Source organism: Magnolia sinica, chromosome 1 (genome assembly GCF_029962835.1).
Source record: "Magnolia sinica isolate HGM2019 chromosome 1, MsV1, whole genome shotgun sequence".
Taxonomy (NCBI): domain Eukaryota; kingdom Viridiplantae; phylum Streptophyta; class Magnoliopsida; order Magnoliales; family Magnoliaceae; genus Magnolia; species Magnolia sinica.
The window spans coordinates 130,536,651-130,604,902 of NC_080573.1; the positions used below are offsets into that span (position 1 = coordinate 130,536,651).

General features: G+C 39.4%; 3 protein-coding genes across 8 annotated transcripts; all 3 read right to left on the reverse strand.

Annotated features, from left to right (window-relative positions):
• Positions 1-3,436: 3,436 nt before the first annotated feature.
• Positions 3,437-4,685, reverse strand: LOC131217119 (serine acetyltransferase 5). The gene has a single exon (XM_058211886.1). It carries the CDS (start codon positions 4,512-4,514, stop codon positions 3,624-3,626), a length of 891 nt encoding a protein of 296 aa, XP_058067869.1. The 5' UTR covers positions 4,515-4,685; the 3' UTR covers positions 3,437-3,623.
• A 16,096-nt stretch (positions 4,686-20,781) lies between these two features.
• On the reverse strand, positions 20,782-32,681 carry LOC131217124 (homeobox protein ATH1-like). Of its 6 annotated transcripts, none has more exons than XM_058211929.1 (5): positions 32,556-32,681; positions 23,144-24,597; positions 21,944-22,296; positions 21,784-21,844; positions 20,782-21,313 (listed from the first exon to the last, which is right to left on the reverse strand). In XM_058211929.1, the coding sequence occupies exons 2-5, from the start codon at positions 24,350-24,352 to the stop codon at positions 21,176-21,178; spliced, it is 1,761 nt and encodes a 586-aa protein (XP_058067912.1). In that variant the 5' UTR covers positions 24,353-24,597; positions 32,556-32,681; the 3' UTR covers positions 20,782-21,175. The 6 variants fall into 6 exon arrangements, with proteins under 6 accessions (XP_058067912.1, XP_058067883.1, XP_058067898.1 ...); XM_058211900.1 differs by lacking the exon at positions 32,556-32,681 and adding an exon at positions 31,863-32,517; XM_058211915.1 differs by lacking the exon at positions 32,556-32,681 and adding an exon at positions 31,859-32,517.
• A 4,748-nt stretch (positions 32,682-37,429) lies between these two features.
• LOC131217154 (mitochondrial carrier protein CoAc2) lies at positions 37,430-48,520 on the reverse strand. Its single transcript, XM_058211949.1, has 7 exons — positions 48,119-48,520; positions 43,730-43,815; positions 43,359-43,566; positions 43,031-43,157; positions 38,567-38,751; positions 38,359-38,481; positions 37,430-37,931 (listed from the first exon to the last, which is right to left on the reverse strand). Exons 1-7 carry the CDS (start codon positions 48,272-48,274, stop codon positions 37,791-37,793), a joined length of 1,026 nt encoding a protein of 341 aa, XP_058067932.1. The 5' UTR covers positions 48,275-48,520; the 3' UTR covers positions 37,430-37,790.
• Positions 48,521-68,252: the final 19,732 nt, after the last annotated feature.

A 68,252-nucleotide genomic window follows, 5' to 3' on the forward strand; every position in this document is an offset into this window, starting at 1 on the left:
GGCATCTCTCAAGCCAAGCACAAATGGAAGTGATGAAGACCGAGCTGAGATTAATTGTGGAATTAGTTGAATTTGCAGACTTGATCATTATTGAAGGAGATTCCAAGGGTGTTATCTCTTGTACATGCTCATTTGAAAAAACGACAAACCCAGAAAAATGACTCCACGAAAAGAAAGCAATCCAAACCACCCCTCTATTGTGATAGAATAAACCCCTGATCCTAGTATTGCTTGGTTTACCCATGGAGAACCCACTAAAGTTGAGCTTGAGATACCCTTCCTTTAGTGGGACCCCGGGGAGGGTCTGCAATGACATAGGCCCATACACACCCCAAGGCCCAACATGTGCTGATTTTTGGATTGTTTATTTTTAGATTTAGAGACCTAAATCAAGGATTACAATTTACTATTTTTGGGAGATATTGGGGCTATTTTAAAGATGTGATTGAAGATATGAAAGGGATGTGATTAATATGATTAAAGATATGGGGCTTATTCAGAGATATAATTACTTTCTAATTGTTTTTTATGATTAGGTTTTTAACATATTAAGGAAGATTAGATTGGTTTGAAATAAATTGTGATTCATTTGAAATCTATCTCTTAGTTGGGGTGAATTTAATTAAAGATTCATTTAGAATCTATAAAAGGGGCGGTGGTGTAGGAGTTAGTCAACGTTATTGAAAATCCTAGGATTCCTCTCCTTCTAAAGCAGCCATACAGTGGCAAAGGTAGCAGCATCCTCCAAAACACCTTCCCTCTATTGTTTAGAAGGCCATCCCCCACTTGCCTCTTTTGGAAACACATTTTGAACCCAACTTTGCCCAGACATTTTTGAAGAAATGATTCCACATGGCCTTCAGTCAAAAGCAGTAAAGGAGCAAATGCTCCACTGTTTCTTCATCCACATGAAATATATATAAATAAGAATAAAAATAAAATAAAATAAGTTTAGGCATTGCTATCTGGTGCTTTTTAAGATTGCTAAACCCAAGTATTTTGTTTAACATGACTACCCAAGCTTGCAGAGAAGCCTCTGTCAAATGTTCATTTCCAATCCTAAGCCACTTGATGACATCCAAAGGGTCTCCAAATGTCAGCGGATCATTATATTCTTTTGGAGAGAGAGAGAGAGAGAGAGAGAGAGAGAGAGAGAGATCCCAAAAAAATGGAAATGCATAAGCAAATCAATCAGGTTGAGATCCCAAAAAATGGAAATGCATAAGCAAATCAATCAGGTTGTCGATGAGCTTCCTTATATTGAGCTCTTCTTGTCCAACACCAACTGCAAGTTCAGGGTTGCCGGGCAGGAGTTCACGAAAAGTGGATGGCGATTCATAAGTATTTCGCCTTCTCTTCTCATTTCTCTTGCAGTGCATAAATGAAGTGATACCCACATAAATAACTACAAAAAATTGAGTAATCCACTGTACCATCCAGAATTAGTCCTTGAATCGTCTTTGCTCATAGGCCCACTCCCTGTGATAGGATTCACCAGTCCTTCGACTCCATCATGGATGACCCACTGTGGACAAACACACCACTGATTGAATGAATCTATTCCGTCTTGTTGGCTTGCAAACCGACGGTTGAAAGTTGAAACTGAAATAGCCAACATTCCAAATCCATCAAGGACAGCTCTTTTATATGGATGAACTTGGTTCTGCAACCTGCACATCATTGTCTTATGAACTATTCATGATGGGGCCACCATGTGAACGATTTGGATTGCAGCGGTGGGGTCCTGCATGCTGGAGGGGGTAGGAGACTACTAATTTGGCTGAACAGGCAGACTACTAAACTGGTTCTCTTTGTTGATGAGTACTTTTCCAATCTCTTAATCAGTTCCAAGAATGACAAGATGGATCCAAACACCATCAATCTCTTTTTATTGGATATCAGTTAAAATCTTTCTATGATTTCATTTTTATCTAGCATGATCAGTAATTTGACTAATTGATACTATAATAACAAATAGAAACATATTATGGATTTAGCGATCTCAACGACAGCTTGTAATTTCCAATCGTAATTTGAGTATATTGCTGTGCCGATGTCTTCTATGGTGTGTTTGGATGATCAATTGAATTGAGTTGCAATGACCCAAATAGCTAATTCAATGCAGAAGAAGTGACCAATGCGGAGGTGGCACCATTTTTAATTCAGAATGATGGCCGAACCTCTAAATGCAATTGTGTGTGTTTCAAGTTGGACTTAAAATGGCTGTGAAATTCAAAATTTGGGGGCTATTCGTTCATTGTGGGTGGAAATGGACTCGATACACTTCGTTCATTTGATTCATTTCCACTTGAATTGAATTATTGCGATTCAAACAATTGAACATCCAAACACGACCTTGGTTCGAAACTAGTTAGTTACAAGCACTGCCTTATCTCAACAGGCCTTCCAAAGGGATTCTCCTCAAGCAGTGGACTTGTCGACAGCCATCCCCACCCTGTCTGAGAGCAGCGAACTCCAAAGGATGCATGAGAAATGGCTTTCCCGCTACAGGTGTTCCACTCAAATGACCAATACAGTCGATGTGAGCCGCTTGAGCCTCAAGAGCTTCTGGGGCCTCTTCCTCATATGCGGCCCACTTGAGCCTCAGGACCTTCTGGGCCCTCTTCCTCATATGTGGCATCGCATGTTTCCTTGCACTTCTCATGTTTTTCATGAGATTGTTCCGTCAGTTCAGGCAGTACAGGAAACATCCAGAGAACGTAAGAAACGCCATCCTAAGGATGTACGACCCATTCCACATCCTGGGGATGATGACGGACCTGTTCCACCTCTGGCTCAGCCAGTTTCACATCCGACTCTGACAAGAACGACTGCAGGAGTTCTTGAAAATCATGGATGAGAAAGAACCTGAGGTGGATGCAAAGAAGGAGAAGGGAAGCAGTAGCTGTAACTAGTTTTGTAAAAATATCTTTGGTAGCAGTCCTCGTGATCAAAGCTCAAGTGCCTATCCTAGCCCTTTTGCTGAGAGAGAGCAGCATGCGTTTGCATCAATCCAAACTATCGAAATTTTGGGCTCCATCATTGTTTGAGCATAGCCTGAAAATCTACCAACCAAATTATCCTAACTGTCCAGTTGGGGGCATAAATGAACAGCTGGAAAGAAAATGGTTGGCAGTTCAAATTAAATGGGTGAACCAGATATTTAAGGTCATCCTACCAATCTGATTTTCGGGCTACATTCCATCCACGATAGGGGGCCAAAATTTGGACAGCCTAGATTGGAATACATGTCTGCTAGATGTATGGTGAATTGGTTGTCAGGATCTAACACGGTGTGGCCAATGTATAGCAGAAACTTTCTGAAAGAATACCCACTAAAACCAAACAAGCCAACAAAATAAAAGACACAGAACACTACATTCATGTAATTGTAATTCACTTATAAAATCTCTTCCAGGCAAAAGAGAACAATGTCCCATGAAGATGAATAAAAATAACCCAAAACAAGCAATAACGATACAATTTCCTTGTGAAAGGAGTTCAGATTCCAACAAGTTCTCATCTTATATATTATAGTTGTGCACATCTAACAGAAGTGTGATGTTTTCTCAAAAGAAAAAGAAAACAAAAAAACCATTAATAAGATGAAACAAAAACAGAAACTATATGATGTAGTCTGACCATTCCGAGATGAATGATGTATGATCCATGGACTCCCCTGGCACATCCTCATGCCTCGATGGCTTCTCCTTCCCTCCTACAAGCCTCGCAGGGTTCCCCACTGCCGTTGTCCTCGGTGGAACATCAATCAACACCACAGACCCCGCCCCAACCTTCGCCCCTTCACCAATCCTCACATTCCCAAGAATTGTCGCTCCAGCCCCAATTAAGACCCCATCGCCAATCTTCGGGTGTCGGTCCCCACCCATCTTCCCTGTCCCGCCCAGTGTCACGTGATGTAGAATCGAGACATTGTTCCCAATCACTGCGGTCTCTCCCACGACAACACCTGTTGCATGGTCAAAGAGGATCCCCTTCCCAATCTTGGCAGCAGGGTGGATGTCAACAGCAAAGACATCGGCGACACGGGAGTGGAGGGCTAGGGCTAGGGGGCGGCGGTCCTGAGTCCAAAGTTTGTGGGCGACGCGATGGGCCTGGCAGGCAAGGAAGCCCTTATAGTTGAGCAGGCAATGGGAGAAGGAGATGCAGGCAGGGTCACGGAGGCGAGCAGCACGGAGGTCAGCAACTGTGGCAGAGCGGATAGATGCGTCCGAGGAGAATGTATGGAGGAAGAGGTCATAGAGGAGGGTTGAGAGGAGAGTGGAGGAGCAAAGCTTGTTACCTAGATGGAATGACAACGAGCGTTCTAGAGATGAGTGAGAAAGTATGGTGGAGTACAGGTAGCTGGCTAAGGCTGGCTCCGACTCGGCATCACGACGAGCTTCAGCTTTGATTTGAGACCATACCCACGAGGACTCGTCTTCTACAGACTCAGACACCAGTGGGGGTGTAGATGGGGCTGTAGTATAGGAGATGAGCTCTCCTGCTGGCATTGTTGATCGAGGGGTTGCAGTTTCTGAAGTTTTTTGTTGATTTTGGGAGTCTTGAGCGTAGGGAGACCTTTTGGGGTATGGATAAGGATAGAGGTGCTTCTACTGGCTTCTGAGTAGCAAAATAACCTTTTATCTTTGTGAATAAAATAGGACCACTTCAGTTTATTTGATTCTTCATTAAGATCTGAAAGCAAATCAGAAGTAACAAGAAACAAACAGCAGCTCAAGAATAGGAGTCACACTATCTTAACATTATGCAATGAGAGAGAGAGAGAGAGAGAGAGAGCAGAAGTAACAAGAAACAAATAGCAGCTCAAGAATAGGAGTCACACTATCTTAACATTATGTAATGAGAGAGAGAGAGAGAGAGAGAGAGAGAGAGAGAGAGAGAGAGAGAGATGTGTGTGTGTGTGTGTGTGTGTGTGTGCTTGAAAGGTTGAAAAAGGAGGGGGTGCAGTTTTATAATAATGAAGTAAGAAAATATCAGTTTCATCAAATAAGCAAATAAATAATGGGAGAAAGAACCATACAAAATTCACCTCTTCTTCCTTATGTCTTCTTTTAATCATTCACTTAAGGGCATGAGAATCCAATCAATTCAATTCATCCCAGAAAACGAAGAAAATACCCCCAGAAAATAAATAAATAAATCCAAAGGAAATAACTTTTGGATCAGTGGAAATCAAAAAGCAGCTAAGGAAAGGAAAACATCACATCTAAATAAAACTGTGGAAGAGGAAAAGGTTTCCTTTTCATTAGGTCAGAGTGAGGAAAAGGAAATCGTCATTTTCCTAGGATAGCTAGGAAACCTAAGGGCCTGTTCGGATTCATGTAAAAGAAAGGAAATATTGTTTCCTATTAAACTCACTTTCCATTGTTTGTCAAGACTTTCTCTGTGTGCATTTGTGGGAAACACAATTTCTCACTTTCTATCTTTGTCCACCTCCATGCCTAAAAAAGGCATTTTTCCACAATGGAAGGAAAATGGGTTTCTCAAGAGTTAAGGCCAAATGTGCCACCATCCATCTTCAATTGTCTCACATGTGCCACATTTGTCAATGTGCCAAATGAGCCTTTGTCAATCTTCGTTTATGCCCCACAATGCCACTATGCCACATGTGCCAATGCGCCACATATGTTACTCTTGCGCTCCACAAGCGTAAAGCGTCCCACATGTGCTAATGTGTTATATGTGACACCATCCATCTTCTCATGCGCCCCATAACGTACCACATGTACCACCATTCATCTTCTCTTGCACCCCAAACGTGCAAAAGCATTCCGAATGCGCCAATGCGCCACATGTGCCATTGTCCGTCTTCAATCACTCCAAATATGCCACGTGCAAATGGTGCCAATGTGCACAAGTGCTGCCATCTAGCTTCAAGTGCACAACTGTCAAATGAGCCACCGCGCGTCTTGTGCCATGTGTGCCACCGTACAGCTTCAAGCACCTCACATGTACCAAGTGTGCAACATTCAGCTTCAAGCGCCCATATATGCAGCATATGCCACATGCGCCGCTATCCATCTTCAAGCATGCCACATGTGCCACATGTGCCAATTTAGCACATGCTAGTGACTAACTAGAATTATTTCTCAAGAAATTTTTTTTTTTTTGTTTTGGCAGACAACAACTTTGATAATAGATCCTAAATTTCTAGGAAAATCTTATTGAAAAACAAACTAGGCTCCTTTCCCATGCTTTCCATTAATACGATCTGGCCCTAAGGAAAAGCAATTCGATTTCCTCAGTCCTCTAGTCTTTCATAAATGAGGGAAACCGTCACATCTGAGGAAATCAATTTACTTTCCCCAATTACTTTATAATTTCCACCAATCCAAATAGGCCCTAAATAACTAAGACACACAGAAAAAGAAATAACTAACTAACTAAGACAGGCAAAATAGCATAAGGATGAAGAAAGCTGTAGAAAGCATCCAAAAGAAATAAATAAGACAGGCAAAATAGCATTAAAAGATGAATAAGGAACCCCTAGAAAGTATCCAAAGAAAGAGCTAAATAACTAAGACCTTGTTCAATAGGCGCCTAAAAATGAGTTGATCTCATTTTCATTAGCAGTAATTATGTATTAAGAGATCTTGACCTCTAACACATAATGAGTTCACATTAAAAGTGATTATGTAAATGAGTTGATGTTGTTTTCGTTAGTAGTAATTATGTATTAGAGATCTTGATCTCTAATGTATAATGAGTTCATATTAAAAGTGATTATGTATTAAGATATTAAGATCTCTAATATATAATGAGTTCATATTAAAAGTGATTATGTATTAAGAAGATATCAAGATCTCTATTACATAATTAGAGTTACCTAAAATGAGATGAACTGATTTTTAGGCGTCTGCCAAACAGGGCCTAAGATAAGCAAAATAGCATAAAAAGATTAGCTTCAATAGGAACAAGAGAAGGTGAAAAACCAAAAGGCAGCTTTTCTGGGTGAGAAGACAGAGAAGTGGGACGATGCTTATATTTCGAAACGAGTTGGAAGTGGCACTGCTCAGGGCTTGAGGGTTTTAAATTTAATGAAGAGGCATAATAAGCAACACATTATTCAAGCTTTTCTTTATCACGAGTTCACATATGATGTCAAATTTTCTTTATCATAAGTTTACCTCCTAAAAACGTCAAGGGTGCAGAAGCAAAATCAAAATCAAAATCAAAATTTTGAGTAGGGCTTAGCAAAATGGATCCGGATTGTTGACGAAAAATCAATAATTTCGCCGATAATTTCAGTGTCGCCACCACAGCAATACGGAAACCCACTAATACCGTTTCTCTACCAAAAGTAGCTGAAATTTCGACGATGTAAAAAATCAAATATATATATATATATATAAAAGGAAAAACTTTCACTTCGATTTGTTTTTTAAAGATTCGAGAGAGAATGAGAGTGATTTCCGGTACCTATAAAAGAGAACTGGTAGTCAGAAACCATATTTGGTGGACCAATTGCAAACCGATCGACAACTGTGGGCCAGTATTTTGTAGTAACGAAAAAATCTTCAAATTTTTTTTTCTTCGATTAGATGACATATTTCAAACGCATTAGGGATTTCGACGAATCTTCAGGGATTTTTTTTGTGGATTTTTGGTAGAGATTTGGGTAGAAATGTAAGGTTTTGAAATGGTGGTTTCAAAACCCGTTTCCCCCAAATAGCTTCCGCTTTCGATTTTTACAGAGACAATGTTGGTGCGAGTTGTGGATCGTGAAATGTGCTTCCTTCAGTGCTCTGTGTGCTCCACTGATGTAATCAATTTTATCCACTTTATCCATTTATTTTGGAAGGTCATTTTGGGGCTTGAGCAAAAAAAATAAGTCAGATCCACATTCCGATGGACCACACCAAAGGAAACGGTGGTGATAGAATGCTTACCATAAAAAAAACTTCTTAGGGTCCACTGTAATGTTTATTTGCCATCCAACCACTCAATTAGGTAACACAAACTGGATGAAGGGAAAACATAAATATCAGCTTGATTGAAACTTTCGTGGCTCCCAAGAAGTTTTTAATGGTGGCCATTCAATGACCAATGTGTTCATGTGGTGTGGTCCACCTGAGATTTAGATCTGCCTAGTTTTTTGGCTCGTGGCCTAAAATGATCTGCTAAAATTAATGTACGGCACAAATATACAATGCAATGCATCTTGGTGGGCCATGGTCAGGGTCCCGTGAACTTCGCTGGATTGGGTGCGCAACTCCATCCTGATTTTCAGGACATGAATTGCCTGCGAAAGGCTTACTCAAGAACTTCTTGAGACAAGTGCTAAATGGGCCCACCGTGATGTTTGTGAGAAATCCACTCCGTCCATCCATTTTTCCATATCATGTTGGGACATGGAACAAAAAATGAGGCAGATCCAAAACTCAAGTGGACCGCATGACAGGAAACATTTGGTAGGGCAATGCTTACTGTTGAAACCTCCTTGAGGTCCACCATGATGTTAATATGCCATCCATGTTGTTCATAAGGTCATTCCCACTGGCATAAACTGAAAACACAAAAATATTAACCTGATCCAAAACTCATGTGGGCTTACGAATGTTTCAACAATGGAGGTTCAATTCTCACAGTTTCCTGTGTTGCGGCACACTTGAGTTTTGGATTTGCCTCATTTTTAGGCCCATTTCCTAACTTAATCTCACAAAACGGATGGCAGCTCAGTGGGAGGGTGGTGGACCAAAGACTCCTCAGCATACCACGCCTCTTCTCTTTGGAAAGATTTCTTATCTGTAAAAAAAGAGGTCCTCAGCGGAATCAGATTTGCTATAGGGAAGGGAGACAATACTCGTTTCTGAGTAGACATGGGTGGGAGATGTGGCCCTAAAAGAAGGTTTCCCTATCATATACCGCCTTGCCCCAAGGCACTTCATTTCGGTAGTTGATCGCTATTCCTGTAGAGGAAACGAAACTATCTGGAATCCCTCATGCCGTAGAAATCTACTAGATACGGAGATTGAAGAATATGTGGCCCTTCTTAGGTGCATCAGCAGTTGCAAGCCTCTTCTGTCTGGATAAGATAGGTTAGTTTGGAGATTTGACAAACAAGGAAAGTTCTCCATCTCATCCTTATACATATCCCTTAGTAGTATCCCCTCTTCCTTGGTTGTTTCATCGACACATCACGTGTGGAAGTACAAAGTCCCCCCAAAGATAACGGTGTTTAGGTGGTTGGTGGGTAAGAAGAAGGTTCTGACAGTAGACAATCTGAGAAAGAGGGGAATGATTATTACAAACGTGTGTCTGTGTTGCTTGGCTAGTGAAGAATCAGTTGATCATCTCTTCATTTTCTGTCTATTCTTCAAGCGGGTTTGGATAGCAATATTTTAGTGGTTTGGTCTTTCATAGGTCTCCACTGGTTCGACGACCCGGCTTCTTGAAGCATGGCATGGTCCTTCCCTAGGTAAGGAGAAGACCATTGTCTAGAGAATGGCCCTCCTGGCCGTATGGTGGGCAATATGGGAAGAAAGATACGGAAGGTGCTTCAATGATATATCTAATTCGTCGGATTCTATTTGGAGTAGAGTTCAACACTTTATAGTAGAGTGGGCCTCTTCCTGTGTTAACTTGGACTGTTGTAATTTTCTTTCGTTAGGAGGGTGATCTCCCCGCCATCTTAGCGGCCTGATCTCTCTCTTCCTGTTTGTTAGCGGCCTGATCTCTCTCTTCCTGTTTGTTGTTTTGTTTTTTTCTCTTTAATAAAAATTCAGTTATCTCTCAAAAAAAACGGATGGACGGAGTGGATTTCTCACAAAAATTACCATGGGTCCTACTTACCTTCCAATCGTAGGAAGTCGTTGCGAAAGGCTTTGGCAGGCCATCTGCATCTTATTTTGAGGAACGCTAATTGGCTGAACCCAGAATCATTGAAGTGGGTAGGACCCTGACCGTTGGGCCCACCTCAATATATGAATTGTATATCCACACTGTCCATCTGTATTGCTAGATTATTATAGAGCATATTCCTAAAAATTAGTAGATAAAAATTTCGGGTGGACCACACTACAGAAAACAGTTGCCATCGAACGCCCACCATTAAAAACTTCATAAGGTCCACCATAATGTTTATTGAACATCCAATCTGTTGATAAGGTCACATAAACCTGGATGAAAGACAAAAAACAAATATCAGCTTAATGGTAAAATTTTAGTGGCCCAAAAAAGGTTTCTAAAGGTGGCCATTCAATGTCCACCCTTTCATATAGTGTTAGGTGTGGTCCACCTGAAATTTGTATCTATGTAGTTTTTTTGCACCATACCTTAAAATAGGCTTGCAAAACAGATGGGCAGCCTAGCCCTAGATGGACCTTACAGTTAAGATCTCACGATGTTCATATCCAAGTTTTAGGTCACAACCTAGTCAAGCTGGATTTTTTGGATAATGAGTTCATATTGCCTATTTGGGAATAGGATTATCATCATACAGTGCTGGATTGGGCCCATATGCAGAAATATTTTGACGATCCAATCCATCCTTCATTTTGGAGATTAAATGAATTCGTCACAACTCACAACTCTACATCCAAAATTCTTAATAAACAGATGACTATATACATTTTTATAAATAATTAAATATAGGCTTTTACATATGAAATCCTCGAATATTTGCGTGAGATCTGAGCCACTCACCAAATTGGACCCACTGTGTAGATGCCTTATGTCAAATGATAGGCCATTCTCATCAGCTAGGACAATTACATGAATACCCACCAATCTAATGTCTCAAGTGGACCATGCCACAAGAAACAACAGTTATTGAATGCCCACCATTAAAAACTTTTTTGGGGCCACAAAAGTTTCAAATGAATGCATACATGGGATGGTTGGATGGATGGATGGATTGATAGTGGGATGGTTGGATGGATGGATGGATTGATAGTGCGATGGTTGGATGGATGGATGGGATGGTAGGATGGATGGATGGGATGGAATGTGACGGTTGGATGGTTTGTTGGATGGATGTAGGATTTTGGTTACTAGTGGAGTAATTTCTTACGGCATTGCATGCTTTTAGGCCTCCATTAAACAAAAACTTATTATGTATGTATTCTTTTTGTAATTTTGTTATTCCTAAACATGCAAATACGTGTATTTAGGCATCTTCTAAAGTTTCATTGAAAAATTCCACAAATTTTCCATGTTTCCAGTTGTTTCTCCTGCATTTCTGGTTATCGGCAATATTCTTGACGATAACGATATTATATCTGTATCTCTAGCCAACAAATCTTGTAGCAATTCCAACAACTCGAACACTAATTGCAGGAAGTGTGAAGCAAAGCAACAACAAATTCGGGTGAGGGTCAGGGAAGCGTCTCATTCAAAATGTAAACAAGTATAAATAGGTAGGAAGCGGGGATTCAAAGTGAGAGTGGTGCCTACTTGGAGAATCCTGCAACTAAGGTTCAAAATCCGGCCTAAGCAAACCCCATGCCCATCCTGACCAGTTCAAAATCCAGGCCTAGGACAACCCTAAACCTAGCCAACTACTTCAAAATCCAAGTTGAAGCCAACCCCAAGCCTAGCACAACCAGTTCAAAATCCACGCCAAAGCCAACCCTAACCCCAGCCCAACCAGTTCAAAATCCAGGCCTAAGCCAAAATCCAAGGCCTAACCCAACTAATTCAATCTTCTGAGCCCAAGCCAAACCCAGGCCCAGCCCAACCAGTTCAAAATCAGGGCCTAAGCCAACCCCCGTCTCAGCCTACTGAAAGCCCTATTAGTCATTGCCCAATAAAGAAAACACATCTAAATGCACCAAGATTTACAAAATTGCAAGGGTGAAAAATAAAAAGGAAAACTATAGGAGCCATCAAATAAGGAGGCTCATAATGCCCCAATCAAAATTGATGATGAACTGTTCAAACACTACACAGTGCCCACAAGTGAGTCCACTGTTGGCATATGGAAGATCAGTCCTAGAATTATGGTTCAATCAGATTATTGGGCCCACATATCCAACTAATAGTCTCCTTTAGAGTTTATATGCAAATCGAAGAGTGCAAAGTCGGGTTTTCTACAATCTTATGACCCTTAGATCCATACTGTTGCAGTAGTTGAGTGTCATTGGGTGTCTTAATCAGCTTCCATCCTATTTCTTCTTATATTACAATCCCACATATGGATGAGATATACAATATAATGACATTTACGATATAACAAAATTTTCAATTGAATGAATGCTCTCTTTATTTTTTCCTATGGCTAGAGACTTTCTTCGAGAGATAAGACTCTTCTAGAAAACTCAAGGGTAAAGATTTCTCCAGGTTTTGTGTGGTAGTTCCGGCATGAGTCCACATATTCATCCCCCTTTTAATCTATTTTCTTATTTTTCGAAAGACTTGAGGTAACTTGAGGTGGATTATTCTTTCCCTCTACACACTACAAGACAGCTTTTACAATTAGGGACAGAATGCCTATTGTTTGCAATATCGGCTGATATATCGGCCAATACTATCGGTATCGCAAGAGACCAATACCGAACATGTGGGAACTGCAAAATTCCCCATATCAATCGATAAATTGTCGATATCATGAGATTCATCGCAATATTGACAATATCACAAAATATTGTCATAAAGAGGTGTGACACATATCGACAATACAAGGGCAGTGCCTCCCATTTGAAAATAATTTTTTTTTAAAAAAAAAATCTAGAAGAGAAAAAAAAAACACCATACCTGTGATTCTAAAAGCTTCCCTTCCCCTCCTGCACCTAGTCTTTTCAAAATAAAAGAGCTTGCAAGGCTCTACACACATCTTTTGTCCATCAAATTTGAAAGGGGGTAATTTAATACTCTGGCTGTGTATGATGCTTGATACGCAAGCACTTAGAAATGGTAGACTTGGGAAATATTAATCAAAATTAAACCAATTAAATTGTGGACCCACTCTTGTTAAGTTAGAGTATAAAAATCAGGTTGGTTGGACAACTCAACCACTGAGTTGTGGACACTTATTTTTTGAAATAAGGCCATTGGATATTTTTCATTCTTAACAGTCCAATAAGTTCCCAGCAATCTACAATTTTGATAACCAAATAAGAGAGTTTTGGTTCGTGATACATCTAAACTGGTGCCCCATAATTTAGACAGTTTATTTTGAATTATTTGTATGGCACTTGAGGATTTTCTTAGTAATTTCTGTGTCTGTGCAGCATACATCACACCCTGCTAGAATATTGAAGCATTTCTCTATTTAAAAGGGGGAGTTGTATAAATACTATGGCAGCGTATAACACTTGATACCCATGGACTAATAAATTGTACGTGTGTCATATATTAACTCAAATTAAACCAATTAAATTGTGGAACCCATTGTTATTGAGTCACGGTCCCAAAATCAAATTGTTTGAATGATCATAACCTTTGATTCAGGGATACTTGCTTATTGAAACAGGACCATTGGATCTTTTTCATTATTAACTATCCAATAAATGTCCACCAATCTCATAGTTGGACGAGGAAGCAAATGTAATTTTTGGGTTATCATGCATCCAAATTAAAGGACATAATTTGGACAATTTAATTTCAATTACTTGTAAGCCACGTGTGCAATTTTAAGTTAATTATTAAATGCATGTCCACTATCCATCACATGCTTTGAGATATCTATCACACTCTTTGAGAGTATTAAATTTTTTGTCGTTTAGAAGCTACACTTCTATTTTAGTTTAGCACTGTATAAAAATGGCAGTGGCTCTTCAATAGTACGCTAGGCATAGTTGTACAGCAATCTACAGCATCTAATTTCCTTGCCCAACTAGCAAGGAGCATAACACAAAACACACATTGCAAAGATAATAGTAACCACCCACCCGGGGTTTGGGCGAATGGATAGCGTTGTGGGTTTGCTCCCCACAAACGCGAGTTCGATTCCCTTCCCTGTGCTTTACCCAGTGCACGTGGTTTGTGGGTGATTGCGTGCATCCACATGAATTAGTCTCGCCTTAAAAAGGGGCGGGGACACCCTATCGTCATTTAAAATAAAATAAAATAAAATAATACTAACCATCTAATTTGTACATTTGAATTTAGGCAACTCACTATTCTTCTTTTAAACATCCATTTAAAAGCCATTATTTAATTGATTAGGACTTGCAATTACTTGATCAGCATGATTTTAGAGATATGCTCCATCCACTATGGGCTTAACCATGTGGATGGTCTAGATAGTTGGTTATCACTTCCATGTGTGAGGATAGGAATTGGATGGCTTAACATTTGATTACTCATTTGTTCAATCAATAAATGTTGAATATTTTTCATTCTTACCCATCCAATAAATGTCCGCTAATCTAGTAGTTAAATAATTAAATACGCATATGTGTTGGTTCATTATGCATCTAAACTGGGACCCATAGTCAAATAATTAAATAAGCATAATTGTTGTTTCATTACGCATCTAAATTGGGTCCCATAATTTGAATGGTTTAATACAGCTTAGTTTTAGGATATTGAATTATATGAACCCATTTTGGATATAATTACATCACTTATGTTAGATATTGCATAATTTAGGCCCCCTATACAATAGGAACTTATTGTGCATACTTTTTATTACAACAAAAAAAAATAAAGTTTTAAGTGTGTAATAATGTCTCTTTTAACATCTCCTGAAATTTTATTGAAAATTTCCATCATTTTCCCAATGTTTGCCTTAGGCAACGATACATTCCCTGATACATGCGATATTTCCCTCGTGATACCGAAATGTTTCCATATCCAAAGGGTGCAATACACGCATAGATCGGTCATCTAATTGGCACATATTAAAGCTTGACCACCCTATAAAAATCTCTAAAAATGCCCAAAAATGTGGTGAAAAAAGCCATAATAAATTAATAAAGACAGAAACTCATGTTGTGATTAGGCAAAAGAGGGGGAAAACTACGGAAGGGACAAAAAAACACAAAATTACCATTATTAGGTACATAGATTCCAGTACAGAAACCCACTGCAAATAACTACAATAAAGATTTATTTTGTTTTAGAGATTACTTGATATTGCTCTAATAAAGATGAACTAAAAGAAATTCGATCTTAACTGACAACCAGAAAAAGGCCAACAATGTTATCTAACATGCAAAAAATCACAAATCCGGCTATAGCAAGTGCACTTCTTTCCCTTGCTTGGAAAAATGGATCCAGATTTAGAGTTCGGAGCATGGAAAATAAGAACAAGATGATTTATTTTAATGTGGGCTAGCATCATGCTTTATTATGGGTTGCCTATTTCTCGTGTTCGTCATTGTTTCATGAGATGGGTGTTTCTTTTCCTCATAACAAGGTGCTTGTTCTAAGCCGACATGAGGATGATAATGAATAAATGAATGATTGAATCCCGAGCCATGGCCCATTCAGGGAAAAAAAATTGCAATTTTTGTTTGGATTATAGTTCAAGCCAAACGACAAATTATTTCATCCCTTTCAAGAATTCAAACATGAACAATCTGATTCTCTGAATCCATTGCTTTATTTGGAGAAAATTAGTTATTTTCAAATTGAGAACAGAACACCTACAACGACAACAACAACAATAGAACTTCAAAAGAAAATTTTTCTAGGTAAAATCTGCATAAGAAAGAAAGTACTACAAAAGATTTTTTATTTTTTATTTAAAAAAGAAGGAAAAATTGATAGTGGGAATTGAAGCTTACGAAGATGGGAGAAACATCTAGAAGCTTCGAGATGGGAGATGTTTGCAGAAGAGACTGCGTTTGCAGAAGAGGGATTTTATTCTGTATCCTTTTTCTTCCAACCGATGAATGGGAGGACCATGTTATCGCATGATTTCCCACGCGTGTGCAACACTTACACGAGTAACTGCGAGTATGATTGCTACCTAAGATAGGTGCGGCCTCGGCCTCACCCAACACGGTGCGGCTTAATCCATTTTGATGTATATGTATTCTATATTTGCGGCTTAATCCATCTTGATGTGTATATATTCTATATCTACGCCGTCCATCTTTTTTCTAGATTATTTTGTGGCACGAGACCAAAAATCAAGCAGATTCAAATCTCAGGTGGACCATACCAAAGTAAACAGTGGTGATTGACCATTAAAAATTTATTGTGGGCCACATAGGTTTCGGATCAATTTGATATTTGTTTTTTCCTTTCATCCAGATTTGTTTTAACCTTATCAACGGATTGGATGGAAAATAAACATCACGGAAACATTGAAGTGGACCTAGGAAGTGTTTAATGGTTAGACGTTCAATTACCACTGTTTCTTAAAGTATGGTCCACTGAGATTTGGATCTGCATAACTTTTAGAGGCATGCCTTAAACTGATCTGGAAAAAAAGTATGGAAGGCGTGGATATAGAATAAATACATCAAGGTGGGCCCCACAGTAAGAGCCGCACCTAATCTGCTCCGCTATCTAGCCACCGTTCTACGGAGAGCCAGACCGTCATTAATCGCTTGCTCAGAAGGAGCATATTTGAAAGTTTGGTACTGAGAATATAATCTTTAACCTTTTGATTATTTTAGTATTGAATTTGGACCACTTAACATTTTACTACTAATCACCCATTTGATAGACATTAACTGGACGGTTAGGATTTCGTAATTAGTATTATTTTAAATATGCGAGCCATCCGCATTGCTACCTATAATTTGGATGGTTTGAATAGCTGTACAGCATAGGAAGACTCCAGCTCGAGGGCAGATTTGCAGCGTTGGATGGTTGGCAAGAGTACATCCCACCGCATTGCAGTCGACCACGTTGGGAATTTCGCCTGCTGGGTTCGGACGGGAGAGGAATGATTAGGTACGGCCCGGCCTCACCCAAAACAGTGCAGCCCTTACCGTAGGGCTCACCCTGATTTGGTGTACTCTCTATCCACGCCCTCCATGCATGTGTTGTACTAATGATTTTAAGGCATGAGCCCAAAATTAAAAGCATATCGAAATCCTATGTATACAGTGGGAGACATTAGTGATGATTGAACGAACTACCGTTAAAAGCTTTTTACTGCCTGCCGACATATCTCAGTACTATTTATTTGCCATCAAACTTATTAATAAAAATCATATAAACCTGGCTTAAGTAAAATAAATAAATATTAGCTTGATCCAAAACTTATCCTGCGGAAGTTTTAATAGCCAATCATCAAAGTTTTTTATGATATGATGTGGTTTATTTTTACATTGATGCCATAAAATAATCTAAAAAATTAGATGGACTTAGTGCCTACGAGCTGCACTAATTAGTGCTATGTGGGCCCCACCGTAATGAATGTATTCCATCCAAGACGGCTATCTATTTTTCAGTTTATTTCAGGGAATAAGACAGAAAAATGAGACAACAGATCATATCAAGGGTGGACCAAACACAGGAAAAAAGTACTGATTGAATGCCCATGATTGAAAACTTTTTAAGTATTATAAGCCTATAAAAGACTTGGATTAAGGTGGTATTTGATTTTTCCCTTTATTTATCTTATTTGACCTAATAAATAGGTTGGATAGAAAATAAACAGTACAGCAGTCCCAAGGAAGTTTTTAATGGTGAGCGTTGTGATGTTGTCCACTTGAGATTTAGATTTATCTTATTTTAACGTCATGCCGGGAAGTGAGCTCGAAATGTAGATGAATGGGTGGGATAAAACACGTACATCATGATAAGACAACACAGCTTTACCAGCAGCACCAAGCTCGCAAGTAGGGACGCGGATTGCGTCCTACCCCGTCCGAGCGGAGTTCTGTAGGGCCCACGGTGATGTAAGTGTTTTATCAACGCTGTTCATCGTTTTATCAGATCATTTAACATGTGATCTCAAAAATCAAGCTGGCCCACCGCTCTATTGGGGCACACCAAAGGAAGCTGCAGTGATAATGACACCCACCGTTGAAACCTTTCTAAAGGCCACCGTGATGTTTTTGTTTTTTATCATCCAACCTATTCATAAGGTAATATGGACTTGGATGAGGTGAAAACAAATCAGCTTCATCCGTGACTTCTCCAGCTCCCAAGAAGTTTTTAATGGAGGACATTCAATCCACACTATGTGGTCCACTTAAGCCTGTAACTGCCTCATCTTTTGGATCACACGGTACAATGATCTGAAAAAAATGATGAACAGCGTAAAACACTTACATCATGGTGGGCCCCACAGAGCCCCGCCCGGACGGATTACTGTCCGGGAGGAGTAGAGGGTCACCACCGAAACCGAACCTCTTCTATCGAACGGAACCGTTGCTAGGCCTCAGGTGGTTTTGGAGATTGAAATATTCAAAGAATAAAACAGTCAAATCATCGAATGGCTGATACAGGTAGTCTAATCTCTCGGCGGCGTGCTTAACTATGACGGTCCTTTTATGTGAGCTTATCACCATTTACTGAATAATTGCTGTTTATTTACTATTCACGTGGCACGGATACCTAGGTCAATCCACACCGTACACTTGTTGTAAATCATGGTAAAGAGAGCACATCCCGAAAAATAAGCTGACGAGAGCATCTGAAATCTCTTTAGTTTATAAGGCCATCTTATCGGTTAGGATCATCCCTTAGTTTGGATCTTCCGGCCATATACAATGTGGCCTCTGATTTGGACGGTCAGGATTGGTGTGGTGCGCCTGCGGAAGATTCCGTGGGGTAGACCCTGTACATCCCGTGGGCCATTGGGCCATTAATTAGGCCACACTTGTAAGAAGCAAACGGACGGCTGGAAATAAAACAACCAGCAGCTAATATTCGAAATACATGATGAGTGGACCGGCCTAATTTTCCGGACGGGGCATGTTTGCATTGAGCGGACCTGATAAATGGCCTGGAATATTTCTAGCTTGTGGTCATACCCCAAAAATGCATTGGTCCTACATTTCTCAACCTCGAGTTGAAACTTGATCCACATCAAATGGACGGTAGGGAACAGTGGTCGACTGCCCAGATTCGATCCGGAAAATCAGATGACTAAGATCGTCCAATCAGCTTGATTTTTGGCTGATGATCCATCCATGGTACGGCTTACTATTCGGTCAGCCTTGGTAGGTGAATCTGTATCGAAGCAGCTGTTTCTGTAGGAAACTCACACCTTAGCCAGTTACCCAAAACAGAGGAAACGATGAGCTCGAATTCGAAAAGGTTGGACCAATGATTTTTATTTTTTTCCTCCGTTGCGACATAGGATCCAGCGTTTGTAGCCGCTCACTGGGGCCAAATGCTGAGTGATCTGATGATCGGAACCGTCCACGTTGTGAATTATATACTATAGAGCCCTTCAAGAAGCTTACCATAAAATGAGGGTTATGACCATCACAATCTGTTCACGCGTTTAAAACAATGAAAAGAAAACTTTTAATGACTAGAATTTAAATATAAAAGTCATTACTGATGTTAAAGTCCCTTGATATTGGGATCGACTAGAGCTTTCAGAGCAGAGTGGTGATTTGACATCTCAGCCAGTAGGCCCCAGTGAATAGCAACGGATGCAAAACAAACTTAAAATTAGCTCCACTTTCAATGAAGCGTTACACTAATTTGATTACTTAATCAGTCGATTAGTGGACAATTATTGGACGGTTAAGATGAAAATCACAAATGGTCTCACGTCTGCACGCCAGAGGTTAGGATTTTTCAGCCCATTTGATTTTTGGATGATGACTTAAGTCCAGTAGGTCAGGGACAACAATCTGAATTAATGCATATGCTGTATGAGCGCTTGTGTATCAACAATCACATTCCACCATAGCATCAAAGAACTCCCCATCCCATTCCTTATATAGTCCACATGCAAAAACTCTCAAGGATCACCTATCCATAAGAAGTTGGGTTAGAAACATGACATGGATGGGCCACACAGCAAAAGGCTCGCTGTTCAAAGATATTGTTAGAATAAAAAGGGAAAAAAAAATTTGAAAAGTCAAGAAAAGTTCATTTTTGCCTTTTGTTAATCCTCTTGCCTTAAATTGTGTTAAGGCTTTTATATCAAAAGTTAAAACCTCTTATTAATGATTTGTATTGGAAAACAAAGACATACCCTGGGAGCAACCTTGGCAGGTAGCAGGTGTGGGTGTAGTGTTGTGCGTTTTTTTACTAGGCACTTCTATTTTATCTGCCTATGTTTTATTCTACTTATGCACATGATGACAAAGAGCCGGCATGCGCTGACATGCATTTAATATGTTGCTCGCATGCACCTCAAACCCCAACATCTACCTACCATTTGCTTTCTACAGGCATCCCTTCTCTATTGCAAAATCATCCAAAAAATCTCTCCTCTCTCCGGTTTTCTTCTGGGTTCTTTTTGCAACTTCTGTTTGGGTAAATCAGTACGAACATTCTTGAATTTGTGTGGTTGAGGTCGTGATTGCACCTGATTGAAGCTATTATCTAGAATGAGAAATGTTGTATCCCAAGAGCAGTCTTGTTGGAATTGGAATCCAATGCATTTGAGATCTTCCCATGAGGGCAAATCTATTTTTAAGACAACAATTATAACATGCCTCATCTCTATTCTTCTTTTACTATTTTTTATTATCATATTTTGGATTTTCCGCTATATCTCCATACTTAGAACCAACAATCCTCAAAATCCATACAAAGTTGGTTACAAACAACGGTCCAAATTTGAACAATGTATGGATGATTAGGACCAGTGAGATCTTCGTCCTGCCGGGCGTCCATGGTGTGACGCACTAGATGAATAGTCTAGATCACTTGTAGTGGAGACCGATGGAGGCCCGCTTTACCCATCAAAGAAATGATACGAAAAATGATCTTCAAATGAGATTAAAGATAATAGAACAAATCCTATAAATGATATACTAAATTCCAATTACATTTGAGTAATTATACAAAAATCAGAGAAGTAATGCACCAACAAAGATATTAAACTAAGATTTACAGATTGAACACACAACATGCACCACCTTGTGATATGAATCTTCCCCTTTTTCATCCAACAATCAAAAAATGCAAATCCCATTTCACTTGCTTTTCCTAAATCCCAGGCAAAAATTATTAAGTGAAACCCATAACACAGTTCTACCAAGAATCAAAGATTAGGAAAGAAAGGTGTTAATACCCACAAAGAGATTAGACAAATAACAGGGGATTGCACAAGTTTGGGATTGATGGTTGTAACATGGTACATATCTTAGAGAACTCAATTCATATGGATTCTCTAATTAGCAATGCTTTGGCTTGTATGGTCGTTGACAATTCCTTCTTTGGCTTGACTGTTTTTATTGACTTCCAAGCACATCTCTTCGATCATTGGTTTCCACAGGCGGACCCGTGCATTTATAAACCAGTTTGATACCTAAAAACCCAATTAATCCAAGTTGAGAGAAATGAGTAATGCCTAAAAATTCATTCTAAAAACCAAAAGCTCTCTCAAACTAGTAACTACTACAATCAACTTCTCAAACAGAAATAAAAAGAGGAAATAAACATCTATCTGATCCAGCTAAGTGTATTGAGAGCTCTAAGAGAAATGATAGAGCATTTACGAGGAGGATTTGCACACGCAACTTTGGTGGCACACGTGTGAGAGATCTAGACCGTTCATTAGGAGGGCACCGCTGTGTATATTTGAGTGTGAACTATTGATCAAATTTATTTTGGATCATCCATCTTCATCATACACCAGATGAGCGGATTCACCTGACTTTTCAGCAAGCAACGTTCATGGTGGGGCACACCTGAAGAACAACCTCGACCTCACATGTGTGCTACATTCGTGCTTGTGCCATGAAGAGGTATCTTTAGTATGGTTCGAGTTCCGAATACCTGGTTCCTTGTCAACCCACTTCGCATTGCAAGTAAATGCTTATCTGCATCTTTGGGGTACCTGAAATCCATGAAACGAAATGACGAGCATATCATTACTGAGGTAAATCTTACCAAAGTCTTTTTATTCGCATCTGAGACGGCCACATAGGCAACTCACGGATGGAGGAAGTTCTGAAACAACCATGCTCGTAAAACCGAGACAGATTTTTCGGGCAAGCCTCTTTGCAGTCTCCACACTTGCAGATCATTTCGCTTTGGATGCTGCAAAGCCCATTTATTTTCAACAAAAGAATAATCGAAAGGCTTCTCCTTCTCTCTTGTGCAGTCAGAGCTGAGGCATTCTCCAGTTGTAAGAATTTGATTGGTGATTCGCTCCCTCAGGTTTTTATACAGAATGGAGATTGTCTGAAGGGTGAAACGAGCATGTATTTGAGGGTGTAACTTCGTTGCAGCATGGAATGAAGATATAGTCTGGATCTGATTTATGCATTGATTGTATCTCCGGTCAATCTGACATCAAGAAGCAAGGAGCAAAATTAGCAATCTCATGACATAACAAAGAGTGGGAAGAAAAATCCATCAGACAAAACTAGTATTTATTCAAAATATTGGAACATGAGGGTAATGATCCCAGTCCATAAATAATTTCTGTGAGAACTCATCCCTTGTGATGTGTGCAAGACATCCAACCCATCCATCAGATGTATCACCTCATGAAACCCCTAGGGCCAAAAATTAGTCTGACCCAAAACTCGGGTGGGCCACATCAAAGGGAACACAGTGGGAGGGTACACCCATCTTTGAGTTTCATCAGGGCCTGTCTAACTTGCAAAACAGCCTGTTTTTTTCATGACCCTTCATCGAAGCCAGATGAATGGTCTGTATTGCCTGGATTGCATATACATGACAAGTGGGATGAATTCTTAAACAGTTCTCAGGGTTCTCATGACAACTGGTTGCTAGGAGAATTTTCTTGGAACATACAATTGTAAAGATACCATACACATGCTTGGTGGACTTCAATGGTATTTTTATAAATATCGAAATCAAGTGAATCTTGCCGTCACTGGAAATACTGTGATGCCAATGCCAATCTATGCTTGCAATTTCAAAATAATGAGATGAGCAAGGTGTGCATATGTAATATGATAAAATGACTGATGCAATTCGCATTGAAAACCATTTTCCCAAGAAGCCACGGAATCTATAATCATAGTCTTAAAAGACCCAAATCACAGAAAGCTCTTTTGGTTGCAACCACACAGAGTAGGTCATGAAATTGGAATGACTGAGATAAGCTCTTATAAGTTTTAATTTTTGGACATTTGGGAACCTCATAAAGACAAACGGAACCTACCACTTGCAGCATGGCTAATAGTTCAGCTTTCTTAGTTCCAAGTTCCTGTCGCTGTGGGCCAAGCTTCAAATGGCCTGGAGATCTGATTCCTTCTGCAGAGAAAGGAAATTCAACAGACCCCATCATCGAGATCCCCTTTCCACTCGAACGAAATGACATCGTTTCCTGGCTTTCAATCCCATGCACCAAACCACTCATCTTGGCTAGATTCTCTAATGCATGGCCAGCAGCTTCTGCGAGAGTTTGTTGGGCTACACGGAGATACTTCGATCCTAACAGCACGTTTGAGAACTGGATAGGGCTACAAGAACCATAACCTGGTGAGATCTCCCTAGTGTTGGTGGAGGTTTGTTCTGATCCCAAACCCATTCCTAACATAACATTCTGAAAAGAAGCTTCTAAACATCCATTCTCTTTCAGTTCAACTTGGGTAACGTCAGAGTAGCTTATTTCTGAGTACTGGTCCAAGACATTTGGCACGCCGATACTAGAAGATGGGCATGTAGCAAGACTCAATGACAATTCCTTACTTGACAGACAGTAGCTGTAAGGATGGTTCATGATCGTGCTAGATTTGTTTGGAATCCATCCAAGTTGCGAGATTCCTACAACATGATCCAATGGACACACCGTGCTTGTAGCAGTTCGCCGGTTAAACACTTGGCCATCAAGAATTTCACCATAATTCCATTTACAATTCAGCAGGCCATCTGCACCAGCATCTTTTTTTGGTGCTACAAACTCAATATCATTCAATGCCCCATCACCATAGCCAGAGTTCATGGAAGCTGAAAGCGATGAATTTGAAGAATCACAAGCACCGCTTGAAATGCAAGCTCTCAAATCCTCAAACGGCAATGCTGGTTTGGCCGAGATAGGGAAGGAAATGATATTATCATGCGAGCCGGTTCTTGCAGCCAAAAGAGTGGGGAGGGAAGCTTCCATGAAATGCTCCTGCAACTCTCTATTGAGTGGCATGCTTCTAGAAACTGGTGTCTCGGTACTGCCCAAACCACCATGTCTATCTACGGCTTCTGCCTGTAAGGTTGAAATCAAAGGATAGCCAGCCATTATCTGTCTTCGGCTGTTAAGATCTACTTCATCGGGATGAGCAAGTAAAGAGGGAAAAATATGTATAGATGTTGCATTAATGTCCATAGGACTTTGGTCTGTCATAGGAATCGAACCATCGAATATGTCATTTTCCATTATAACAAGATACCAGAAAACTCCAGCACATCTGACATAAACCGGTGCTAAACCTTTCCTAGCAGTATCTTATATTTTTTGGTTCTCCATGTTATGCAGACATCATGACTGATCTTTACATGCATACTTGCTGCTTCTTTGACTCGTGCTGCTCTCCTTCAAACTGTTATTAGCAGCAGTCTAATTCCCTTTGATCCTTGTAGTCATCTGCATGCTTTACAGATCCTCCGTCGGGTGATGTTGACCTGGAATACCATATTCCGTTGTAAAATACAAAAGAACAGGAAACATGCGGAATTTTGAAAACACACGCAAAAGAAGGTATTATCAGCAAAAACAAGGGAAGAGGAAAGGTTTTCATCAACTAAGAGGAACATGTATAAGGGATGCTAACCAAAGAATCTTCTTGTCTGCTAAAAACCATAAAAGAATCTGTGAACAAGGTTCCAAATTGGAAAGGGCACACATTTCTGGTCCAGGGGTGGCCTTTGAAGGGCCCAGGCCATGCACGAGGGCCTAAAAATCAGGCCTGATCCCAGCCTATTAAGATTACGTTATCTTAAATTAAGGGATATTATTTCATGTATATATTTAGGAGATTCGTAATCCCTTCAATTAAGGGAATTAGATAGATCTTTATTTTATTTTTCTGTAATTTAGGATCTTGATTTGCTCTTGTAAGCTTATATATAGCAGTCCATTTTGATTGTCGAATACACACAGAGAAAAACACAGATTTTTCTGTAAACTGATTTTTCTCATGATATCAGAGCGCCAATGATCTTGTTGCCTCTGTAAATCATTTCCACCTACTCTAATCATGCTATGTCTACGTCTGCGATTGATTCCACAAATCCTTTTTTTCTCCATCCTTCTGATCATCTTGGCATGATTCTTGTTCCAAAAGTCTTAGATGGAACCAATTATGCTATGTGGAGAGATCTATGCTAGTAAGTCTCAGTGCTAAAAACAAACTGGGGTTCATCAAAGGAACAATTTCCACCCCAGATGAAAAAGATCCAAAATACTCTTTATGGCAACGCTGCAACGACATGGTGCTTTCTTGGATATTTAATTCTCTAAGTCAAGAGCTTACAAACAATGTACTCTATGCTGAAATACCTTCAGAGATCTGGACAGATCTTCAAGAACGATTCTCTCAAGGTGATTTTTCTCATTATTATCAAACTTAACGATCTATTGTTGAATTGAAACAAAATCAAGAATCAATTTTTTCTTACCATACAAAGATGAAAGTGTTGTGGGATGAGCTAACTACCTGTAGTCCTTCAATCACGTGTACTTGTGAAGGACAAAAAGATCTAAAAGAAAAGGAAGAAAGGATTCGGCTGGGACAATTCCTTATGGAATTGAATGAGACATACTCTGTTGTGCGAGGGCAAATCATGTTAATGCACCCTCTACCAACTGTCAAAAAGGCATATTCACTTCTATGTGAAGAAGAAAAGCAGCGAGGACTTACTGAGGCCAAGGGTACTGATCTCATTCATGCGATGAGTATCAAAACCTATGATAACTCTAAGAAATCACAGTCTGATGCTCAAAGATAACACAGACAGTGGTCATCCTCTCATTCTGAGTCACAAGGCACTAGAAAATCTCTGTTATGTTCTTATTGTGAGGGCACAACTCACACTGTAGATCGTTGCTACTACTTGAGTGGATTCCTAATTGGTCACAAGCTCCATGATAAAGATGTCCAGCAACCAAACCGAAGCAGAAAACTTGTTGCACATCAAACCAGTGCCGAGATGTATCAGGACTCAATCAAGATACCAACAGAACAGACTCCCCAATTCACCTCTGAAGAGCTTGCCCAAATAAAAGCTTTTTTCCGTAATGGTGAAAATTCTGCCAGAGCAAACTATACAGGTATCTCTGCCCCTTTCTGCACATCCTTTAGTGTCCAAAAGACAGTCTTGAATCATTGGATTATTGATAGTGGTGCAACAAATCACATAGCATCTTCAGTATCTAATACCTCTCATTTATCTTCTCAAGTAACAGTGCCCAATGGTGCATATTCTAAAATAACTGGCATTGGCTCCACACAACCCTCAGATCATATGCATGTTAAAAACATTCTATATGCACCATCTTTTCATGTCAATTTACTATCAGTGAGTCAACTCACAACTGCCATGAATTGTTCAATTCACTTCTTTCCCACTTTTTGTATATTGCAAGACCTAACTTTGAAGAAGATGATTGGATTGGGGAAGCAGCTTAATGGCTTGTACTACTTTGTTCCTCCAGTGAAGTCTGCACCAACTTATTATCATGTTGATTCTACTACAAACCTTCCATGGCACAAGCGATTAGGACATCCCTCCAAGGCACCTTCACAATTTTTGGGCCATGTTATTCCCTCATTTGTATTTGATTCTAAACAGTCTTGTGAAACTTGACATTTGGCTAAGCAAACACGGCTACCATTTTCTTCAAGTTCTATCCAGACTTTACATTCATTTGATCTTATTCATTGTGATATTTGGAGACCCCTTCGTACTGCAACTCATACCGGGGACATTATTTTTTAACCATTGTTGATGATTATACTCGATTCACGTGGATATTCTTAATGAAATTCAAATCTGAAATGCAAGGATTACTAAAAACCTTCATGTCTTTTGTTAACACTCAGTTTAATTGCCAAGTTAAATGCATTCGAAGTGATAATGGCTCAGAATTCATCTCCATGAAATCTTATTTTTCCAACCTTGGCATTTTATTTCAAAGCTCTTGCCTATCTACACCTCAACAAAATGGTGTAGTTGAACGAAAACATCAACATCTTTTAAATGTTGGCAGGGCCTTAAGAATTGATGTTAATCTTCCCTTGCGTTTTTGGAAGGAGAGTTTACTTACCACTGCCTATCTCATTAATCGTCTTCCCACCCCTGTACTGCAACATAAATCCCCATATGAAATGTTGTATAACAAACCACCTATCTAGTCTCACTTGACAGTTTTTGGATGTCTTTGTTATGCAACCAATTTGCAACCATCTCACAAATTTGACTCTCGCGCTAGAAAATGCATCTTTGTCAGTTATCCTGTAGGCCAAAAAGCATATCGCTTATATGATCTCAACACTTAACAATTTTTTTAAGCCGTGACGTCATTTTTCATGAATCAATTTTTCCTTTTCTTGCTCCAGAAACCTCACCGGAAAACATTGTTTCTCAACCTGAGATATCTGAATATATCACTTTTTTTAAGCCGTGATGTCATTTTTCATGAATCAATTTTTCCTTTTCTTGCTCCAGAAACCTCACCGAAAAACATTGTTTCTCAACCTGAGATATCTGAATATATCACTGATTCACCTCCACTTGCAATTCCTCATGTTTCTTCATCATCCGAGATCACTCCTCCATCCTCTCCTTCTTCTCCTTCCTCTATATCTCCTGCTGCACCTCCTCCTCGCAGAAGTGAACGTGTCAGATAGCCATCCACCCTCCTTCAAGATTTTCATCGTGGACAAGTTAGTACAACGCCATCAACTGCAACTTCAAAACAAGCATCTTTGACTAAGTCAGGTACTCGGTATCCTTTAAGTTTCTATCTTTCCTATGATTCTTTATCTTCTGCTCATAAACACTTTGTTAGTACTATTTCGCGTGTCCTAGAACCCACCTCATATGCTCAGGCTATCTTAGATCCCAAATGGCAAGAGGCAATGCCACGTGAACTTCATGCTCTTACTACCCAAAAGACATGGTCCTTGGTTCCCTTGTCTACTGGTCATCCCCCCATTGGCAGCAAATGGGTCTATTGTATCAAATACAATTCCAATGGCACAATTGAACGCTACAGAGTTTGATTAGTCGCTAAAGGATTTTCTCAACAAGAAGGCTTGGATTACACCGAAACATTTGCTCTTGTTGCCAAGTTAACCACTGTTCGTTGTGTTCTTGCTGTTGCTGCTGCTAAACATTGGCCATTGTATCATATGGATGTGACCAATGCCTTCCTACATGGTGATTTAGAGGAAGAGGTGTACATGACTCCACCACCAAGCCTTTGTCGACAGGGGGAGAAACTCGTATGCCAACTGCATAAGTCTTTTTATGGGCTTAAATAAGCCCCTCGAAATTGGTTTGCAAAATTCTCGCATGCTATCAAACAGGCTGGCTTTGTTCAATCACATTCATATTATCTTTGTTCGTGAAGACTAAAGGCTCATCTACAACTATGGTGCTTATATATGTAAATGACATAGTAATAACTGGAAATGATGCAATTGCTATACAAAGTCTCAAGCAATTTCTTCATCAACAATTTCATATTAAAGATCTTGGTCTCCTTAAGTATTTTCTTGGGTTGGAAGTTGCAAGGTCCAAAGCAGGTATCGTTATTTCTCAACGAAAATATACTTTAGAGATCATAGAAGATGTTGGATACTTGGGTGCTCAACCATCAAACTTTCCCATGGAAATGAATCTGAAGCTCACAGATTATCAAGGTGATCTGCCACATAATCCAGCTCGCTACAGGAGGTTAGTTGGACAACTAATCTATCTCACAATTACAAGGCCAAACATTACATACTCAGTTAATATTTTAAGCCAATTTATGCATGCTCCGAGAAAGCCTCACTGGGATGCTGCTCTTCGCATTATTAAAATATTTAAAAGGCAGTCTTGGTTTAGGATTGTTGTTCTCCTCAAGCAATTCCTTTGCCTTAAAGGCTTATTGTGATGCTAATTGGGCAAACTGTCTTATGACAAGAAGATCAACTACAGGTTATTGTGTGTTCTTAGGGAATTCATTGATTTCATGGAAAGCAAAGAAGCAGAAAACAGTTTCAAGATCATCCTCAGAAGCTGAGTATAGGTCCCTCGTAATGACAACCTATGAGCTAACTTGGCTCAGATTTTTGCTCAATGATATGCAAGTTTCTACAGGACCAGCAATGTTGCTATGTGATAATCAATCTGCTCTCCACATAGCAGCAAATCCAGTATATCATGAGCGCACCAAACACATAAAACTTGATTGTCATGTTGTAAGAGAAAAGATATAAGATGGTCAGATTATCACCAAATTTGTTCCATCTCATTTGCAGCTGGCAGATGTTTTTACGAAGGCTCTTGGAGGAAATGTGTTTAAAGAATCAAGAATCAAGTTGAACATGCTGGATATATATGCTCCAACTTGAGGGGGAGTGTTAAGATTACGTTATCTTAAATTAAGGGATATTATTTCACGTATATATTTAGGAGATTTGTAATCCCTTCAATCAAGGGAATTAGATAGATCTTTATTTTATTTTTCTGTAATTTAGGATCTAATTTAGGATCTTGATTTGCTTTTGTAAGCTTATATATAGCAGTCCATTTTGACTGTTGAATACAAACAGCGAAAAACAGATTTTTCTGTAAACTGATTTTTCTCACAACCCTTGGCAGGCAAGGCAGAGAAGCCTACCTAGCCAGCCCAAGGCCAAACTTAATAGTAGCTTCATATAAACAGTATGCCATAAAATGGGTCACATTGCTTTGGCAAACAAAAGAATCCATTCTCAGCTAAGGTTTTTTTATTTTCTTTTCCAAGAAAGCGTAGAATGGAAAGAACAATACCTGAAACCCCAAGTCAACCATCACACCATAGATGAGCTTAAAATGCACTGGCAAAGGGGAAAAAGTTGCTAATGGAAATCCTTTCCAAGTACATAATCATTGCACATAGCATACGAATCCCGTACAGAATTTTAATCGTGTTGCGTATGCATATAATGAAAAATCAAATCACTGAATTAAGCCTTAGAAAACCTAGTTTTCACTATTCAGGAAGAAAAATGATTGGGGCCTTTTTGGCATTTGTAAGTGGGATGAGAGTTAGCATTCAAATTCTCCACCTTCACTACAAGTAACATAGCATGCCAGGTCAGCTAGAATGGGACAGAGGTAGATTTCTAATTATCGATTCTTCACAGGTGATCAGACACTTGAAACAATAAGAACAAAGAAATCAAATCTCTTCTTAGTATTGGCCAAGAATCACCCATGTTGTAGATTAAAAGTTTTCTTTTCTTTTCGATTAGTGAGATCAGTCAAGCCAGATCAAAAGGCCACCTCTTTTATTCTGAAAGGTAAGTTGAGCTCGAACCCAGGACCTCAATCTCACAACACACCCTGTCTACCATTGAGCTATGGGCTTGAACCCAAAAAGGGCCACCTCTTGGATGGGCTATAGGACAAAGCTCACACCGATCAGATATCATAATCGTTTAGTGGTGCGACGTCCCTACACATGAAAGTATAGAGTGCTTTGCAAGAGTCACAAGCACTCCTGATCGGCAACTGTGTGCATACGCTATAAGCCACTCGAAATGTCGACCAATGCTCCATGACAACATTGAGAAACGGGTTACTCCCAATATAGGCAATAAATAATGACGATGATGATGACAACAATAAAGAGAAACATTACATAAAAATCCCTAAGATACAAGTAACTGCTCAAAATAAACAAAATGAAAAAGATCCAATTGTATTGAAATTTGAGCATGGGAAAATGATAGCATATGATGGATAGTGCTCTGAATATGTACCGCAGTTGTTCACCCTTCAAATAAGGTTACTAACCTTCGATGAGTTGGAGATTACTTATTGAAAGACCTATGGAAGGGTGTTGATCTGGGAACAGAAACAATTTGCAATCGTTGGATGGTACAAAATGAACCATGTTCCCAGTTACACAACCATTGAAGCACACATGATTACGCTTCAAAAATGCCATACATTCAAAACAAGGCATGATGTGTGTGGCCTATTTAACAAGACGTGTAATTAGAATGATTAATTGGTAGATAGCAATGGAAAAATCGAGAAGCTATAAACAAAAAGCAAAAGTAAGCACATGAGAACACAGATTTAGATGGTTCATCCTCGGGAAACTAATCAGAAAGTTCTCACTGCACAGAAGTATAAACTACAATTGTAACCACCTTCAGATGAGTTTTATCCACCTAATCTAATCCTAATAAAAGAGGGTTGCTGTATTTTACATACTAAAGGTACTGCTAAAAAAAAATTGGGTTGGGGCCTGAGGGCGCACCCAGAGACTGCACCAGTTACGTCCGGGTGTCCAATGAACCCCCACATCTGGCAAAATAGAATGTGAGACGCCTGCATGCAAACAAAGCCAGAACAATGAAATGCATGGACAGGTGTGTATCTAGATGTAATGGGTTAAGTCGAAATTCCTCATGAATGACATGGGAACTATAAGCATCCAATACCCAAACAAAGATAATGAAGCATTTTTACTAATGGGGTAGCATCTAAAACACTTATATCACACGAAGGCGTAAGTGGGAATCGCATAACATAACTAATGCATAAGCATGAAAATTGTTGCTGCAAATTCCTCTACTTTACAAACAGGACATCTAAGCAAATCTATAAGGAATAAGAAGAGAAAAAAATTAAAATTAAAATTAAAATTAAAAATTAAGGTAAAATCAAGTTCAAGAACCAACCTTCCCTCCATCTGAAAAAAAGCATTTGTAAACCGGGAAACAAACCACCAAGAGGCACTATTGTCCTTGGAACCTGAAGCAAAACAAGAACCATGAAGCTGAAAACTCATAAAGGATTCATGGGTTTTCTCCCCTTTCTCCCAAAACCAAAATCAATGTTTTTTTTCCCTCAGCCAAAACAGAAAATGGTCCTTCCCCTCACAATTTTTTATTTTTTATTTTTTTAAGGAAAAGAAAAGAAAAGGCACTATAGTGAATGAGGAATACAAAATCTTTGATTGATCAGAAAACTGGGTTTCCTTCCAATAAGACAATAAACAAAACAATGGGAGTCCAAAACACATACAATCTCCCTTCTCTCTCAATCTACAGAACCAAATCAACAAATACAAAAGGTGGGTCTTTTTCTTCTTCTTTTTTTCTTTTTTTTTTTTCCTTTGGTTGATTATAAAGTTGTTTTTCTCCTTCAACCAACAATCCAAAGAAATCAAAACCACAGACAACCAAATAATAATATAATATAAAACTAAAAAATGAAGTGGGTTCTCTTTATTTTTCAATTTTCTTCTGCAAAACCCAAAAGCAGGAGACCCCAGATAAGAAAAACTAGCCAAAGATAGAAAGAGTCCAAAAAGACTTTGGTGTCGGTTGGATGCCTGTAACTTCTGTAAGTAGGAAGTGACTTATACTTACAGGTGGTCTTTGAAATTCACCAGCAAAGCACTTACAGGCAAAAGTACCAGGAAACTACATGGGGCTGGGGTTAGAAGCCACTTCCCTGTGACTTACAGCTGAAAGTCACTTTCAGGTAAAGTCACAACTTAAACCTTACAAACAGCAGAGAGAGAGAGAGAGGCCAGTAATAAAAGCATGCATAGCCACACATGAGGCAAAAAACAAGAGATGGGAGCCCTACTGCAACTGGTAGTAGGAGTCTTTGGGCAGTGGCACTCATTTGGGTTGCAGGCTTTTGGTGGCCCACCTATCACTTCCTTTGTCTTCCTCATTTTCTGCAGGCATCGCCCCCCCTCTATACTCTAATTCCAGTTGAACAGACAGCTGTTTTTCTGCAGGTCTCTCCTTTTCGGCCTTTTCAGAAAAGAAAAATGGCGGGGAGGGGTGAAAATAAAAAAATAATAAAAAAGAGAAGGCCCACCGTCCATGGGTCTTAAAGATCCAACCCAACCATAACGTGGGCCATGTGAATTTCGAAGTTTTTCATTGTTTTGTTAGTTCTCACTTGATCTGTAGCGAGTCAGATAATGATTAGATAGGCTTGCTTTTGGGGCATCCCATCATCACGGTGGGGTTCACTTAATGGGCGGACTGGATGGAGTTACGCACAACCTACTAGGCCCACACAAGCATAAGCAGGTGAATAGGTGAATATGTTGTGTGAATTGTGGGTTGACGAATCACTCGGGAACGAAGACCTTAAGGCTTAAAAAAGAGTATTTTTATTTTTATTTTTATTTTATTTTTTTGCAAATATATACTCATCGTATTTCCAAGCACTAAAATAGCATTATTTTTTTTTTAAACATTAGTTTCTATACATCCATGCATTTACTCTATTTTTCTTAAACAAAATTGTCCTAAATTATATATATATATATATATATATATATATATATATATATATATGGAAAAGGAACTATGCGCCTGACGTCACAATTAGCTCCCCTGAGGTCGAGCTGTATGGGCCCCACCATGATGCATGTTGACCATCAACACCGTGCATTTGATGGGTACCCTCTAAATTATGGGATATCCCAAAAATCAGCCGTATACGGAACTCAGGTGGGCCATATCATCTAAAATCATGTGAAACACCGTTAAAACATATAAAAGCACTTGGTGGGGCCCACTTGAGTTTTGCATGCTGCTGAAACTTGGTTTGAACCCTCATGCAAGTGTGACACACATAATGGATGGGCTGGATTTGCAAACCACATCTTGGTGGGCCTAAAAAACTGACTATGAATGTTTTAATGGTGCGCGGCCACTCCCCACTTCTGTATGTGGTGTGGCCCAACAAGTCACGGATTGACTTGATTTTTGAGACCTAGGCCCACGATGGAATGGTGCATCTGACTGATGGGTTAGATGTTCAAAACGCATCACGATGGGGCCCACACAGCTCGACCTCATGGGACGGACTCGCGAGGTCGAGCGCATAGTGTGTGTGTGTGTATTGGGAAAAGGTACTATATGCTCGACCATATCATACCTTTCATAAGATCAAGTGCTGGTAGCACATTATTAGTCAAATGGTAAAATTTTTAAATAACGTGAGATTTAATAGGGAAATTGGAGAAACAAAATTGGTGTTATGTGGACCCCACCATGAAGTATATTTTCTATCCATGCCGTCCATCCATTTTGAAATATAATTTAAGGGATTTACACCAAAAATTAGTTATATCTGAATCTCAGATGGACCACACTATGGGAAAATATTTGTTATTGAATTTCTACTGTTACAAACTCCTAGGGCGCACTATAATGGTTATGTAGGGAAAAATAAGTTTTTATTGAATTTTTACCATCCAATCTATTCATAAGATCATGTAGATGTGGATGAAGTGAAAACACAAATATCAACTTGATCCAAAACGTCTCCAGCTTGTAAGAAGTTTTTTATGGTGGACATTCAATCTCCAACTTGTGGTCCACTTAAGCCTTGGACCTGCCTCATTTTTTAGTTCATGTATTAAAATGATCTGAGAAAATTGTTGAACGCCGTGGATATAAAACACTTACATCACGTTGGGCCCCATAGAGCCCTGCCCGAACAGATTATCATCCGGGAGGTGGTAAGACGCAATCCGCATTCTAATGGAAGCGGATTGGGATTGGCTAGTGTACTTCACACCGGCCATATAGTTGCTGCAGGTACATGTCATGTAAGACGAGCATTGATGCTCCTCCAGCTCCGAGTTGTACAAACGGCTTAAAGGAGATCAAAGTTACATGGGGCCCATTGATGTATTTATTATCTCTACTGATTCATCTATTTTTAGAGATCATTTTAGAGCATTATTCAAAAAATGAATCATATCCAAAGATCATTTGGACCACACCACAAATAGCAGCGAAGATAATGATTTTCACTGTTGAAAAATTTGTAGGGCCTATCATAACGTTTATTTTCTATCCAATCTGTTCATAAGGTCAAAAGGACCTGAATGAAGAAGAAGAAAAAATTCATACTGATCCAAAACTTCTGTGACCCAAAAAGGATTTCAATGGTAGACATTCAATCTCACACTACTTTTTGCAATGTGGTCCAATTGATAGCTAGGTCTGTCTTATTTTTCGTCCAAAGCCTTGAAACTAGCTCACTAAATGGATGGACGGTTTGGATATATATAACATATTCCTCATGATTAGACCAAAAACACTTGATAATGTCAATATAGTAGCTATATAGCTGGGTGAGGTACACTAGGCAATCCGCTTCCCCTTTTAATATGGAAGTAGATGTACGCACAGCTAAGTAGTGAGTTGGCTATTGAAGCTACGTCACTAAGTTCTGTGAGCCCCACTATGATGTATGTGTTGTATCCACACCATCCATCCATTTTGAAATATCATTTCAGGGCATGAGTCAAAGAATGAGTCAGATAAAAATCTATAGTGGACCCACCACAGAAAACAGTGGGGAGAGTGATTCCCACCATTGAAACTATCCCAAGGCCCACCATAATGTTTATTTGAAATCTAACCTGTTCAAAAGTTAAAAAAGACATGAAATAAGAGAAAACACAAATATCAACTTGATCTAAAACTTTCGTGACCTTTAGAAGTTTTCAATAGTGGGCCTCACTATCCCCACTGTTTTCTATGTTGGGTCCACTAGAGCTTTGGATTTAACTCATTCTTTGCATATTGCCCTAAAATGATCTCTCCAAATGGATGGGAGGTGTGGATATAAAACATACATCATGGTGGGGCCCACGAAACTTGATGACGTCACTTCAATACTGTTTCTAGTTATTTTAGTATCTAATCCACGCCGTGCTTCTTCGGTTTCTTATAAAATCTCCCCAAGCACTCGACCTTATGGAATGTATAATACAATCGAGCGTATAGTACCCTCTCTCTCTCTCTCTCTCTCTCTCTCTCTCTCTCTCTCTCTCTCTCTATATATATATATATATATATATATATATTCTCTTATAATTAGTTTTAACAAAATCTTTTACTTACGCACTTTTTTTAATTAACTTTTTACAATTTATTATGCATCTCATAAAAGGTAAACGGGTTAAATGCAGCCCCGACCTCACCCAAGGTGGTTTTACCATTATTATGGGCCCACTCTGATACATGGATTCTATATCGACACCATCTATTTATTTTTCCATATCATTTTAGAGCATGAGCCCAAAAAAGAAGTAGATCCAAGTGTCAAGTGGATCATGCCATATGAAATAATGGAGATCAACTATTAACAACTTATAATGGGCTACAAAAGTTTTGGATGAAGCTGATATTTGTGTTTTCCCTTCACCTAGGTTTAGGTGACCTTATGGTCCACATAGGATTTGGATATGCTTATGATAATCTAGCCAAACATATGCATGGTGTGGATATAAAATAACTACATTAAAGTGGACCCCATAACAAGAGGCATAACACTCTGGGTGAAGTTGGGGCTGCATCCAATCCACTCCATCCCTTTGGACATGAGGAGGAACAACCTACTGAGATCTCAACCAAAATTAATAGTCATATCGAACCGCAAGGCCATCCTTTACTTGCTTCCATTGACGATGATGAACAGCTATGACGGTCCATTATACAATCAGCCACATTACCCGGACCAGCAAAATTATTATCTTACCAGGAGTCAATACCAGCAGGTCAGGTCAGGCTCAGGCTCAGGCCCAATAAATTCTTCAGGCCAGGCTTGGGCCTGTTGGGCTCATACCTTGTTCTTCCAGCCCATTACCCGCCCCTAAAGCCATGTCAGCTTGTATGGGAGCATTTTCTGTCAGTCACGGCAAATATGCATATGCAAACAGCATTCTTCAGTACCGGACATGGTAAGCTAGAAACGCATCCATCAACAAGCTCATGATTGGATGGCTAAGATCATCTGACTGAACCAAAACTGAGACATGCGCAAGCGCATGTGGACTCAATGGACATTGCTTGATATAATGGTACAAATGAGTTGCATCAGATCAAATCTCAAAAAACTGCAGCCAAAGAATGAATCCTATGATTGATTTTCTAGCAGAAATTACAAAATAAACATAGGGCCCGCCTGGATGCACATAAAATCAATATTTCGACGCAACAGAAGACAATTCATTCCACTGCACGCATGTTGTAGTGTGAAAATAGAAACCAAATCAAGCAGCCTTATATCTTCCTCAGCCTTTTTCACTCCAAATCAATATCCACAATCACTCAACAAAAAGGTGTTATGGATATTGATTCGAGCAGAAAAGGAATCTGCCTACCTGACTATTTGGTTACATCCAAATGGGCCCACAACAAACGGTGGACTGCTGACATATGTCTACACATACTATATCCTTGTGAAATGCCAACCCTCATTTGGATATCAATGATCTCTGATCTCATTCTGAAGTGAAAAATGGCAGTACAATGAATTTGGATATATTGCTACAGTATCTCTCTGCAGATGTCTCTCTGCTCTTTCAAGGACAAGTTCCTGTCACAGCCTGCCAACGATTTATTCAGTATATTGAAACAATGTATCCGTGCCCCCCCAAGAAAATTAGAGCCCGGATTATGATGAGATTACACCTTGGGACAATGGAATTTACAGATTGAATGATCAGAAGCTGGCCTGGAGGCAGATCTCACGAAAATAACAGATTTCAACGCAACATCCCCGATAACTAGTTAAAAAAAGAACTGGTCATCGCTGAGGTTGATTACGGTCGGTTGTCAGGAATGAATGGATGGTGGTTCATGAGTATTTCTTGTTTCTGTTGCTACCTCAATGGCCTTGTCATCACGGGCCGGAACTCTCAGCCATGTCTTCATAGCATCATAGACGGTGAAACCAATTGCCACTGACGGCACTACCTGGAGGACATGCACATCAGTTAAGATTTCCAATTATCTCTGAAAGAGAACAAAAACAGGAATAAATGTCCTGGACTTTGAATCATACTTTCACCGAATGTGCTAAATGCGGCATGTGTCTGAGATCTGGGCAGTTCATCAGGTAGGCCCCACCTTTCGCATGGGATCTGGCAGTCCGACCATAAGGTGGACCATACACATGCATCAAACATGGGCAATCAGTCAAATCCATTTTTTTCCATATATGTGTAGCCGACACCGGATGGCTTGAGCAGCCCAATTTTCCTTGGACATAGGGTGGCGCCCACCTGATAACGGCCTGGATCTTACGGACATGTAACCATGTGAAGAGAGTAGGCTGCAAGTCCTACTCTCGCATCTGGCAAGTAGCCACTGGATTTCTCCTTCACAAGATGTTTTGCTTTACCTTCATGTAATTGATGCTCAGCCCCGAAAAAAGCTGCCTCCACCCCTGCTTTTGAGTGATCATAACAAGGGTCTCCAATGTACCCTTCACTTCTCCTCTGGTCGCTGCTGATAGAGTTTGTACCTGAAGATTATGTCTATTGGTACCCATTAGTTCTGCACTGCATTTTTGCAATTTTCTCATTAATAAAGTTTGGTGGGGGAAGAACCTGCATTTGACGCCTGACAACATCCAGAGGATAGGTTATTGTCTGACCCAATAAGCCAGCAACGGAACCGCATACAAGGTTAACCATGATATCCTTCTTGTGGCCCTCAGGAACATGGGATTTCATCTCCTCATAGAAATAAAATTTCAATCCAGAATAAGGAAAGATTCCATACAGTGATGGGGCTGCCCAAAGATCTCAAACATGTTAATGGAAGGGCTAGTAATGTGTGCCATGTGAACCAACAAAGAAAATGAAAAACTGGGGTGTATTTGGATGCATGATCAATTGAATTGCAATCATTAGTCAAAGTGTCTAATGAAGTGGAAACAACCAAATCATAATTTCCTTTATAAGCATTCACACTGGATTTGTCTCCAGTTGCAATCACTGTACTTTTCAAGTTGAACTCAAAAGAAATGCATCTGCAATTTGAGGGCTACTTCCTTGTAGTGAATGCTATCAAAGAACACTGATGTTTGTCATTTCCTATTTGATTAAAATGAATGTTCACAATTTGTTTCCCTTGTGGATCAAAACTCAAGCCTGCATATTAAAATAGTGGCTAGGGCTGCAACTTGGTTTCGGATTGACCGACCCAATTGATCCAAGTTGGCGTTTTCCAACCCTAATGTGGCCCGAGGACCTTGACAAACCAACCCAAACCTGGGTTGAGCAAATTCGGGCCAGGTTAGGTCGGGTTGGGAATAATGACATATATTTGAGTTGGTTGGGTTGGAATGGTCAGGTTGGGATGAATTCTATAAGAATTCAGCTGGGTTCGGGTTGGAATTCATGTTGGGTTGGGTTGCAGGTTAGGTCTTCTTAATGTGAGGCCAGGCATCAACTGACCCAATATCCTCATTTCATCTACACTCATCCTATAGACATGTTATTCTGTAATGGCCCAACATTTTATCCCATAAAGCATGAATGGTCTAGCTGTCCGATAAAATTTCCCTTTCAGTTTGAGCAGCACATGGCAATCACATAAAACTCCAAAGGCACATCTCCATTTCTTCTACCTAGTTTGGATTCTATGGGCAACATCCTTCTCAATCTCTCCACTCTTACTATTGACCCAAGGTATCAAAAGTGGTCAATTTGGTAACTTCTTGGTCAGCGATGTTAACTAATTCCTTGTTTTCACTCCTATTGTTACTAAATTGTACTCCATGTACTTTGTTTTAGTCTAGCTAATTTTAAACCTTTGGATTTTAAAGCATCCCTTCGAAAATGTAGCTAATTTTCACCTTCTCTTGTCCCTAGTCTATTGTAAAAATCATCATATGCCTCACGTTTAGCCTCACTAAATACTTTCTTAGCGGTCTTTTTGGCATTTATATATTGTTCAAAATCTTCGGCATTTCTAGTCCCTTGTCAAGTTTTGAAACATGAACGTTTCTCGTGAATGCCTTTTTATCCATCATCATTCCACTACCAAGTTTCCTGATATGCTTTTCCCTCTAGATACACTTCTAAAACACCTTTCGCCACTTTCCTAATGCACTTAGCCTAATGCATATTTTCCTTATAATTTATTGAGTAGGATTAATGATGAGATTATTCATAAGGTTCATGTTTTGGTGTAAACAAGGTGTGTTGTAATCAAGGTATTCAAAATCAGTTACATAACGGTAACAGTCATAACCGTTACGCGTTATGGGGTCAAAACGGCCGTTACAGAAAAAACGGGCCGTAATGGCCCCATAACCGTCCATTAACAATTTTTTCAAAAAAAAAAAAAAAAAGGCCGTAACGGCCCGTATCATAACGGTAACGGTGGTGGCCGTTACAGCCACTGTTACCGTTTTGGAATACCTTGGTTGTAATGGTGTTTGTGGGTGTAACAGTCCCCATCGATTCCATTATGCGGAATGGCCATATAGGGGACAATTCTAGAGAGTGTTAGTGTATAATATGTGTGGTTACTGGTTAGTCTCTCTTTTACTCTTTCATCTTCTCTGGCAGTGTACTATATGCTTTATTCTAATAAAACATTATGTGTTAGGGCATGTTGGCTAATACAATATTTTTCCCAAACTCTCTTCCTTCATCTTCTTCTCTCTCACTCTTCTCCTCTTTTCTCCACACCATAATCATCAAATCACCTTCTACTGTAATGACCGCTACATGCTTGTAATAGTCAAAATATGTATTCATCTCTCTCTCCCTCTCTCTCTCTCTCTCTCTCTCTAACCATGTTTATGATGGTGTGAAAGTCCACTCTTTCGTGAGAATGTTGTCTCGACCTGTCCAATGATTTTATGAACCTGACAAGCTTAGATTGATTGCAAAACACGTATATTTAATTTCCTAAATATGTTATATCAATGATAACTTTGTATTAGCATGAATGTAATACTAATAATGATTAATGAGACAATGCATTAGTTATATTTAATTATTTAGATAACCCTGGACAGTGTATCAAATTCATCCTACATTTATTCGAACCATTTTCAATCAATATTGAATTTTAAAAAAAATATACATTGTTGGGGGATTTTTCATGACAGTACCGTTCATGCATAAATTGGCAGAAAAAAAAAATATAATCTGATTATAATGCCTAATCTACTGCATGAATTTGTACATGTATCCAGTATCCACCCTACATCTATTCCAACCATTTAGAATAAATATCGAACAAAAAAATTTCTTTTTTGTTTTTGAGATTTTTCATGACAATAACTGTTCATGTGTAAATTAGGTGAAAAATTAAACAAAAATACAAAATCTGATTATAATGCCTAATCTACCGCATGAATTTGTACATGTATTCATCCAACATCTATTCCAACCATTTACAACCAATATTAAAAAAATAAAAAATTAAAAATTAAAAAAAAAACATTTTCTTGGAGATTTTTCATGGCAGTCACTGTTCATGCGTAAATCAGCAAAAAATAATAATAATAAATTACCAAATTGGATTTAAAGACCTAATCTACTGCATGAATTTGTACGTGTATTCATCCTATATATATTCCAGCAAGAAACTAGAAAGAAAAGAAATTGAAGACTTGTGTCTTTTTTCGAAATTTCTCCAAAATGGTCCACAGAGCTTTGATTCATCCAAGTTGCCTAAATCGAGTGTTTTAATCCGCAAAGAGTGTCGAAATTAGCTTAGGAAAGCTCTAATAACCATGAAAATGCAAGAGAATTCGGAAAAAGTGAAAAAAGAGGGCATTTATGTCAGTTTTAAAGTGAAAAAAAAAGGGAGTTGTTTTGTTACCGTTACAGGGGGTAGGTGACCATTATGAGGGTAATGACCATTATGGTTGTGATTTTAAGGGGCGCCCGTTAGTCCCCATATCATGTAACGGGCACCACCAATACCGTTACATAGCGGCTATTACAGCCACTATGTAACTGATTTGGCCCGCCTAGAGTATAAAAGTTTCTTTTGAGATTGCCTTGGGTCTCTTGCCTTGGGTCTCTCTACTTTATTTGATTCTTTGAATAGTCATATGTCTGTCTTCTTGCTAATTGACTTTGGTTGATTCAGTTTCCCACTACATCATTTTGAATATAGGCCCATCGCTTACTTGATGAGTCATGACTATAAGTGTAAATGGGTGTGGCTTGAAATAGGCAAAACCAAAACAACCCAGGTTCAGTCTAGTTACACGGCCAAGTGGCAACTTTGAGGTTATGGGCTCAGTCCTAGCTGACCTACCTAAAAATGAAAAAAAAAAAAGAAAGAAGAAGAAAGATTTTACTTGGCTATTTTTTTTTTTCTTTTTTTCTTTTTCATTTCCACCAATCCAAACAGCCCCTAACTGAATATAGAAATTGCAGATTAGCAATAGACAAGTTCTACAAAAGCCCAAGCATTAAATGAAAGAACATAGCAACATTGTCAAGAAAAGGATACCAATGTGCAAAAAGAGGTCCTAGGAGGCATTAAGTTATGAAGCATCCTCATAAGATTAGTTGTCTGTTCCTTTCTTGTCCCATGCAGTTCCTTAATGGAGAGAAACTCATTCAGACATGGTTCTGCGAACACTTTATTTTCCATTTTTAGTACTATTATTATCTGTATATCTATTTCAGTGAATGTTAATGATGTTCAGCTTAAGATCAAGAGATGTCTTGCGTAATTCGGTAAAAGATCTCATTTATGCTTTTTGGGAAAGTAAGGATATTTTACAAGTAGGAAGACATGCTGCTATTTCTCTTCCTTGTTCACAGTAATGACATCAATTGTACAGAGCAAAAGATTGATTTACTAATAAGATCATAGCATAATTTGTCAGTGGATTAAGATAAAGGAGCTCAAAAGATCTCGACGGAGCAAGAAGCCATACGATTACAGCAAAACTATTATGAAGTGAAATGCCAAGAAATGAGTGAACAGGATTTCCAAGGTATGGGAATCTCACTCAAGGTAGTTTGCTTTCACATCCATGATTATAAATCCTCTGAAAGATAGCAACGAGCTGCAATATTACTGCATACCTGCACCGCGATAGAGGCCTCTTATGCCACCCTGTCTATAAATCTTTGAAACACAATCTGAAATTCCTTTATAAATCGGCTCAGTGTGCAATTGCCCTCCGATATTCAACCTTGATGATCCAACAACCTGCACTACAAAATAAAGATAAGCTGAAGCTAGCAAATCCACATTTCTTTCATGAAATCCACAAGGAAATGAAACAAAACAGTTGAACTTTCAAATTTTAGCAGACTAAAAACCATTGGGTAGAGGCAGTGGAGGTAGAGGTAGAGGAGGAAGGCAAGGAGAGGTAGTAAAGTAAGTAGCTCACGATTCAAAGTTCTTCACCTGATATGCCAACTTAGTCCGGACTAAATCAAGGGGATAAGTGAAAAGAACTGCTGTTCCTCCAGCAACGGACCCAGCCACGAGATCAAGAACAGGACCTCTTCCAATACCAGGCAAAGTGAGTATAATCCATCGGCGATATTGCTCATAAGCCATGTAATGCAAAGCTGCATAAGGCACAATTCGAGCAACACTAGCTCCATTTCCTCTGAAAAGATCCCATTCAAAACAAAAGAAATTAAAATAATAATAATAATAATAATAATAATAATAAAATAATTTTTTAAAAAAAATTGTGGAAGAACTGGTGTAAGAGTTGAAATGCTAGAAAATAGGACAAAACTGAATTTGACGAGGGGAAAAAAACTTACTTATAAAACCCCAATAAACCTTCTGTCTTTGCAATCTTTCTGAAAGATCCCCACAATCCTATACTCTGAAACTCTGCTCTTCTGGTCTGCATAATCACAATCAATTCCTTTAAAAAGTAAGAAGCTCGTATATTTCCCCTGAACATTCACCAAAGTTTTATATTCACATTCTATAGCAAGAAAATCATGAGAATATCCTTGCATAATTACCGGCTTTTTGAACCTAGTATTATCACAAACATAAGAAAGATAATTTTATAGTTCTAAGATAATTTTATATTTACTCCCCAAAAATTTGAATCAAGTTTCTTAAGTCAAGTTCTATAGAGATGTGAAAACCAGATTCAGCAACCTAAGAAAATAAATCTCAGATAATTACACATTTCGACACTGTCATTGATCAACTGAAAGTTTCCTTGGACAACAAACGAAACTTTAAATTTTCCTATCCCAGCCGTATGAATCCAATCAAATTTTCATACCTAAATTCCTTTTAAGACGGGAGGGAGGATTTTTGTTAAAAATGTACCTATTCCATCTAAGAGTTAGCAAACCTTAAAAACCTGTAAATCTCTATGATATTATTTAAATGTCTGAATAAGAGAAAAATATTTAAATGTACGCATAAATTCCACCAAAACCTCAGATCCACACTAATGCTAGATAATAAAAAAGATTCAGCTCCAAACAAAACATCAATGTGATGAGGATATCACGTCACATACACCTTTGTGTACATATCAGAGGAGGAGGCGGGCTGCACCGATTTGCCTGTGGCTAGGCGAGTGTCCGTGATCGTGCTGAAGACCCCATGTGCATATGCGAGCATTTGGAAGACACCACACTGAGAAGATGCTCATGTGCTTCTTTATGGAGTGATCCAAACCGTTGGATCAGAGGGACGTGACGATCGGGCTATTGGATCACATGATCGGGCCATTGATCGTGGATTGTCCACACTAGTTTTCTTAGATTTTATTAGTATTATAGGATTTAGTTTTGTTTATGTTATGTTTAGACATCATTATGAGTGTTTTAGTTGATTTTACTTAAGACTATGGTTATTTTCGTCAACATTCACAAAACAGGGTATTAATTGTAATTTTTCAACTTTCTTAAAGATATAAAAAGAGGGTGGGTGAGTGAACCTCTCCCTCATTAGGTTTTGTGATTAAAAAAAAGAAAAAAGAAAAGGCTCTTGCTTTCTTCTTATTCTTCTTCCATCTTCATGTGATTTGAAGATACTTTCATACAATTTATGCGAGGCTAATCTTCATCAACGGAGGTGTGGGGTCTCCATTTATCCCCACACCACCATCTCTTTTCCCCTCCATCAAGGTATTGTCTTCAAGTTCTTCGATTCTCACAACCTAAGCCTTCGTCTTCTCATAAACGTCCTTCTTCCATTCTTGAAACCCTAACCCTAAATCTAAAATCCCTAACTTTCCTACTTTCTCAAATTACCCAAACTCTAATTTTTACCCTATGTTGTATTAGATTTTCTACTTTGAAATAGACTATACCCTATGCTAATTGGATGTCCCTACATCTATTAGATTCTAGTTTCTTCTTATTTAATGATCTTGTGTGACAATGTTAGTAACTTGACTAGGATTATGCATGATATTCTTTTGGTTTTTATGGGATTCGTAATGATTATGGAAATGCTTGTGTTTTTTTATTAATTGTCTTAATTTTATTACTTGATCTCATGTGGTCTTTGGTCAATGCATCGGTTTGGCATCACAATGCCATCTGATAGATGCAATGAGAAGGAAAAAGGAAGACAACCCCAAAAGATCCTTGGGAATAGTCATCTAGTGCTCTACATAAATGCAATACTTCCAAAATTCACCTTCGGTTACGAATTTTGTCCAAATTTCATCACTTATTACATATAGAAGTACCAGTGAAGAAGCATGAAAAAAAAGGAGGAACCAGTAAACCCAGAAAAATCATACCAAAATCCAATTTATTCATACATTTCTCCTCATAAGTCCAATCAAAGTACCCCAAACCCCACTCTTGTTCCCAAAAAAGAAACCGAACTTTCGTTTTGAAGCAACACCCCTCCCCCCAATTGAATATGGATTTATCTGGAAACACACACCCAAAAAAGAAAAAGAAAAAAAAATAAATGTAAAAAAAGGAAAAATAAAATCTACCCTGCAAAGTCAAGAGAACCATCTATTCTCTTCCCAAATCCAGTCAAATTGCCCAATGCCTCCTGAAATTTCAAGATTTAAAAAAAAAAAAAAAAAAAACATGCATTTGTTTTAAAATTTCCATCTAGAGTTACCAGACAATAAATAGGAAAACCTCTACCCATCAAAACTCAAGACATTATCTGTTTCTACTAAATTCAATCGAATTACTCGATAAAGTTTGAAAATATTGACGCTGAATTTTTTATTGTTGTCTTAGAAGAATATATTTTTTACAATTGTTTGAATGGAAATATATAGAATCTATTCTAGGAAGGAAAGCTAAAAATAAGCCTAACTGTTACAGAAAATTTCTAGCTGTTACACGTAGATGTGTAGCCTAATAATCAAGATAAGATTGATCTTGTGCTTGATTTGAGGAGTTCTCCGTTATACACCCCCGCAAGATGGAGCTACCATCGGCTAAGCCAATCTTGATTTTGAGAGAATCTGTGCGGTGTCGTGACAATGGTTTTGTCAGTAAATCCGCGAGCTGATCTTGAGTGTTGACATGATGAACATTGAGAATGCCATGTTGAACCAAATCACGAACAAAATGTAGATCAATCTGAATATGCTTCATCCGAGAATGCTGCACTGGATTAAAACTGAGGTGAGTTGCACCCAAATTATCACATAACAATTTCGGTGAATCTTTCATTGGTAACCCAAATTATCACATAACATGGTATCAGAGCGGAAGGTCCTATGTTCGAATCTCGAGAGCAACAAATATGCCTCGCTAATATTTTATTCTCTCACGGGGGGTCAGAAAAAATCAGGTCCAGCCCAGGGACTAGGAAATCAAGCCCGGCCTATTTATGGTGTGAGTGTCCCTCCACCCTTCTCAGTATGTTCCTGTGCAGAGTTCCCACCCCGCATGTGCGGGGGGTGTTAGAGTAATAAAGGCCGTTGATATACATTGATACACCACACTCTGACAGCTTAAGCTTTTGGAGTAAATGGTTGTTTGACATTACTAAACTCCAAATATTATTTTAAGACTAAAAAAAATCCATTCCAAATTCAATAAAAGCCTAAGAAACAAAATATCCAACACACTACGAAATTCAAGTAATTGTTTGTACTAATAGACCCAAATATAAATGCTAACACACTCCACCATTTCTAGACAAACTATGAAAGACCCTCAAAATTCAAGATAATTGGCTATTTCTCCTCAATTAATCAACCCACCTCCCATTTCAAGACAAATAACCAAATTACCATTCCATCTAAGAATTATCACGAAATTCAAAATTAATATTCCGGGCTCTTCTATCAAATTTGAATAGATGTACTCAAACCCAATTAGCATGAAAAGCCAAAAACATAAGCCTAAAACCATACAAGATTCAATAACAAAATAATCATAATTTCAAATCATCTGCAATTCCGACTGACTTTTCCAATAAATATCTATCGAAGACAAACTAACCAAACACCAAATTTCCCTTCAAAACTTGGCCACCAGTCATTTAAAAATTACCAAGAAAACCTCAAAAATTGCAAACCTTACAACCTACAAAATTCAATATAATTACAAGAAAGAGCCTCACCAACTGAATTAACAAAAAAAATCCATAAAATAATTTAAAAACCACCAGATCTCCTTTCCAACTCTATCCACTATATCAAAGAACTACCAATCAAAACTACAATGTAAAACCCTAAACCCTACACAATTCAATACAACAAGAATACAAAAGCCCTTTTTCAAATTATCTGCAATTTCAACTGAACTTCCAAGTAAACCCAGAAAAGATAATTAAAGAAAACGCCAAATTAACCCATCACTCCATCTGAGAAGAAATCCTAATCCTATAAAATTCAATACAATTACCCAAAAAAAAAAAAAAAACCATAAGTTCCAAATCATCTGCAATTCCAACTGAATTTCCAGCAAAACCCATCAAAGAAAGAAAAAATCAAAATCAACCACCAATCCATCTGAAACTAAGCAACAAACCCAAGAACATAAAACCTTAAACCCTATAAACTGAATATCGTTACAAAAACAAAGTCATCATTTCCAAATTACCCTCAATTTCAACAGAATTCCCACCAAAACCCATCAAAGAATTAAAATTAAAGAAAAACCATAATCCGAAAAGCCGGACCCAGCACCGAAATCTATCTTTGGAGGGAATCTACCAATCCGACGGTGTAGAATCGATCGAATTACCTGAAACAAGATCTTGACACGCTCAAGCGGAGCGACGACCGTCTTCGCAAACCCGCCCGCGACGCCCCCAGCAACGAGTTCCTTGGCGAAGACGGGCATCGAATCCATAGCCCCTTGCAAGAATCGCCCCTCCTCGCCGTCTCCTCCTCCCACCATTAAAGAAGGCAAAAGGAACAGAGAGGAGAGAGAGAGGAAGAAGACATGAAGAGAAGCTTCAGGCCTTCTTCATGGAGAGGTATAATGGGAAATGAGGGTCGCACGAGAGGTGGTCAGATGATCACGTGCGGGGGTATTTCGAGAAGTTGGGATGGAAACGGCGAGACGAAGGAGAGAAGGCAAGAAACGTTCCTGGTTTCGTACGGACAGTCGTCAGAAGATTCTCAGAGGTAAGGAGAGGAGACTGATTGGGCGATAGAGTATTTAAATGCCCCTTGACTTTCAATATAATTACGAAAATGTCCCGAGATTTCACCTCGGCTCGCGGCCTCCGATTAACAAGTGAATAATAATCCCATACGTTTGTTCGGATGGTAGTTACCATACGTCCGAGCTATGTGGGGCCCATCTTACGTAGAATCAAAACCGTGAATCTGATGTGAACTATCATGTGAGTCGTACATACAAAGAATCATTCAGGTCACAAAAGCTTCATGGGGCCAACCATAATGCTCATTTTCCATCCAACATGTTGATATTTGGTATCGATTACCTTGTGGGGGTGGCTAACAGTGAAGTGTGAATGGACAGTGGGTGTACTAACAAGCTAACTCAAAAAAGCCATAAAGACCCGAATGAAGGGGAAAAAAAATAAGTACCAGATTTATCCAAAACTTTTGGAGGTTTTTAATGGACAATCACCATTGTTTCTTGTAACGTGGCCCCACCTAGATTTCTCTTTAATTCATTTTTGGTTTCATTCCTTAAAATGATATGGAAAATAGCGGATGAACGGCATGGATATATACATCAAGGTGGGTGGCATGGTCAAGAGCATATGTTATGTGAGTCTTTGCCCGCACTTAACGGGAACTCTATGGAGCACATGGGAGAAATTCTATCCTTATACCTATGTTGGACACAAATGGTCTGTCTGGTTACATGGGAGTATCCTGGAATTATAATTATAATTGTATTTGGATGTGGTATGTGATTGAAGTAATTTATTGGAGGAAAACTGTTCCGTAGTTTGGACATGTGGATCAAAATCGTAGAATAGATATTCTAAATCAAATTCCTAGCTGCTGGTGGTACACTGGATACAGTTCTTTCCCGAAAAAACGGTCTCGAGTGGACTGCACTAATTATAAACCACAGTATTTATGCTGTGTAATATAATTGATGCAAGCACTAATTGGTGTCTTTTAAAAAAAGAATGTGGTCCAGATATCCAGTGGACCACACCATTATCATCATGGGGCATTAAAATCATATGCACGTGTAGCAGGTCTAGAAATCCAGTGACACACCAAATGAAGACTGCGGTATCCATACCGTCCAATATAACTGACAGACAGTGTAAATGGCACTATCCAAAAAATGAATGTGGTCAAGATATCTAGTAGACCACACCAAATGATTCAAGTGCATTAAAATCACTTTCATGTGTAGTAGGTCCACATATCCAGTGGACCATACCAAATGACAGTGCTTGGTGATGAAATTACAATCAAGGTGAAGTAGGCTTAGATTTACAAGTGACCACACCAAATGATATCCATGCGATCAAATCACCTACCATAAAGAAAGTTCAAAATAAATATTCTTTAATAGGTACACAACCACTAACACTTAGAATTTAAAAATAATAAACAACGCAAAGAAAAGAATTAAGATGGCAGTCACAAGTGCACAGAATCTCTCTTCAAAAGACATGGTGGGATCATCAGTCGACGTGGCTCTAGAAACCATGGCTCAGGTCGTCTGTTAGATAGACAAAGTTGATGAATGAAGGATGTCAACCTTGTCACAATATATGGCAACATATCACGCATGAGATCCTCGTCCGAGTCTCGATTGTGCACTGGTATTACCGAAGTAATTGTCCTGATCATCAGTTAAAGAATGAACATAAAGAAGGTCAGAATCTGTTGATTTGCCTTACATGAGGGCAATGTCATTCCAAGCATATGTTTATTCTAGCTTACATGAGGGCAATGCCATTCTAAGCCAACAAGTTCATGTCCCAAAAGAATGAAACACATGGAGATGTAAATGAACCATTTATAAGAGATAGTTTACATGATAGACTCAGCAAAGTTAGCATATAACATGAAAAGCCATCAAGTAGATTATGATCCAAATTAACAAAAGATACACTATACCAGCTTCAGTGACCATGCTACAGAATATAGGACATGAAATAGTTTTAGAGTCAAAACTAAAACTCATCCAAATCTTAAGTGGACCATACCATGGGAAACAGTGGTGACCGACCGATAAAAATTTCTTATGGCCCACAAAAATTTTAAAGTATCTAATAAGTATTTAGCTCACCTGAGACATAGATCTAATATTTGTTTAGCTCAGACCATAAGAAGTGAAACAGTAACAGAATCACTACTGAAACAGAAAAAAATCTACATTGAAACCTTTACATTTAGATTATGATGGCTTTCTATTTTTACAGAAAAAGCACCACCAATGATTCACAGTTGAGTCATAAACATGAAGGAAATGAAACAATCTCTGCATGTCTGGTCACAATGAAGCATGTTCATGATGAATGGAACATAAACAATGGTTTGATTCTATAGTAACATGAGTCTGGCCACAATGAGATGAAACAATCATGTCTACTCTTTGTCAGATTTACAGGAATCTATGAATTTTAACACATGTAGATTAAAAACAGAGAGAAGCTTATGATTTCCATGCAAGTAACAATTATAGCCTCCCTAGACCACATGTATAAAACCCACCCATATCACATTCGCAAGCTCATGATATCAACACACCATTAAAACATAGTTCGGAAAATCATCTATCCAACATTTACAAGAACATGACCGTCCCTTTCTTGAAAAGAACTACTATGCACATCGTCTAGGCATCCAACCCCCAATATTTCATTATTAATACATAGAATCTCAATAATCTAGTGAATTGCCATGCAAAAATTCTCAATCACAAACCCCCAAATTTTAAGAAAAATTCTATATAGTCCGGTAAATCATCTGAAGTACCATGCACATCATCTAGATAACAAACCCCCAAATTTCGTGGAGGAAAAAATTCATACAACATGAAAATCAATGGAACTGCCAAGCAAAACATGTAGGAAGGAAACCCCTAATTTCTAACAAAATTTTGAAAAAATCATCGCACCAAAAATCAGATTCTAGGAAAGCATCGCACTGAAAATTAAAGAAAGATTTCGGATCTAAGAAATCAAAATCTTAGAGGATGTTGCTTCGATCAGAGAAGGAGATGTACCTTGACTGGAAATGAGTTTTGCTCACCTAAAATCGGCCGAAGCAACTTTGAGGACAGCCACAAGCGTTCCAATCCAGTCTATAAGTAAATGCCGATTTTGCACCAAAAATTTCACTCTCGCCATCTCGACCAGCCACGTCGACCTGAATCCTCCCATCCCGTCGATCCGTATGATGGATGGAGGAAGACCTGTGGGATGGGCTCGATGCTGGCAGCATCCCGGGTGTAGTCTCTAAGAGGGATTTCGCAATCCCACCCTTATCACCTAAATCCCCTAATTCATTCGCTCATCGGTTGGATATCTACTCGCCCAAACACACAGCGAGAAAGCACACATGGGATATTACGAGACTATCCCTCGTAATCCCTTATAATTCCGCGGGCCAAACATGCTCTAAGTGGAGCTGAGTTTTGTTTTTTTTTTTTTTTTCCTGATCTTTGCTTGAAGCTTGCTCGACCTCAACTCGATTCAACTTAGCTAAAAATTTGCATGTATAGTAGTCAAGTAGGCCACACGTGTATGAGATGTGGACTACCAAGAAAGTGTTGATGCTGATATCCAGACGTTCACCTTAGATCACTTCAACAGAGGACCCTCCAACTCCAACAGGGGACCCTCATATGGATATGTAGAAAGAGAGGATAATGGAGACCCTGGCTTCAACAAGGGACCCTCTAATGCCAAAGTTAGTGCAAGCAAACTAGGTTTAGTAGAATGTAGGGTTTTTGGTGTATTTTTGTGCGTACCTTTCGCCGTATATGGGGTTCCTATTTATAGTTGCTTGTACTAGTTGCGTAGATGGTAATCCCCCATACTTAGTAGGTGCGTATAATAGAGGGGATATATTCCGAGACTCAAGGCATTGTCCTCGGCGAAAATTTCGGAGAGTTGGTCCTTGTATAAGGAGGAGATTTCCCAGTGGTCGACTCCCGAGGCGGCTATGGTTGACAGTCGATGCCGATCTCTAAGTCGGAGTGTCAGCTATGAAGAAGTTCAAGATCGATGCTTGGCCTCGACCTTCTAGTTGAACCACTCGGGTCCGTGGTCGATCTCCGATGAAGAGTCCGACCCCATAGTCTAACTGGTCGAGGTCCTGTGGACCGAGTAGAATATTGATTGTGGTCGAGGCCTGACTACAAGGTCAGGTCTATGCTCAAGACTTGCTCGCTGGTTATAATAGTGAGGCAGGTGCGGCCAAAGCCATCATGAGTGGTTGGGATTCAGGTCGTTGGTGGAGGTTGAGATCGATAGTGAGCTCTCTCCTGCGTTCCATGCTCTTGCTCATGGAGGGAGTGAGCTGACTTCTTTATGTTGGTCATCCGGGTGGTAAAGACCGAGCTCTTCCTTTTCATGTGGGTCGTTGCACTTGATCCATTTTTGCCCGTAACAGAAAGTAACAACCACTTATAGACTGCACTCAGGTTGCATGTTTTCCTCACCGTTCTCCTGATCACATGATGGAGCGTATTGGATCCGGCACGCATGCTACATGTCAGCATGTGCAGTCTGCCATGTTTGGTGCTTGAAGAAAGGTGCAATCATAATCAATATTTTTTGCGAAAAATTGGATGGATTACTTCTGTCCATCTCTCAATTCACATTTATTCAAAAATTGACATTTCATTCCAAAGCTTTGTTACTTCAGTACCTTCTTCTCCTCCAAAAACTTTCCCACCATTTGTGAGATTTTCCTGCCTCAAAGGATTCTCTAAGCTTCCATTTCCATCTTTTTCAACAAAAACCGTCTCCCCTTAAAATAGAAGAACTCAAAAAATATTATTTTAGTCAAGTTCAGAATAATTTTCTTGAAAAAAAAAAAAATTTTCTTTTTAAAACTTGAGCACCCTTAATGACTTCCATTTCAGTTTATTTTACAAAATTACTCCAGGCTCGAACTTGAACTTAGCTTGAGCTGCCAACTAGGAGGACCGAGCTAAACTCGAGCTGAGGTAGGCTGTTGGCCGAACCGAACCGATCTATGCCAAGCATGACCGGGTTTTGCCCAATGTCCAGCTCTTTTTACGTATATATGCAACTATTTTGCAACTTAGGTGAGCTCTGATGAAAATCAAGGGTGAGCATCCCCTCTTACTTTGCTCTGTGTGTAGCCCACCTGATTTTTTTATCATGCTAATTTCTGGATTCTAAGGGCCTGTTTGGCCAGCGAATCCCATGGGATTAGGAGGGATGGGATGGATTTTAAGGTAATGATGGCGGTATCAGTGGATTGGTTTAAGATCCATGGGATTGCTATATCCGGGGACAAGTTCACTGGGTCTGTTTGGCACGACCGGCATATCCCTGGATTTTACCTTCCAATCCGTCCAACCAAGAGATGGGATCAATTTTAAGGTAATGATGGTGATGTCAGTGGATTGTTTTAAGATTCAGGGGATTGCTTATATCCCGGGACAAGTTCACCGGGTCTGTTTGCTTGTCATGCATATCCTGGGATATTGCGATCCCATCCCTCCTAATACCATGGGATCAGTCCAGCCAAACAGGCCCTAAGGATTTCGTGAAGTGACTCGTCTAGTGAACGGATTGGATTTTGTGCAGGCATCATGTGGATGAGTTTTGAAAAAGTTCCTGTCTAATTTATAGAAGAAATTTTCTCAAGAACTTGTTATGTCCCAACTAAAAGTTTCCAAATGTTTCAAGTTTCATTATGTCCCTTCACCTAGAAGAGCACACCAGATGACAGGGTGGGATGACACACGCACAAGCCGGTGGACCCTGTATTCCATGTAAAAGTTATCATGTTGGCCATCCTTCCTTAAAAGCCGATAGAGTGGTGTGCCACACACCATCGATCGACCTATGTGGTGTGTTGACGTCAACAACTTATGTGGGCCTCACCATGATGGATGTGTTATATCTAGATGTCTATCTATTTGGCAAGAGCCTGAGCTAAGAATTGAGATAGATCCAGCGCTCATGTGGACCTCACCATATAAATCATTAGGGATTGAACGTCTGCCATTTCCAAGGGTTCACAGAATTTTTGAATCCAGACGTATTTATTTTGTACCTTCATCCAAGTCTGCGAGACCTTATGAACAGGTTGGATAGCAAATAAACACCATGGTGGGCCCTAGGAAGTTTTCAATGGTGGGGATCATTGGCTCATGGTGGGTCCACTTGAGCTTTGGATCTACTTCATTTTTGGGTTCATGCCCTAACACAATCCCACCAAATGGATAGGCGATTTGAATATAACACATACATCATGATGGGACCCACAGAATTTGGTGGCATTAACACACCATGAAGGTCGACTACCACCAATTCGTCCCCCCCTCACTGTCCCAAGTTCATCCATAAGGGACGGCCCACCTGAGCTATGCATCGGCTTGAGTTATGGAACATAGCATATGAGGAGTTGGACGGCACCAACGCATGCCCTGACAACTAGTCAAAGATGAATTACGGTTGCAACTGGGTCAAGTCAAGCCGAGCTCAGTTGACTTAGTGGTGCGGGAAAAAGCATGAAACAACAAGAGATAAGTCATTGTCTTCCTTAGATGAATAAAATCTTGAATCCATAAGGAGAATTTTAGAGTCCACAAGAAAATAAGAGAATTTTTTAAATATTTCATTGAAAAATGTGTGTATAATTTCTTGACTATTCTAAATTCATTTAGAATTTATCCAAAATAATAAAACTCTTCTAAATTTTAATATACCAAAAATAAAAATACTCACGTGAACTTTAACAAAGCATTTATAATATTATTATAATTATTTTTTAAAGATGAAAACTCTATTACTCTAAAAATAAGGAGATATGATAAAAATAAAATTTTTAAAAATAGTAAAATTTTCTAAAATTGTAATTTTGAACTAAAAGCATAAATTGTCCTACAAAACGGTCAGGTTGACTCCAGAATTATTTTTACACAAAGATCAAAAGGTTGATCAAAAGTTATAACTATTTTAAAATAAAAAATTCAAATGATAATTTTTTCATATTCAGATTAAATTTCTTTTAACCGGACATACCCAAGACCCGATTATGTCATACCTTACTTAGGATAGGTCCAATTCTAGTATATTACTTTCACTTTTGTTTGAGTTTCTTCTGGTTCAATCATGCAAAGAATATATTCGTGGAACGTCATTTATCCATTCCATCGGGAATTATTCTCATCTCCAGCAGCCCCACCGCATAAGTTACACCAATTCCAAACAAGTTATCCATTTAAATCCAACATGAGTGTTTAATATTTGAGCCAACATGACCTGACCCTGACCCTGACCCAAAAGCAGGTGAATATTCACATCTCGACATAACCTTACCCCAAACCAAACCCAACCTGTATTAAAATCAGGTTGGGTCAATCAGGTTAGGGTTGACCCAAACCCAAGTTAGATTGTCCGACGCTCGCACCTGCTCGTAGCCACGTGTTACCGATATTATAGGTTGGGACGGTAGCATTTGAATCTGGTCCTTTTCAATGATCCAAACCGTTTATGTCATAGGGATTCTATTGGGTAGGGTATGTCCGAAAAATCTCTCACAATGATTGTTTTAATCCTTTTGACTGTGTAAAGGTTGGGGCAACCATCCATTAACAAAACAAAATAACCATATTTAAAAACGTTTAAATAATTAAATTTGAGATATTTTATTTCTATCCATCATAAAAAGTGAAACCTATTGTACGAACGGTTTGGATCATTAGAAGATGACCCAGATCAAAGGTTAAAGTCTAGATGTATCGTATTGTAATACGTTGGCATGTATTCGAGAAAAACACCCTGAAGTTCGTCAACCAAAAGATACTCTCGGTGCGCACGACGCTTGATACGCAGGAACTCAGCAATTGTACACGTGGCATACATAAACTCATACTAAACCAACTATATCTCAGAATCTACTGTGTCTAAGTCAAAGTTCTAAAGCCAGATTGGTTGAAAAGTCTCAACCTTTGATTCGTGGGCCCTTGTTTGTTGAAATCGCACCATTGATTTTTTTATTTTTCATTTTAATCCGTCCAATTAGTGTCCACCAATCCAATGGTCAGAAAATTAAAAAGAGTGATTTTTGGTTCACGATACATTTAAGGTTGTATCCATAATTTGAACATCTTTATTTTATTATTATTTCTAATTCCACGAATGCAATTTGTAATTAATTTTTAGGAACCTGAGTATCATCCATAGCCAGAGTAACGAAGTTTTCACGTTCCAAAAAGGCTGGAATGTTTGGTACTTGACTTTCAAACCCTATCATTACTTTCACGTGCGCGCTTGGGAATTTTCCAATCAAGCGGGCGCGGGCTGGGACGGCCCACCAAGACCTAGCCGGAGACGGACGGTCACGTCAGAGGATTTGTGGGGCCAACCGTGATGTATATGTTTTATCCAGGCTGTCCATCTATTTTGAAAGATTATTTTAAAAATTGAATCCAAAAGAAGTAAGATTGAAGCCCAAATGGACCACACCATAGGAAGCAGTGGAGATTAAATGGCTACTTCTCCATTTCTACAGGTATACATGGCTTTATGAACAGTTTGGATGGCAAATAAAATCACCGTGGGCCCCTAAGAATTTTCAACGGTAGGGGTTCGTTCAATCCCCACCACTTCCTATGGCAAATAACATATACACATATATGCACATATTTGCTTTTTTAGTTGTGTTTTTAAATCAAAACCATTCTAAACTCAAACTTTTCATGTTGCCTTCGTTTTCATTTCTTTGACATTTTATTGTTAGACCGATTTGAATATAAACACGTCTCATATTGTGTTTTTACCATCATTTTTACTTGATGAGCGGGTACTTGGTATGCATTGAGTAACATTAAATTGACTAAATTGTGGAACATGGTCATAAATCACAATCCAAGAATTAGATTGTTTGAGCAATCCTAATATGTGATTTTGGACTAATGTTTTCTTAATAGGACATAAGCTCATCAGGTCCATTGCTATATGAAACCTTTACCTTCAGGAGTTGCGTGAAATAATCACATCATTGAAACCCAAAACTTTGTAGGCCACGCCATGATATGTGTTATATCTGCACCATCCATTCATTAGTACAGATTATTTTAAGGTATGAGCCCAAAAATGGAGTAGATTCAAAGCTCAAGTGGACCACACTATAAAAAACAATGGATATTGAACACTAACCATTTAAATGTTCTTCTTATGATGTGGTCCAGTTGAGCTTTAGATCTATCTCATTTTTTGGGTCACGCCTTAGAATGATCTGGCCAAATGAATGGATGGCATGGATAAAACACACACATCATAATGGGACCCACAAAGTCCTGTCTCATTGTTCCTTTCTACAAGTTGTTGTTGTCGCATCCATACAGCATCCTTTCCCCCCAGAAAATGGTGTGGTAAGTACATACGTAATTAATATTTAAAAGGATAAAATGCACCACAAATCACATGAATTATATTATTTTAAACAGGCCCTTAAATTCATTTAGACTTATAAGCTCTTGCATTTTGGTACATGCTCATGGGTTTGTATGTCAACATCCCAATTTTCAAAATAGTCCCAGCAGAGCTTGGAAACAGCCCCATCAGTGTGACTTAACAGGCATGGTTGGGGTCTGAAATAAATGCCCAATTTCTCTGGGTCTGGGCCTGAGTTTATGCCTAACATCTCACCAACCCCGTCCAGAACACTGCCGAGCCAAGCGCATCCCCACCCCCTTGATATGAAGGCTATCAATCCTAATATCATTTAATGGGTGAGATTTTTTTGTTCTTGTTTTTTTAAGACTGTGGATCCCAAAACATTTTTGTCTTTGTTTGGTTAAGCAACATACAATTCCTAAGTTTGAGGCTGTCTTTGGAAGAATGTATATCAGATCATGGTGTCACAATCATGTCCTCTATCAATGTTGGGAGACATGCACATCAATTCATAATGTCTAAATCATGGACCCAGAGTGTATAGGCCAGGGATCTAGATCATCCATGCAGCAAGTCCTCGCTGTGGATAGCCATGGTTGAAAATCACACTCAATGGGACTATTCTAGCCATGCGAAATTGGTGGCCTTCAAACCGCCAGACAGGAAAAACTAATGGTTAGGATTGTCTGCTCCATGTGAATTTCAAAAGCAGGCCACACACCAACATGTTGGCGTGAGTGATTCCGAGTGAGGCATAGAAGGATAGAAATCTCTTAATTATAGGGCTTGCATTCTGTTGAGTCCTTTTAGGTGCAATCTCCGTAGAACCATGTATAGCCTCTTGTACTGTTGTTAAATACTCTGTTTTTCTTTGTAAAGATATACTCTGAAATTATACAGAATTTGATATACCAAAATTTGTCATGGTATCAGGGCCACCGATCTGCTATTCTCGAATATTCACCACTTTCATTCTAAACTGACCCACCAGTCACTTTTGCTTCAATGGCCGACGCAAATTCACCGACCCCTGCCATACTCGCCAAGCTGACTACGAAGATGACAGAGGTTCTGACCAAAGCCTCCGTTCCGACCACAACCACAGACGCCGCCGCTGCACTGATCAACATCAAGTTGGACGGCACCAACTATGCCCTTTGGTCCCAGGTCGTTGAGATGTACATCTCCGGCAAAGAAAAACTGGGATATTTCAATGGCGACCTCCCTCAACTTTCTCCGACTGACCAAACCTTCCAACAATGGCACACAGACAACGCTGTTGTAAAAGGATGACTCATTAACTCCATGGATTCTTCCCTCATAGGTAACTTCATTCGTTTCCCTACTGCCAAGTTAGTCTCGGATGCCATTGCCACCACGTATTTCGACGGCAGTGATGCCTCTCAAGTTTACGACCTTCGGCGACGTGTAACAAGGTTCAAGCAAGGTGGCGGTTCCCTAGAAAAATTTTGTAATGAGTTTTAGGGCCTCTGGTGTGAGATAGACTTCTGCCGCCCCAATCCGATGGAGTGCCCCTTGGATATCAGGCATTACAACACATTACTTTAAGAAGATTGTGTTTATGTGTTTCTGGATGGGCTCGATGACCACCTCGATAACATCCGCAGTGATGTTCTGCAGATGCAACCGTTCCCCACAGTGGAGCAAGCCTACGTTCACGTCTGCAGGGAAGCAGTTCGCCAAGCTGTGATGACGGTGGGAGATTCTAATGGGTCCTTGGGTGTTTTTTTTTTTTTGCATCAAAGGCTGGAAAAAATAACACACCAGTCGGGATGCCTACCACTGGTTTCCTTTTCTTAAATGGCAGCAAGCAAGTGACAAACTCTAAGCCAAAAGTCACGGGGGACGGAGCTAAGTGCTCTCATTGGGGAAATGGCAAGCATACTCGTGAAACTTGTTTCAAACTTCATGATTACCCCGACTGGTGGCATGAACTCTAAGCCCGAAAGCGAAATGATGGAAATGATGGAGGTCAAGGGAAGGCTGCAGTAGTTACAGTAGAACCAGAGCTCTCTTTTATTCATGTTAACTCTTCAAGCTCCACCGCAGGTATTGTTCTTTTTGGTTCCCGTAGCTATGGTGATGGGAGCACCTGGATACTTGATTCTGGAGTTACAGATCACATGACGTTTGACGCTAAGAATTTTTCCCAACATTCCCCACCACGGCACACTAGTATTGCCAATGCTAATGGGGTTATTTCCTCAATTACAGGGGCTGTCACTGTAAAGTTGTCACCAGCTCTATCCTTGTCTAACACTTTACTTGTGCCCTCCCTTTCTCACAAATTACTATCTGTAAGTCAAGCTACCAAATGCCTAAATTGATTGGTGCTAATTTACCCTACCTTTTGTCTTCTTCAGGATATTCTCACCAAGGAGATCATTGGGCGTGGTACTAAGAGGGGGAAGCTCTATTACATGGATGACTTTAGCGTGTGCTGAGCATATCATGTACACCATCCGAGGGATCAAAAAGTACAACAGATTTTGCTTTGGCACCGTCGGTTAGGTCATCCGTCATTTGGATATTTGAAGCATTTGTTACCTGATTTATTTTTAGAATTGTCAATTTCAAACTTTACATGTGACACTTGCGTTTCAGCTAAGAGTCATCGAGTTACATATCCATTGAGTATGAATAAAAGTGATATTCCTTTCGCTCTAATTCACTCTGATGTGTGGGGTCCTTCCCCAAAACTCTCTATGTCTGGTTACGGTGGTTTGTGATATTTATTGATGATTACACTAGAATGACTTGGCTTTACTTACTAAAAAATAAAGATGAGGTCTTCAGCATTTTCCAAGCTTTCCATACCATGGTTCGAACTCAATTTTCTACTGAAATTCGGATTCTGCAGTCTGATAATAGTGGCGAATACATGAACAGTCGATTTCACGATTATTTTCGACACCATGTTCTGCTTCGCGAGACATCTTACCCTCAAACCCCTCAGCAGAATGGTATCGCTGAGCGAAAAAATCATCATATTCTCGAAATTGCTCATGCCCTTCTACTAGGAGGTCATGTGCCCACCACTCATTGGCCGGATGCGGTTACCACACAGCTGTTCATCTCATCAACCGGATGTCTTCCAAGATTCTTGCTTTTAAGACTCCTCTATAGGTCTTGTCAACAGTCATTCACTTACCTACGGTGTTGATGCTTCCACAAAAAAATCTTTGGCTGCGTTGCCTTTGTTCATCTTCCCAAGAACCAGTGCACGAAACTCGATCCCTGTGCCATTCGTTGTCTGTTCTTGGGGTATACTGTAAATCAAAAGGGGTATCGCTGCTATGATCCCTCCATCCGGTGTACATATGTGATGATGGATGTCACGTTTCTAGAATCTGACATGTTCTTTTCTCCTGCTGCTTCCAATTCTTCCCTTCAGGGGGAGAGCAGTGATGAAGAGATGAATTGGTTACTCAATAACACTACTGGAGGATCTTTAGTAACTTCTCAACCAGCCCTCGAGGAACCAAATACTGCAAATATTGAGCCAATGACATCTTCGGAAACTGAAGACGAAATGATAACCCCCTACTCTCTCGTATCCAATGACCCATCTCTTAAGAATATCGCTGAGGTAAGCACTCCACCCGTATCTCAGATTTCTAACAATGTGGATACTCTAATTGGTTATGAGCTCCCTTTCAGGCATAATCGTGGAAAACCACCTAACAGATACTCTCCAGAAGTTGAGAAACGGAGGTCGAGGTATCCAATTGCCAACTATGTATCTACAGAGAAACTATTTGAACCTCTCAAGACCTTTGCAAATGAGCTTTCCTCATACCATATTCTCACTAGTGTTGATGAAGCTCTGAAAGACCCTAGGTGGATTCAATCCATGAAGGAAGAGATGGAAGCATTACTGAAGAATGAGACATGGATTCTCGTGCCTCTAACCGAAGGACAAAAAATAGTGGGATACAAATGGGTGTTCTCCATCAAATACAAAGCCGATGGATCAGTGGAGCAATACAAGGTGAGACTAGTGGTGAAGGGCTATACACAGACGTACGGTGTGGACTATCAAGAGACGTTCTCACTAGTTACCAATTAAATACTGTCAGAGTTCTACTGTCCTTAGCAGCAAACCTCAACTGACCATTACACCAATTCGACGTGAAAAATGTAGCACTCTAATTGGATCTGGTGGCATAAGCATTTAATGATCTTTGGTGCTACTGAACACACGAAAAAAGATGGATCGAATATTGTTTAAGAAGAAAAACAAAATTCTTGCTAGATCAATAAAATAATCTATTCCACTCAATAGGTGCATTGGTCCTTGGATCCGGGCCAAGAAATCAATCACCACAACAAATATAGACCATAGCCAAAAAATGGTTTATACATTATAGTTTACCCTTCCCAGAAAAAAATAATAATAATAATAGAGAAAAAAAAAAAAAAAAAACCCCAAGAACAAACCTGCCCAAGAATTCAGAAAAAAGACATGCATATATGCATACCCACGTAAAAAACATACATGTATGCATGTATACATTAAAAAAACAGAACCGAACATAAAACTCTGTAATTCTTCAATGACAGTAGAAAAATATCTAAGAGAATCAAAATTCAAGGCACTACACAATACAAACCAGAAAATCTACATAGTACACTTCAACAAAAGATCATACACATACATCCATATCTACGTACCATAAGAGAATTCCATGGCATGGTAGGAAGAAGCTCGTCGAAGAGCTGGGTTGCACCCATGTCGTCAATCACCCAATTATCGCTATCACAGTCAATGATCGTCTTGTCGAAATCGAAAACCACCACAATCCCAGCCATTGAAATCAGTTTGGCGGGAATCCCAACTCACAGAATCCAATTACTAGGAATACTAGGAATTGGAAGTGCTCAGAAGCGCATTAATGTATTTATAGGACTCTTGGGAAGGGACGCGGATTTGCTACTAAAGCCTTTAGCTCCAAGTTGCTGAGAGGGGAAGCTAGGTGGGGCCCACTGTGATGTTTGTGAGAAATCCAATCCGTCCATCCGTTTTTCCAGATCATTTTAAATCACGGGACCAAAAAGGATTCATATCCAAAACTCAAGTGGGCCGCGCGACAGGAAACAGTGGTAGGGAAACGCCTGCAGTTGAAACCTCCCTGGGGTCCACCGTGATGTTTATATTCCATCCATACCGTTCATAAGGTTATTCCTACTGTGATGAACTGAAAATACAAAAATATTAGCCTGATCCAAAATTTCTACGGCCCTACGAATGTTTCAACAACGGAAGTTCAATCCTCACTGTTTCCTGTCGTGTGGCCCACTTGAGTTTTTTATATGCCTAATTTTTACCTCATGTGATGAAATCATCTGGTAAAACGGATGGACGGAATGGATTTATCACAAACATCACTGTGGGCCCCCACCTAGCTTGCTTTGGCAGGAAATCCGCGTCCCCTGGGAAGCTTATGCTTGCATGGTAAGTTCATGCCGTGGAAAATTTGGTGACCGTTCATGACCATGATAGTGACAGGTGGGCCACAACCCACGTACGCGGCCAGGATCTGGTATATTCTCATGGAATAAAATACCAACTCGTGCGTGTGATTGAAATGCTTTCGGGAGGATATAACTTATAAGGAATATCCTCTCAGTCATTTTTCTAATACGACGCACCCAACTTCAAGCGCCAAGAACAAACGCTCAACGCGTGCCAATGGAGCAAGAATAATTAGCATCTGAGACGTTCATTTGGTGGTCCACATTGTAAAGTGTTCTTTAGAACTAAAATTTGACCATTGTATTTATCAGGTAGGCCTAGACATACAAAGAAATGAACGATTGGAAAAAATGATAACCGGCGATCCAGATTCACTGTGCACGTGTCGAGAATCTAGAGTGGGTCGGCGTGATTTTATGGTATGTACACGGTGGGGTCACTCTTTTCACGGTCCAGATCCAGCACGTGTGTCTCGTTGGCAGGCTCGTGCCTCTTCTTTGGTGTTTGAAGATGGGGCATGTAGAATTACCATTGGATGTGGAGGAGCTATTTGGTACGTTGACGGAGCACGACCCATGGGATGAACGTGCAGTAACTGTCCACCTGGCTTTAAAGTAACTGAATATAAACCGTTCTGATCGTGGGACTCTGTTATGATAATTCATAAATCCAAAATCACACTAACATGATGATCCTTCTTATCAAAATGGTACCATATATTGAATGGTCAAAAGGAAAATGTTGACAGTCTGGATTCAAGGGAAAATATCAATTAGTCAGAACGTTGGGTTTCTTTCTTGATTTAGTTTGATTTTGGGAATAAGCCCAATCCAAAATGAGTCCAATGATTTGGACGGCTTGGATCGTAGTAAAAATATATTCATATGTGATTTGGTTGTATGCATGCATATGCATGTACCAATGTTTTTAGGTTTCAATTGGTAAAGCGCCTCCCTTCTTTGAACAAAAGGCGGACAGGAGTTACTATCGATTTAGGTTTCTGTTGTGTTAGGCCGCTGGATTTTTATTTTTTCTGTTATCATTATCTTTCTAATTTCATGTCTACTATTTGTGGTGGCCAAGAAATTCCATGAGTTATCATAAGAACCATACTCTCCCCATACTTGCCAACGTGGCACAAAACATACCATATATTTCGGCCATCATACATCAGGTGGGCCATGAGTAGTGCATTAAAGAAATGAAATATGGTTGGTTACAAAATGGACGTGAATTGAATGCAACATCGTTGTACGGAACCCGTGCCAAAAAAAAACAGGAAAAGGAAGGAAAATCTATGTGGTCAGTATGATGTGTGTCTCCATCTATCATTTGCGCCAGCTCATCTCAGGATAGGAGCCAAACAATGAGAGTGAATGCCCTGAAACCATCTTGAGTCTCACTTTAGATCATGCTTTTCCCTACATGAAATGCAGGAATTGGTGTGTACTCAATTCGGCTAGTCAAGATTACCCGTGTGGGAGGAGGGCTTGGAAAGGAAATATATGACAATCAAAGCAGCAGATGATCAACAGGATAAGACCGGAATATGAACAACTGAATTAAAACTCAAATGGACATAGAAATCTAGCAAATTAAGATTGCAAATATTTAATCTACTGATAAAATAAACGTACTGCAATGAGAGCCATTGGGCAACGGTGAACTAAGTTAGGAAAAGTAAAACATGGATGTAAAGTAGATACGTAGAGATGTGTTTAATATAGGGCCTCAAGTTTTTCTTTGGGTGATTATTTTATAACTTTCTCAAGGCAATGAAAGCCCCTTGTTAAGCTTTTGGATCCTTCCAAATTCTTCATATGGGCTTTTTGGACACGCAATTCTTTCCACGTATATCCAAAAGTTTTGATCATGAAGATCACTGAAACACTAGTAGTGGATGGGTCTTAGATTTCCACTCCTACACGTATTGCTCCCCTATAAGATCATCTTGGTTTAATCAAGGGAGCATCCTTCGCTTAATCACCGTTGTTTATTGTAATGATCCAATGTAAATCTCACAAGTCCTCGACAAGAGTAGGATTTGATACCCGATATCGATCTATTATCGAACTAGGTTTGGATCTAGTTTCCCCATTCTTTTGATCCTAATAGGGTCATGGTTGTGGACCCAACCCAGATGATGTTTATGTTCCTCCTAATCGTGGCCCAATACTAAGCTTGATTTGTTCAAAGATTGGCTCACCATGCGGATCCTCGGAATTCTTTGGATTGCTGCTAGCTCTGCGAACATCTTTGAGGAAATCTCCCATTTTGAAAGAACTATAAGGGACGATTTCACAGATGAAATTATATTAGTTGTGACATTTGATACGTTCGTCTAGTGGGTATTTTATAGTCATGCTAGTGGTGCAAGCTGCGTCCCTCATTTAATAGACACGTTAATCGTAGATACATGGCATGCAATTGTTCTTCACCTTAAAGGGCCCGATAAAAGTCTATACCATCACAATAATGACAAATGGATAATGCTGGAAAAAAATAAATAAAATTAGACCCAAATCTTCCTTGAGTGTGAGTGCAATTCTAACCGTGCCAGTCGCATAGTGCTAACGTCAAGGCGCCAAAAATAGGTGTAAATAGGAATCACCTTGTAAGGGTGTAGGATTGAATATAAATATGACTGTGTGCCATGGGAAGGTACCAATGGTAGATGCAGTTTGGCTGGTGACCCCAAAACTAGACAATTAGCTGATTTCAAAGTTATGTGGGTGGTGGGCCTCACCATGATGCATATGTTTTATCTATGTTGTCTACTCATTTTGGTAGCTCAAATTAAGGCTTGAGCTCAAAACTAAAATACATCCAAAGCTCAAGTTGACCACACCACAAAAAATAGTGGGGATTGAACGCTTATTGTTGAAAGCATCTTGCCAGCCACCATAATGTTTATTTTCCATCCAACCTTGTCATAAAGTCACATAACCTAGATGAAGGGAAAAATAAAAGCTCAATCCAAAACTACAGTGGCCCCAATAAGTTTTTAATGGTAAGCGTTCCATACCCAGTACTGCCCTTGTTGTGGTCCATTTGAGCTTTGGATCTGCCTCATTTTTAGGCTCACACCCTTAAAATGAGTTGGCAAAATGATTGATAGTGCAGATACAACACATACATCATGGTGGGGCCCACAGAACTTTGACACCATTTAGTTGGCTGGTCCTGGGTTACCAGCCAAACCACGTCCCTTATGGTGGGGGATCTCTATGGTATGGCCCACTTACATTTTGATTTGGTCTGATTTTTGGAATCATGTGCTAACATGAGAGGATTCAGTGCCATCAGTAGGGGTGTACATGGAGTTGAGTTGGCCTCAGCTCGACTTAGCTTGGCCACTAGTTCACCTCAACTCAAACTCTGCTCAGCTTGGTCGTTAAGCCTGACTAGCCATCTCAGCTTGGTTTGGTCAGCAGCTCGGGTCAGTTCAAGCCGAGTTCAAGCCAAGATCGAGCCGAGTTCGCCTGTGCAACATTTTCACAAACACCTGGACTGCACCTTCAAAATCTCATTATATGTAAAACAACAATAATCGTTTAACAGGTATTTTATCAAACACCTTCTAGGCAACATAAAAATCAAGGAAAAAAAAAAGAGGTATTTGTTTCATATACATTCCTTCATTACTGCCAGCCACACTTCGTTGACATCGAACACTTGGCGAGCAACATCAATATCAAAGTAACCGAGTCATCGAACTGGTTCGATATGAGTTCAATTCGAGCTGGGTTCGATCCGAGTCAAGTCAAGATGGGGCCAACTCGAACTCATTTTCGAGCTCAAAAAATCAGCTCGACACGGCTCGAACTCAGCTTTGAACCAAGCTGAATCAAGCTTTTTCAAGTCAAGTCGAGCAAGCTAACCAAGCTAGCTCGGTTCGTGTTACACCCTTAGCCATCAGTATGGAAACGGATTGGCTACTCCCCCCACCACCAGCCTGGTGGCTGGTGGTCGGTGTGCTTTGTGGGCCCCACCATGATGTATGTGTTTCATCCATTCTGTTCATCCATTTTTACAGATAAATTTAGGGCTTGATTCCAAAAATGAGAGAGATATAAATCTCAAGTGGACCACACCAGAGGAAAATAATAGTGACTGATTAGGTCATACAGGCCCAGATGAAGGGAAAAAAACAAAGATCAGCTTGATCTAAAACTTTTATGCCCCCAGAAGGTTTTTAATAGTTGACGCTCATTCAACACTGTTTCTTGTAATGTGGTCCACTTGAGATTGGGATATACCTCACTTTTGGTCTCATATCATAAAATTATTTGGAAAAATAGATGGACGGCATGGATGAAACGCATACAACAAGGTGGGCCCACAGAGCACCGACAAGGGAGTAGCCAATCCGTTTCCGATCAATATCATCCAATTTAATAAAGGTCACACCTTGCCCACTAATCTGGACACGTGCGAGATCCCGACCTTTCAACTATTGACCCTGACCGGCATGCCCTGAAATGCAAACCCTTCAGGCAATCCTAGCCACAGATTGGAGAATCTTGTGATGACAAATGAGGGGTCAGTTAAAGTCCAACCACTTTCCAACTTCACTAAGAAAAAGCAACTCCAGTATATTTCTAGGATCACCTGAGTGGTTAGATATATATTTCGGCAGGTGAGTGATACCTACGCGCAATAAATAAATGGCCAAGTTCTCATATGTAAGTGCTTGATAAACCCATGTGCTTTATATGTTAGTAAAACATGATTAGCACAATGTGATGTTATAGGAAATTAATAAATAAATTTTAAATAAAAAAAAAAAAAAAAACGTCTGTATTCATATTTTATATGCAATT

Coding starts and splice junctions, on each gene's coding strand:
- LOC131217124 (XM_058211929.1), bottom strand. CDS start 24,352: ATGGAAAATGACATATTCGATGGTTCGATTCCTATGACAGACCAAAGT. Junction 21,845..21,943: donor TTTCAGAACTTCCTCCATCC/GTGAGTTGCCTA, acceptor CATGGATTTCAG/GTACCCCAAAGATGCAGATA. Junction 21,314..21,783: donor GTGGGTTGACAAGGAACCAG/GTATTCGGAACT, acceptor TTGGGTTTTTAG/GTATCAAACTGGTTTATAAA.
- LOC131217154 (XM_058211949.1), bottom strand. CDS start 48,274: ATGGTGGGAGGAGGAGACGGCGAGGAGGGGCGATTCTTGCAAGGGGCT. Junction 43,816..48,118: donor GTGTCAAGATCTTGTTTCAG/GTAATTCGATCG, acceptor GTGATTATGCAG/ACCAGAAGAGCAGAGTTTCA. Junction 43,158..43,358: donor GGACTAAGTTGGCATATCAG/GTGAAGAACTTT, acceptor TTTGTAGTGCAG/GTTGTTGGATCATCAAGGTT.
- LOC131217119 (XM_058211886.1), bottom strand. CDS start 4,514: ATGCCAGCAGGAGAGCTCATCTCCTATACTACAGCCCCATCTACACCC.